Consider the following 71760-nt stretch of genomic DNA (forward strand, 5'->3'; position numbering starts at 1 on the left):
CCCTAGTGCGCCCCAGCCCCGAGGCACTGCCCCAGCCTCCTCCGGGATCTTCCGGCCCATGCGTTCTGCATCTTCTTTCCCCAGGGTGGCTCTGCCCACATCCTTCTCCTGATGACTGACACTGCCTTCCATGGTGCCAGAGTTTCCCGTTGGGACAATGGACCGGCCTCTTCCATAGATATCAAGACAGAAGCCCCACATGGAGGAATTGATTCTAGTGCTAGTGGCTTGCTCAGTGCCACTCATACTCTCTGGTCCCTGCTTTTCATATTTCTGCCAGGGCTGGAGCACAATCACTGAGCAGGTGGGCAGGAGTGCGGTGCACTGTGAAGTGCCCACAGATGGGTTTGATGCATAGGACCACTGACAAACACAGTGATGTTTGCCATGATTTTTCAGGATTCCCCCGTTTACCCCATGAAATGTCCTGGGTGGTTCTTCCATCAGAAACCTTCCCTATCAGTGGCCTGACTCCAGTGGGAAGAACCCAAGCCTCAGGTTGCAAAGCTGGAGTCTTTCCTCCTGAACCCACAGCAGGCAGAGCTGGGACTAAAACCCAGGACAGTTCCCAGATCCAGACTCTCTCCTGGCCCTCAGCAGGGGCTAGAACCCAGGTCTCCCATTTCTCAGCCTCAGTCTTTCCATCTCGACCCACAGCAAGCAGAGCTGGGATTAATAATAACAATAATAATGATAGCATTTATTAAGTGCTTACTATGTGCAAAGCACTGTTCTAAGCGCTGGGAAGGTTACAAGGTGATCAGGTTATCCCACCGGGGGCTCACAGATGAGGTAACTGAGGCCCAGAGAAGTGAAGTGACTTGCCCAAAGTCACACAGCTGGCAATTGGCAGAGCCGGAATTTGAACCCATGACCTCTGACTCCAAAGCCCGTGCACTTTCCACTGAGCCACGTTGCTTCTCTTAGGTCTCAGGACTCTCAGTTTCCAGACCTGGGGACTCTCCCCTGGCCCTAGCAAGAACTAGAACCCAGGACTGCCAGTTCCCAGATCTGCGCTCTCTCCACTGACCCTCAGCTGGGACTAGAAACCTGGTCTCCCATTTCTTAGAGCCATGACCTTTCTCCCTGGACCCACAGCAGGCAGAGTTGGAATTATAGCACAGAACCCTCAGCTCCCAGAGCTGGGGGTTCTCCCCGGGTCCTCAGCTGGAACTAGAATACATGACTTCCAGTTCCCTAATCTGGGCTCTTTTCCCTGACCCTCAGCTGGGACAAGAACACAGGTCTCCAGAGTCCTAGATCTGGGCTCTCTCCCCTGGCCCTAGCCAGGACTAGAACCCAGATCTCCCAGTTCTCAGATCTGGGCTGTCTCCTCTGGGCCTCAGCTGGGACTAGAACCCAGGTGTCCTGTTTCTCAGAGCCATGATCTTTCTCCTGGACCCACAGCAGGCAGAACTGTGAATAAAACCCAGGAATATGGGCTCCCAGAGCCAGAGCCTCTCCCCTAGCCTCCACCTTGGCTTCTCAGAAACATGCAATCAATCAATCGTATTTATTGAGCGCTTACTGTATGCAGAGCACTGTAATAAGAACTTGGTAGAGTACAATATAACAGGGTTGGTAGACATGTTCCCTGCCCACAACAAACTTACAGTCTAGAGGAGAAGACAGTTATTAATCTAAATAAGTACATTACAGCTATGTACATAAACGCTGAGGGGCTGAAAGAGGGGTGAATACAGGGAGCAAATCCAAGTGCAATCCAAGAAGGGAGTGGGAAAAGAAGAAATGAGACTTAGTCAAGGAAGGCCTCTAGGAGGAGATGTGCCTTCAATAAGAATTTAAGCTCAGGGGTTCAGCTTAGTCATTTCCTTCCCCTCTTCTCCCCTCCCCAGCCCCACAGCCCTTATGTACATATATGCAATTTTATTTATTTGTATTGACGTCTGTCTCCACACCACTCTAGACTGCGAGTTTGTTGTAGGCAGGGGATGTCACTGTTTATTGTTGTCTTGTAACAATAATAATAATATTAATGACATTTGTTAAGCGCTTACTATGTGCGAAGCACTATTCTAAGCGCTGGGGGGATACAAGGTGATCAGGTTGTCCCACGTGGGGCTCACAATCTTAATCCCCATTTTACAGATGATGGTACTGAGAAGTTAAGTGACTTGCCCAAGGTCACACAGCAGACACGTGGCTGTCAGGATTAGAACCCATGACCTCTGACTCCCAAGTCCTGGCTCGTTCCACTGAGCCATGCTGCTTCCCTTCCTCCCTTCAAGGCCCTGCTGAGAGCTCACCTACTCCAGGGGGCCTTCCCAGACTGAGCCCCTTCCTTCCTCTCCCCTTCGTCCCCCTCTCCATCCCCCCCATCTTACCTCCTTCCCTTCCCCACAGCACCTGTATGTATGTACATATGCATTTATGTTTGTACATATTTATTACTCTATTTATTTATTTATTTTACTTGTACATATCTATTCTATTTATTTTATTTTGTTAGTATGTTTGGTTTTGTTCTCTGTCTCCCCCATTTAGACTGTGAGCCCACTGTTGGGTAGGGACTGTCTCTATGTTGCCAACTTGTACTTCCCAAGCACTTAGTACAGTGCTCTGCACACAGTAAGCGCTCAATAAATACGATTGATTGATTCTCCTTTGTACATATTTATTACTCTATTTATTTATTTTACTTGTACCTATCTATTCTATTTATTTTATTTTGTTGGTATGCTTGGTTTTGCTCTCTGTCTCCCCCTTCTAGACTGTGAGCCCACTGTTGGGTAGGGACTGTCTCTATATGTTGCCAGCTTGTACTTCTCAAGCACTTAGTACAGTGCTCTGCACACAGTAAACGCTCAATAAATACGATTGATTGATTGATTCTCCTTGTACTTTCCCAAGCATTTAGAACAGTGCTCTGCACACAGTAAGCGCTTAATACACACAACTGAATAAATGAATGAATGAATCACTAACCTCAAACCCGAGGACCAGCAGCCTGAGGCCATCTGCTTCCCACCTGCACTTCCCAGGCCCTGAGGACTGGCCCCAGGAATCAGGCTCCTGCTGCCGGGTGAAGAAGATCCCAGCTCTGGAGGGCTAGGAGGGGGGTCAAGCTCCCCATCATTGGATGGCTGAGTCCAGGCAGGGGAGCAACCAGAGTTGGGGCATAGCTTGGCACCACACCCCTCTCCTCCTCCTCCCTCCTGTGCCACACAGTCACTCTGCGCCTGCTCGCAGTTCTCTTCCTGGGCTTTTGCTGAGCATTTTTGCTTTCCTTAGAAAACAGTAGAGTGGGATTAATCAGTCAAGTAATCACTGATATTAATTGAGTGCTTACTCTGTACTAAGCATGTGGAAAAGTACAACAGAGTTTAGAACAGTACTCAGCGCTTAGAACAGTGCTTTGTACATAGTAAGCGCTTAATAAATGCCATCATTATTATAAATGTGATGCCTGCTTGCCCTCGAGGAGTTCACAGTCTACAGTGTGAAGCAGCAGCATGGCCTAGTGGATAGAACATGGGCTTGGAAGACAGAATGACCTGGGTTCTAATGCTGGCTCTGCCACTTCTCTGCTGTGTGACTGTGGGCAAGTCACTTTACATCTCTGCGCCTGTTACCTCTTCTGTAAAATGGAGATTAAGACTGTGAGCTCCATGTGGGATAGGGACTGTGTCTAACTTGATTAGCTTACAGTGCCTGGCACAGAGTAAATGCTTAACAAACACCACAATTATTATCATTATTATTATTGTTATTACTATTACTACTGTGTGCAAAGGTCTATATTGAGAGTTTGGGACAGTGCAATAGCTTTGGTTAGATGAGAAGCCTAACTTTAAGGAGATTGCAGTCTACTGAGTACAGGAGCTGTACTGAGAGCTTGGGAGAGTGCAATAGATTTTGTAGATGTGATGCCTGTCCTCAAGGTGCTTATAGTTTACTGTATGTAGAGCCCCAGACCAAGCACTTGGGAGAGTACAATAGAGTCACTAGATGCAATCCCTGCTCTCAAGAAGCATATAGTTCAGTGGGGGAGAGAAACATTAAAGTAAATTACAGGTAGGGGAGTCAGCTAAGTTTAAAACAAAAACTCCTCACCCTCTTCTTCAAGGCTCTCCATCACCTCGCCCCCTCCTATCTCACCTCCCTTCTCTCCTTCTACAGCCCAGCCTGCACCCTCCACTCCTCTGCCACTAATCTCCTCACTGTGCCTCTTTCTCGCCTGTCCCGCCGTCGACTCCCGGCCCACGTCCTCCCCCTGGCCTGGAATGCCCTCCCTCTGCACATCCACCAAGCTAGCTCTCTTCCTCTCTTCCAAGCCCTACTGAGAGCTCACCTCCTCCAGGAGGCCTTCCCAGACTGAGCCCCCTCCTTTCTCTCCCCCTCCTCCCCCTCCCCATCTCCCCGCCTTACCTTCTTCCCCTCCCCACAGCACCTGTATATATGTATATATGTTTGTACGTATTTATTACTCTATTTATTTTACTTGTACATATTTATTCTATTTATTTTATTTTGTTAATATGTTTTGTTTTGTTGTCTGTCTCCCCCTTCTAGACTGTGAGCCCGCTGTTGGGTAGGGACTGATGGCAGTGGTTGTTCCGGATTGCCACCAAGTCGCCGGGCGACTAAAGAATTAGTCGGACAGCATGTGACTGCCGAAAGTTTTAATAAAGTTTTTATTGGTAAGGCCGAAGACCGAATAGGGGGTAGCGCACCCTGCGGGCTCATTCCCTTAAGGGAAATGGCCCCGAGTGCCTGATACAATGGGTTTATATACTGCTGTTGCTGATCACAGTGATTGGTAGATTTGAAAACAGTGGGGACTGGATTAGTGCAGATTTGGCGCAGAGCTGGGCGGAGTCTACCTCCTTATTTGGTTTGGTTCCTGGATCCAGCCAGTGGGCTGCAGGGTCTAAGGCCCATACCAGATATGGCAACAGAACCGCGTACATTCAAGCAATATCTGCAACCTTTCCATGGTGCATGAGGGGCCCCCATCAGGACCGTCTCTGTATGTTGCCAACTTGTACTTCCCAAGCACTTAGTACAGTGCTCTGCACACAGTAAGCGCTCAGTAAATACGATTGAATGAATGAATGAATAAAGCTATGTATATATGTGTTATCGACAAGTAGGGGGACAAATAAGTTAACTGGTGTAAATCGGCCGTAGGGTTCTAGAACCCAAGGTGGTGACGCAGATAGGAAAAACGACTCGGAGACATGAATTCTGATACAGCAGTAGAGGTAGGAAACCTGACTGCTCGCCCGTTCACCTCCTGAGAGGTACGAGTGACTAACAGCCACGATTCCAGCCGCTTCTTCCCATTGATTTGGTTCCCCATCGGAGCTACTCAAAGGATTCCCGCGTGTGGGAAACTTCGGCACCCTGTTGTGAAGAGATGTTAGCCGAAGACATTGCCCGCACAGGATGGGGTCGTTTTAGACAGGGCGTAGCCGCTTTGATCAGTGTCAGCCCTCCTCGATTACAGAATCTTCCACGAGGCCGACACCTATTCCTCACATACCCTGCCGTTGAGCTCTGCATACAATGGAGTCGGTTATGCTAAGCCTTTAGGGAAAATACAGTCAATGCTGCTTCTGCTGGAGTACTCGGCTACTACGGTGGACAACAATATGTGGTTCAGGAGGAGAGGAGTGGGCATGGTGGGGGAAGGGTCTCAGTAATTAAGAGGCCCAGATGCAAAGGCATAAATGATGCAGAAGGGAGGGAGAAAAGGGCGGGGCGGGAGATATCAATCAGGGAAGACTTCTGGGAGGAGGTATGATTTTAGTAGGGCTTTGAAGATGATCTGTGGGATATGAAGAAGGAAGTAGTCCCAGGCAGGAATAAGGGGTTGGACAAGGGGTCTACGGAGAGAGAGATGACTGAGGCATGGTAAGGTGGTTGGTATTGGAGGAGTGAAATTTGAGAAATGAAGTGGGAAATTAGGAAGGATAAGTATTAGGGAGAAAGCATAGTGAGTGTCTCACAGCTAAGGGTGCACCGTGTACGGAGCCTGCAGGCTTTGTGGGGGAGCAGGTTGTGACATTGCTGAGTGGAGGAAGTGGTGCAATGATGAGAAAGCGGGGCTGACCTGCCCTTACTCTAGGCTGTTCCTGCAAGCCTGCAAGGAATTCTCCTCTGGTGACTCAGTCACGCCCCAGTGCAAAGCTGCAGCCATTTTACCCTTCATGAGTCATTCCAAATTCTCCAATTCCCTTCTGTGTCGCCCTTGCACTTGGATTTGCACCCTTTATCTACTCCTCCCTCTCAGTATAGCATTTATGTAAACTCGTTGTGGTCAGGGAACGTGTCTTTTTATTATTATACTGTACTCTCCCAAGCACTTAGTACAGTGATCTGCACATAGTAAGCGTACAATAAATATGATTGACTATGTACATATCCATAATTTATTAATTTATATTACAGTCTGTCTCCCCCCTAGATTGTAAACTCATTTTGGGCAGAAAACCTACCAACTCTATCATATTGCACATTCCTAAGTGCTTAGTACAGTGCTATGCATACAGTAAGTGCTCAGTGAATATGATTGATTGATTCTCATCAATCAATACTTAATCAATCTACACTCACTCCCTTGGTGACCTCATTCGCTCCCACGGCTTCAACTATCATCTCTACGCTGATGACACCCAGATCTACATCTCTGCCCCTGCTCTCTCCCCCTCCCTCCAGGCTCGCATCTCCTCCTGCCTTCAGCACATCTCCATCTGGATGTCCGCCCACCACCTAAAGCTCAACATGTCGAAGACTGAGCTCCTTGTCTTCCCTCCCAAACCTTGTCCTCTCCCTGACTTTCCCATCTCTGTTGACGGCACTACCATCCTTCCCGTCTCACAAGCCCGCAACCTTGGTGTCATCCTCGACTCCGCTCTCTCATTCACCCCTCACATCCAAGCCGTCACCAAAACCTGCCGGTCGCAGCTCCGCAACATTGCCAAGATCCGCCCTTTCCTCTCCATCCAAACCGCTACCCTGCTAATTCAAGCTCTCATCCTATCCCGTCTGGACTACTGCACTAGCCTTCTCTCTGATCTCCCATCCTCGTGTCTCTCTCCACTTCAATCCATACTTCATGCTGCTGCCCGGATTATCTTTGTCCAGAAACGCTCTGGACATATTACTCCCCTCCTCAAAAACCTCCAATGGCTACCGATCAATCTGCGCATCAGGCAGAAACTCCTCACCCTGGGCTTCCAGGCTCTCCATCACCTCGCCCCCTCCTACCTCACCTCCCTTCTCTCCTTCTACTGTCCAGCCCGCACCCTCCGCTCCTCCACCGCTAATCTCCTCACTGTACCTCGCTCTTGCCTGTCCCGCCATCGACCCCCGGCCCACGTCATCCCCCGGGCCTGGAATGCCCTCCCTCTGCCCATCCGCGAAGCTATCTCTCTTCCTCCCTTCAAGGCCCTGCTGAGAGCTCACCTCCTCCAGGAGGCCTTCCCAGACTGAGCCCCTTCCTTCCTCTCCCCCTCGTCCCCCTCTCCATCCCCCCGTCTTACCTCCTTCCCTTCCCCACAGCACCTGTATATATGTATATATGGTTGTACATATTTATTACTCTATTTATTTATTTATTTATTTATTTTACTTGTACATTTCTATCCTACTTATTTTATTTTGTTGGTATGTTTGGTTCTGTTCTCTGTCTCCCCCTTTTAGACTGTGAGCCCACTGTTGGGTAGGGACTGTCTCTATGTGATGCCAATTTGTACTTCCCAAGCGCTTAGTACAGTGCTCTGCACATAGTAAGCGCTCAATAAATACGATTGATTGATTGATTGATTGATTAATCAATCACATTTATTGAGCTCCTGCTGGGTTGCATTGCACTGTGCTAGGTGCTTGGGAGAGTACAATAAAGGAATTTATTACAGACCTTCTCAAATGGTTCCTTCCTCTCTGCCTTGAGTCAGACTCTGGGCTGTAAGATGAACCTCCAATGGTTCCCTGCCCCCTCTGCCCCCTGCCCCCTCTCTCTGCTCTCATTTCTGTTCAGGCTCCTATAACATGTGGTTTTCTCCCACTGCTTCCACTTTGACTCTTCCGACTCCCTCCTTGGCCCAACTATAATTGGGTAGGGACCGGCTATATATGTTGCTGACTTGTACTTCCCAAGCACTTAGTACAGTGCTCAGCACACAGTAAACTCTCAATAAATACGAATGAATGAATTCCAAAGCATGTCATCCAACCTGTAATTTCTCATTTCCTCTACCTCCAAAGCATCTCCACTTGGATGTCCCACTGTTACCTCAAACTCAATGTCTAAAATTCACGTTCACTCCTTCTCTCAAATCAATCAATTGTACTTATTGAGCACTTGCTATGCGCAGAGCATTATACTAAGCACTTGGAGAGTACCATATAACAGGGTTGTTATGTTCCCTGCCAACAATAATAATAATAATGATAATAATAATAATAATTATGGTATTTGTTAAGTACTTACTATGTTCCAGGCTAAGCATTGGGGTGGATGCAAGAAAATCAGGCTAGACACAGTCCCCGTCCCACGGGGAGCTCACGGTCTCAATCCCTATTTTACAGATGAGGCAGTTGAAGCACAGAGAAAGTAACTTCCTAAGGTCATATAGCAGACAAGTGTGTTCCATCATGGGGAAGCTTTCCTTCATCCTTGACCTGTTCCTGACTCAGACACTCTTCCTCCTCACCATCAGTGAAACCTGGGCCTCCCCTGCTGCTCTCTCCAGAGGAGGCTTCATCTTCTCCCACTCCCCCAGATTCACTGGGAAAGGAGGAGGTGTTTGCTTCCTTCTCACTCCCCAGTGCCGCTTTCACACCATACCACTCTCCTGTACCTTTCATGAGTTCTAATCCCTGCTCCAGCTCCGTCACTTGTCATCTTGTGTGGCTTTGGGCAAGTCACTTAACTTCTCTGTGCTTCAGTTACCTCATCTGTAAAATGGGAATTAAGACTGTGAGCCCCACATGGGACAACCTGATGACCTTGTATCCCCCACAGCGCTTAGAACACTGCTTGGCACATAGTAAGCACTTAACAAATGCTTGTCCTCACTGTGCCTTGTTCTCGCCTGTCGCGCCGTCAACCCCCGGCCCACATCCTCTCCCTGGCCTGGAATGCCCTCCCTCCGCACATCCACCAAGCTAGCTCTCTTCCTCCCATCAAAGCCCTACTGAAAGCTCACCTCCTCCAGGAGGCCTTTCCAGACTAAGCCCCCTCCTTCCTTTCCCCCTCCTCCCCCTCCCCATCCCCCCCGCCCTACCTCCTTCCCCTCCCTACAGCACCTGCATATATGTTTGTACATATTTATTACTCTATTTATTTTACTTGTACATGTTTACTATTCTATTTATATTATTTTGTTAATATGTTTTGTTTTGTTGTCTGTCTCCCCCTTCTAGACTGTGAGCCCACTGTTGGGTAGGGACCGTCTCTATATGTTTCCAACTTGTGGACTTCCCAAGCACTTAGTACAGTGCTCTGCACATAGTAAGCGCTCAATAAATACGATTGAATGAATGAATGAACAAATGCCATTATTATTATTATTTTCCCTTCCTTTGAAGCCCATATCATCCACCTCTACCACCCACGTCAGATACTAGTAACTGTCATCTACCCCCCAGGTTCCAGCTCCAACTTCCTTAACCAATTTGACCCCTTTCTCATATTCCTTCTATCTTCCTCAATGCCCACATTGATCCTTGGGCACTTCAATATCCACTTAGATCGATCGTATTTATCATCAATCGTATTTATTGAGCGCTTACTGTGTGCAGAGCACTGTACTAAGTGCAGTCCTAGATGATCCTGATGTTCCTTCTGCTGACTGACTTCTATGACTCCTCAACTCCTCTATCCTGCTGCACCCCACCTCCCCCACTCACCAACTTGGACACTTGCTCAATTCATCTCATTATCTCTAACTGCTGCACAATCTCTACCCTCATCAACTCTGAAATTCATTCATTCATTCATTCAATCGTATTCATTCATTCATTCATGTTTATTGAGCGCTTACTGTGTGCAGAGCACTGTACTAAGCGCTTGGGAAGTACAAATTGGCAACATATAATCCCTCTATTAGAGGGATCTAATCTAAGAGGGATTTCTTTTAAGAAATCTCTCTATCTGACCAGAGCCCCTCCTTGCCTTTTGTTCCACACGCCTCCTCCCTGTAAATCTGTACTATTCCCCCACAGAGCCCTCTGATCTTTTGACCCCATCCAATTTTCTCAACTCATCTTGCCCCATTTAGCCTCCGTATCCAAACTACTCTCCTTTGATCATCAAATAGATACTCTCAACACCATCCTTTCTAATGAACTCAACTCACTCACTCCCCTATCACTTCATAATAATAATAATAATAATGATGGTATTTGTTAAGCGCTTCCGATGTGCAAAGCACTATTCTAAGCACTGGGGGGGATACAAGGTGATCAGGTTGTCCCACGAGGGGGCTCACAGTCTTAATCCCCATTTTACAGATGAGGTAACTGAGGCTCAGAGAAGTTAAACCCAAGGTCACGCAGCAGACATGTGGCAGAGCCAGGATTAGAACCCATGACCTCTGACTCCCAATCCCGGGCTCTTTCCACTGAGCCACACTGCTTCTCTGCTGCTGCTTCTGCTGCTTCACCCTGCTTCTATTTCATCAGTCTTGTACCACTAACCCACAGCCCTGGATCTCCTCCACAGTCCTCCTCCTTCGCTCTTGTGCTTGAGCCGCAGAGAGCAGCACAGAAATCTAATTATCAGTCTGACTTCATCCACTTCAAGTTTGTCCTTGCATGTTTTAACTCTGCCCTCTCCTCTGCCCGTCAAAACTATTTCTCTTTCCTTTACTGACACCCATGCCCATTATCTTCATCAGTTGTTCCAGACATTTAACTCCCTCCTCTCCCATCCCTTGGCCCCAGTGACCTGGACAACTACTTTATTAAGAAAATTGACACTATAAGGTTTGAGCTCCCTAAAATCTCCCCTACCTCTCCTCATTCCCTCCACCTTCTAGTCCCCTCTCAACTCTTCCACCCATCCTAGCAGGAACTCTAGAGGAGATCTCCTGCCTCCTCTCAAAAGCCACCCACTCAACCTGTGCATCCAACCCCATTCTTTCTCACAGCCATCTTCAACTGGTCACTCTCTAATGGCTTCTTCCCACTGCTTTCAAACATGCTAATAATAATAATAATAATAATAATAGCATTTATTAAGTGCTTACTATGTGCAAAGCACTGTTCTAAGGGGTGGGGAGGTTACAAGGTGATCAAGTTGGCCCACGGGGGGGCTCACAGTCTTAATCCCCATTTTACAGATGAGGTAACTGAGGCCCAGAGAAGTTAAGTGACTTGCCCAAAGTAGAAAAGCTGACACTTGGCGGAGCCGGGATTTGAACCCATGACCTCTGACTCCAAAGCCTGTGCTCTTTCCACTGAGCCACACTGCTTCTCCTAATGTCTCATGTCTCCCCTATGCTAAAAATACCCTCCCTTGACCCCATGGCTCCCTCCAGTTATCACCCTATTTCCCTACTACCATTCCTCTCTGAACTCCTTGAGCAAGTTATCTATACCCACTGTCTCAAATTCCACTCCTCTAATTCTCTCCTTGACACCCCCCCCCCCCCCCCCAATCTGGCTTTAATCACCTTCACTCCACAGAATCACCTCCTCAAAAGTCAACAATGATCTCCTTCTTGCCATATCCAATGGCCTCTACTCCATCCTAATCCTCCTCGACCTGTCAGCTGCATTCCATGCTCTGGACCACCCCCTTCTCCTGGAAAAGTTATCCAACCTTGGCTTCATTGAATCCTGTCCTGATTCTCCTCTTATCTGTCTGGCTGTTTATTCTCAGCATCCTTTGCAGGCTGCTCTTCAGCCTCCCACTCCCTAATTGTGGGGGTCCCTCAAGGTTCAGTTTTGTGTCCCTTTCTATTCTCCATCTATACCCACTCCATTGGAGAACTCATTCACTCCCATGGCTTCAACTACCACCTCTATGTGGTTGATACCCAAATCTACATCTCCAACCCTGATCTCTCTCCCTCTGTGCAGTCTCACATTTCCTCCTCCCTTCAGAACTTCTCTACTTGGATCGCCTCCCATCTCCTCAAGTTTAATATGTCCAAAACAGAGCTCCTTATCTTCCCACAAAAACCCTGTCCTCAACCTGACTTTCCCATCACTGTAGACGACACAGTGATCCTTCCTGTCTCACAGGCCCATAACCTTGACATTATCATTGACTCCTCACTCTAATTCAACTCACAAATTCAATCCATCACTATATCCTGATCAGTCCCACCTTCACAATATGGCTAAAACTGCCCTTTCCTCCCATCCAAACTGCTACCACATTAATACAACCACTCACCCTATCCCCCTTGTGGCATTGCATCAGCCTCCTTGTTGACCTCCCAGCCTCCTGTCTCTCCCCATTCCAATCCAGACTTCACTCTGCTGCCCAGATCACTTTTCTACAAAAACATTCAGGACATGTCCCCCCACCCTCTACAATCCAACTTCCACCCCAACCCCTCCACTGAAACTGCTCTTTCCAAGGCCTTCAGTGATTGCCATCTGGACAAATCCCATGGACTCTACTCCATCCTAAACCTCCTCTTCCACTCAGCTGCCTTCAACCCTGTGGACCACCCCTTTCTCCTGGAAACATCATCCAACCTTGGGTCTATTGTTACTGTCCTCTCCTGGTTCTCCTCCTACCTGTCTTACTGTTCCTTCTCAGTCTCCTTCATCTGCTCTTCCTCTCCCTCTCCCCCACTAATTAATGTTACAGTTTCCCAGAGACAAATAGTTCAGCAGGGAGAAGAGAGAGTTGCCAGAGAAGGGGGATCTGAAGGACGGATGGAACCCTCCAGGTGGACATTCAAGAGGCTGAAGGCCTTTAATTCCTGGTGGGTGCCAGCCCCTCCCAACCACCATCCTCCAACTCCTTCTCTGCTCCCTTCCCACCTAGTGACCTGGGAAAGCTTTGACCTTGTGGAGGTTTGACCTGGATGCTGGTTTCTGTCAGGCTCAGAATTTCCTTCTCTGGCCCAGGGACCACTGTCCACTGGTGGGAAAATGTCTAGTGCGTCCAGAGTTGCAGAAGTTAATCTGAGGGCAGACGAAGTTCAAGGAGGTTGAGGAACAAGTTGAACTAACACTCCACTCCCACGACACATTTATATGTGGTTTCTCTTGTGCACTTTGACCTTTCCAGGAACTGACACAAGATGTCAGGGATCCCCTTTGAAAAGGCTCATCACAGATCCATTCCGATCTGGGACATCACAGATCTCCTCTGATATCGGGTGACATGGATCCCCTCTGACATGTTTAAAAATGGTATTTATTAAGTGCTTACTATGTGCCAAGCATTATACTAAGCACTGGGGTAGATACAGGATAATCAGGTTGGACACAATCCCTGTCTCACCAGGGCTCACAGTCTAAGAGGGAATAGGAATTCATTCATTCATTCATTCATTCATTCAATCGTATTTATTGAGCGCTTACTGTGTGCAGAGCACTGTACTAAGCACTTGGGAAGTACAAGTTGGCAACATATAGAGACGGTCCCTACCCAACAGTGGGCTCACAGTCTAGAAGACAGGTGAGACAGAGGTACAGAATAGGCTGGTGTTAGAGGAGTGGAATGTGTGGGTTGGGTTTCAGTAGATCGGTGAGGTTAGGTAGGAGGGAGAGAGCAGGTTAAGTGCCTTAAAGAAGTTTCTGTCTGATGCAGAGGTGGATGGGCAACCCCTGGAAGTTATCAAGGAGCGGGGAGGTGGGCCCAGAACTACTTTCTCAGAAAAATGATCTGGGCAGCAGGGGAAAACATATACTTGGAATGGGGAAAGGTTGGAGGCAGGAAGGTCATCAAGAATTAATTCCCATTTTACAGATAAGGAAACTGAGGCACAGATAAATGAAATGACTTGCCCAAGGTTAAATGGCAGGTAAATGGCAGAGCGAGGGCTAGAACTTAGATCCTCTGATTCCCAGGCCCAGGCTCTTTCCACTAGACTGCACTACTTCTCTATGAAGCAGCATGGCCTAGTGGGCCTGGGAGTCTGAGGACATGTGTTCTAATCCTGGGGGACAGGAAAAATTATTTAAAGACCCAGTGAGGACAAACCCTAAGCGAGATTTCATAGCTATGGATAGCTGAGAGTCAGAAGTCACAGCAGCACCGACAAGCAGGGCAGCTGTCTTAGATCAGAGGTTTCAGGAAGATCATGACACTGAGAGAGGAGAGATGAAAATAGTGCCAGTGCTGTAGGTGATGAATCCACAGTGCGTCATAGGCCCTCTTCAGCCTTGCACAGGATGAGGAAGGGGTCGTCAGTCACACACTGGTCTTGTCAGCCATCGACACAGTCACATTGTTGAAATCTCTCTGCTATGGAGTGACACTGTCTGTGCCAAACCCCAGTAGGACAATGGTATGTATAATGATGATATGCTATTCACATTGCAGTTCTAACTCAGTGGGTGCTGTCACTCTGCACTCCAGCTAGGATCCTACTAGGAAATTAGGGGACATGGACCCCAGTAGGACAAGGCAGGACACACGGTGTCAAGAGTGGCCAACAAGGTGAGTGAAATAGGGTTGGATTTCTTTACTGTGGCCTCTGCAAGCTCTCAGTTCTGACTCACTCGGACACCTGGGATTTGCTCTTACTATTCTTGCTCCCACACAGGGACTGGCCCCCAACACTCTGGGCATTCTGGGAGTATTCTTGCTACTGACCACAGGTAGCATCTGGGTGTTCTTACAGTCAGTTGGGAGACAGGCAAAGGTTAAAGATGAGAGGCTAAAGCATGTTTGCTAGATCCACAGTGGGGAGAGGGGAGAGGTCGGACTGAGCAGGCCCCTCAGCCTTCGAGGGTGGATGTGAGAGGTCACTTCAAGCAATTCCACCAGCACCAGCGGCCAAAGTGCGGAGCATCAGATGCTGGCATCATATCACTCTCCATCTCACCCCACTGAATTGGATGGGGCAGACCCCTCACACTCACACACACACATACACACACTTACACATTCACACTCTCCCTTTCACAGCTATATTCACACATACACACACACACTCTCATGCAAATACACACACACATTGTCACAAATGCACAACCATCCACACATACACATACTTTCCTCCTTGCAAAGTCATACGTACTCACAAATGCACATGCACTCAGACATACACATACTGTCCCTCTCTACCACACTCACACGTGACACCCTGCTGGATGTTGAGTGGAGCCGTGGTGGCCATCTGTCTGAACTGGAGTTGTGGCACTGCATGGAGGAGCCCAGGATGCTGGCTGGGAGAGTGGCCTAGTGGACAGAGCATGGGAGTCAGAAGGACCTGGATTTTAACCCTGGCTCTGTTACTTGTCTGCTGTATGACCTTGGACAAGTCATTTAACTTCTCTGTGCCTCAGTTCCCTCATCTATAAATGAGGATTAAGACTGTGAATCCCAGCCAGGACAGGAAATGTATCCAACCCGATTATCTTGCATCTACTCCAGCACTTAGAACAGTGCCTGGCACATAATAAGCCCTTAACAAATACCGTAATTATTCATTATTATTATTATTCTTACTCATTAATTCATTCAATAGTATTTATTGAGTGCTTACTGTGTGCAAAGTACTGTACTAAGCACTTGGGAGAGTACACTATAACAATAAACAGATACATTCCCTGCCCACAATGAGCTTACAGTCTGGAGGGGGAGACAGACATAATACAAATTAAAAAGTACAATAAATTATAGATAATATGTATTATTATTATTATTACCAGGGTCAGTGGAAGAGGTTAGGGAAGTTCCAGCTTTCCCAGGATGTAGGTAGGAGGGAGAGAAGTTGGTTTCCGCGGGGTACAGGATATTCATTCATTCATTCAATCGTATTTATTGAGCACTTAAAGTGTGCAGAGCACTGTATTAAGCATTTGAGCACTGTATTAAGCATTTGATGGCTGGGGGTGGAGACCCTGGGGCTGGGAAATGGGTGAGAAAGGGTGGGGGGTGACCACTCAGAGAGTTTGGACTGCTGTGGGGCTGGTGTCCCACACCCCCTCTCCTCTGAGATTGGAGCCCTGATTCCAGCCCCTGCCACACCCTTCTCCCCTGACCAAAACCAAGCAGGTCTCAGCTCCACAACATTGCCAAGATCCGCCCTTTCCTCTCCATCCCAACCGCTACCCTGCTCATTCAAGCTCTCATCCTATCCCGTCTGGACTACTGCATCAGCCTTCTCTCTGATCTCCCATCCTCGTGTCTCTCTCCACTTCAATCCATACTTCATGCTGCTGCCCGGATTATCTTTGTCCAGAAACGCTCTGGGCATATCACTCCCCTCCTCAAAAACCTCCAATGGCTACCGATCAATCTGCGCATCAGGCAGAAACTCCTCACCCTGGGCTTCAAGGCTGTCCATCACCTCACCCCCTCCTACCTCACCTCCCTTCTCTCCTTCTACAGCCCAGTCCGCACCCTCCGCTCCTCCACCGCTGATCTCCTCACCGTACCTCGCTCTCGCCTGTCCCGCCATCGACCCCCGGCCCACGTCATCCCCCAGGAATGCCCTCCCTCTGCCCATCCGCCAAGCTAGCTCTCTTCCTCCCTTCAAGGCCCTGCTGAGAGCTCACCTCCTCCAGGAGGCCTTCCCAGACTGAGCCCCTTCCTTCCTCTCCCCCTCGTCCCCCTCTCCATCCCCCCATCTTACCTCCTTCCCTTCCCCACAGCACCTGTATATATGTATATATGTTTGTACATATTTATTACTCTATTTATTTATTTATTTATTTTATTTGTACATATCTATTCTATTTATTTTATTTTGTTAGTATGTTTGGTTTTGTTCTCTGTCTCCCCCTTTTACTGTGAGCCCACTGTTGGGTAGAGACTGTCTCTATATGTTGCCAATTTGTACTTCCCAAGCGCTTAATACAGTGCTCTGCACATAGTAAGCGCTCAATAAATACGATTGATGATGATGACCAACCTGTTCTGGAGTCAAGTGGTGGGCAGAGTTCACTCCAACCCTTCCCGGTGTCTCCTTTCCCTCCCGCTCCCCAGCTCTCAACCCTGCAGCGGGGGGACCAGGGCTCTCTATATTCTGGTGTTTGGTGGGGGACAGACCCCCCCCGCTCCCCGCAAGGTGCCTCTTTCCCTTCCCGCCCTGGGACTCAGTCACACTGGAGTTGAACTGGTAATAATAATCATGGTATTTGTTAAGAGCTAACTATGTGCCAGGAATTGTATTAAGTGCTGGGGGTGGATACAAGTAAATCAGGTTGGACACAGTCCCTGTCACATGTGGGGCTTGCAGTCTCAATCCCCATTTTACAGATGAGGTTATTGAGGCACAGAGAAGTGAAGTAGCCTGCCCAAGGTCACAAAGCAGACAAGTGGCAGAGCTGGGATTAGAGCCCATGACCTTCTGATGCCCAGGCCTGGGCTCTATTTACTAAGCCATGGTGTGACGATCTGGGGGAAGGATTGTGTAAATGGACAAAGTAATTAAAGTCCACATTTGCTGGCTACACGTGCCTGGCTCTTGGACCCATGGACATGTGCCAGGGCCTCCGGGTGGGGAGTGGGAATAAAAACGCTTGGACCGGAGTGAGCTATTGTTCAAGCATTTCTATACTACGCTCCTCTGGTGAATGCAAGCATCATATACCTTCACATGTGCATGGGCCTGCCCACATATATGCACGAACACAGAAGCACACACAGGTGCGTGTGCTCTGGTGGTGAGTGTTAGACAGGCCCCACAAAACTCCTCCTCCCATTCTCTGTCCTCCAGGGACACCAAAAGCAAGTGACACCCATTGTGGGAGCACGGGTGGGCTTTTTTACGGTATTTGTTAAGTGTTTACTCTGTGCCAAAAACTGCTTCAGGTGCTGATGCAGTTTTTGCAGCTTAGTGGAAAGAGCATAGACTTGGGAGTCAGAGATCATGGGTTCTAGTCTCAACTCTGCCACTTGTTAGCTGTGTGACTTTGGGCAAGTCATGTAACTTCTCTAAGCCTCAGTTACCTCATCTGTAAAATGGGGATTAAGACTGTGAGCCCCACGTGGGACAACCTGATTAATTTGTATGTATCCCAGTGCTTAGAACAGTGCTTGGCACATAGTGAGAGCTTAACAAATATCTTTGTTAGGTGAATTAGGTCAGGCACAGTCCCTGTCCTGCATGGGACTCAGTCTAAGTGGGAGAGAGAAGAGGTACTGCATCCACATTTTGCAGTTGAGCTTATTGCCCGCGTCCCCACAGACCCCTGCCACGTGGGAAAGCATCTGTTTATGCCCAAGGATCCAAAGAGTCTCAGGACCCTGGAACCGAAACCCCAGCATTAAGAACCAGGCACAGAGACCCTAGCACACAGACTCTGTCATACAGATCCTGGGACACAGACCCTGGCACACAGATCCCAGCACTGAGACCCCTGCACACAAAACTTAGCACACACACCCTGGGACACAGACCTTGGCACAAAGAGCCCAGGATACAGACTCCTCTTCTCTTTCTCCCTTCTGCATCACCCTGGCTTGCTCCCTTCTTTCAATCCCCTTTCCCAGCCCCACGGCACTTATATTCATATCTGCAACTTACTTGTTTATACTAATATCTGTCTTCCCCTCTAGACTGTAAGTTCGTTGTGGGCAGGGAATGTGTATGTTTATTGTTGCATTGGTCTCTCTGAAATGTTTAGTATAGTGCTTGGCACACAGTAAGTGCACAGTAAATATGATTGATTAAATGAATGAATGACCCCAGCACCAAGACCCTGGGACACAGACTCCAGAACCCAGAAACTACTCCCTCAGGGCTAGACATTTGCCCTGTCCACTGTCCTCTGGGTCCCCCTACTCCCTCAGGCCCATCCGCCTGCCCCAGCCGCTGTCTCCCAGAACCTCTGTTCCCCAGGTGCCAACAACTAGCTCCACTGCTGTCCCCCAGAATGATCTGCTCCCCCAGGTCTAGTCTGCTGTCTCCCAGAGCCTCCTACTTCTGCAGGATCAGTCACTAGCACTTGACAATGTCCCCAGAACTTCCTGCTCCCCCAGGCCCAGTTACCTGCCCAACTGCAGTCCCTCAAAACCCCCTACTCCCTCAAGCCCAGCCACCTGTCCCAGCCACTCTTCCCCAGAATCCCTTGCTCCCTCAGACTCAACTATCTACCTAGACACTGTTCCCCAGAACTTCCTACTTCCTCAGTCCCAGCTACCTGCCCCAGCCACTGTCTCTCAGAACCCCCTACCTCTGTAGGCTCAGCCACCAGCATTAGACACTGTCCCATAGAACCCCCTCCTCCCCAAGTCCCAGTCACCTGCCCAGCCAATATACCCTTGTCCCAGCCACTGTCCTGCATAACCCCCTACTCATTCATTCATTCAATCATATTTATGGAGCCCTTACTGTGTGCAGAGCACTATACTACTCCCTCAGTGTTGGACATCTGCCCTAGTCACTGTCCCCAAGGGTGCCCTATTCCCTCAGGTCCAGCCACCTGCCCCAGCCACTGTCCTCCAGAACCCCCTTCTACCCAGGCCCAGCCACTTGCCCCACCTTCTGTCCCTCATATTTTTCCCAGAGGGACCCCACAAATATATTCCCCCTGGAGGTGAGGGTGTGGCAACTTCCCAGGTGATGGTGGAGTGGCAAGAGGAATGTTTCCCTCTCCCTCTGGTCTGCACGCCCCCTCCCTATCCCCAAATGCTTTCCACCACAGAGGGAGATCCCAATTTGGTTTCAGCAGTGCAGCCCCTTGCTCACTCTCCTTTACCCTCTCCTCATTATGTTCGCCCCCTCATCCTCCCTGCCTCATCCCTCATCCCCTCATCCTGGTGGCACATCCCAGTCCAGTTGGGGAATGGCTTTCAGACTAGGCCCTTCCTCTTTCACTATCAGAAGATCACATGACAAACAAGAAAGCATGTAGGATTTCCTTCTTGCTAAGCCCCCGGACAGGGGAGGGGACTGGGAGCTTAAAAGAGGAAGCCTCCCTCCAGCCTCCCTCACTCCATCCGGCAGGTGGAGAGTGTGGTGGTGGGTGCAGCAGTGGTGTCCCTGTAGGGGCAGCATCATGGACCAGAATGTCACCTATGCAGAACTCAACTTGGTGCAGAAAGTTCAACCACACCAGGCCAACAGCGGCAAGGAAGCAGGTAGGTGCTGTCTGCCCATTTCCCTGGGGAGATGGTGTTCTCACGCTGCTATTATTATTATTATTATCTCCTGGTCTTGCCTGTCCGCCCGCCATCTGTCTGTCCACTCTGTCTGCTTGCCTCCAGGTTCTCGCTCCAATCCATACTTCACTCTCCTGCCCAAATCATTTTTCTAAATAAACATTTAGTCTGAGTCTCCCCACACCTCAAGAATCTCCAGTAGTTGCTTATTCACCCCTGCATCAAACAGAACCTCCTTACCATGAACTTTAAAGGAATCAATCATCTCGTCCCCTGCTACCTCACCTCCTTGATTTCCTACTACAATCCAGCCCACACACTTCGCTCTTCTTATGCCAATCTACTCACGGAGGCTCCACATCGTCTATCGCACTGTCAATCACTTTCTCATGCCCTCCCACCTGCCTGGAACTCCCTTTCCCTTTATTTCTAACAGGCCATCACTCTTCTCATTTTTAAAGCTCCACTAAAATCATATTTCCTTCAAGCAGTCTTTCCCAACTAATTCCTCATCCCAAGGCAGCACCCTCTGAATACTTTGACACTCACTCCACCTCCACCTAGAGCATTCTTGTCTTCATCCTTATACTCTGTTGCTTCTATTTGTAATTTATTTTAATGTCAGTCTATCCTGCTAGATCGTAACATCCTGAGGATAGGGTTTGTGTCTACTAATTCTTCTACTTTCCCAACCACTTAGTACAGTGCTCTGCACAGAGTAAATGCTTGATAATTGCCACTGATTGATTGATGGATTCATCGATTGAGGAGCTATCCATCCCCTTGTCTGCCTGCTTGTCTGCCTGTCCTCATCTCCATCTCTTTGATTGCCCACCTCAGGAAGTCAGTCGATCACATTTATTGAGCTCTTACTGAGTACAGAGCACTATACTAAGCACTTGGGAGAGTACAATATAAAAATATGACAGACACAGTCTCTGCCCACAATGAGCTTGCAGTCTAGAGGTTGGGAAAAGGGCCAGAAAGTCCTGCAGAAGGGTGGTGGGGACTTCTCAACCTTTAGAACACCGGAACAACCATTGCCAAGGCTGCGGCCGTGACCATAGCCACAGCCATGGCCGGGACTGTCGGACTGAGCCATGAGGAACATGAAATTGCTCCTCTGCTCTCAGGACCCAATGGTCTTCTCACATTTTTCACCGTCCTTGTGTCGTGTATATATTGTTTTTATGTTTCATTATTTCTTATTTCCCCGGTATCCTGCCAATCCCCACTTTCCCCTTTGTCATTCATTCATTCATTCATTCAATCGTATTTACTGAGTGCTTACTGTGTGCAGAGCACTATACTAAGCACTTGGGAAGTACAAGTCGGCAACATATAGAGACGGTCCCTACCCAACAATGGGCTCACAGTCTAGAAGGGGGAGACAGGCAACAAAACAAAACATGTAGACAGGTGTCAAAATTGTCAGAACAAATAGAATTAAAGCTATATGCACATCATTAACAAAATAAATAGAATAGTAAATATGTACAAGTAAAATAGAGTGATAAATCTGTACAAATATATATGCAAGTGCTGTGGGAAGGGGAAGGAAGTAGGGCAGTGGGGATGGGGAGAGGAGAGGAAAAAGGGGGCTCAGTCTGGGAAGGCCTTCTGGAGGAGATGAGCTCTCAGTAGGGCTTTGAAGGGAGGAAGAGAGCTAGCTTGGCGGATGTCAGGAGGGAGGGCATTCCAGACCAGGGGAAGGACGTGGGCTGGGGGTTGACAGCAGGACAGGCGAGAACGAAGTACAGTGAGGAGGTTAGTGGCAGAGGAGTGGAGGGTGCGGGCTGGGCTGAAGTTTCCATCACTGTAAACAGCAACACCATTCTTCCTGTCTCACAAGCATGTAAGCTTGGCATTATCCTTTACTCTTCTCTCTCATTCAGAAGCAGCGTGGCTCAGTGGAAAGAACACGGGCTTTGGAGTCCGAGGTCATGGGTTCAAATCCCAGCTCTGCCAATTGCCAGCTGTGTGACTTTGGGCAAGTCACTTCAGTTCTCTGGGCCTCAGTTCCCTCATCTGTAAAATGGGGATGAAGACTGTGAGCCCCCCATGAGACAACCTGATCACCTTGTAACCTCCCCAGCGCTTAGAACTGTGCTTTGCACACAGTAAGCGCTTAATAAATGCTGATGGGATTATTATTCAACCCACATATTCAAGCCATCACTAAATCATGTTGATCCCACCTTCACAACATTTCTAAAGTCTGCCCTTTCCTCTCCATCCAAACTGCTACCACATTAATACAACCACTTAGCCTACCCACCTGGATAACTGCATCAGCCTCCTTGCTGACCTCCCAGCCTCCTGTCTCTCCCCACTCCGGTCCTTACTTCACTCTGCTACCCAGATCATTTTTCTACAAAAGCGCTCAGGACATGTTTCTCCACTCCTCAAAAAACTCCAGTCATTGCCCATCCACCTTCACATCAAACAAAAACTCCTCACCATTGGCTTTAAAGCACTCAATCACCTTGCCCCATTCTACCTCACCTTGCCACTCTCCTGCTATGACCCAGCCCACGCACTCTGCTCCTCTAGTCCCTGTCCCACTTGGGACTCTCAACTGAGTTCCAGAGAAGTTAAGTGACTTGCCCAAGGTCAAACAGCAAACAAGTGGTGCAGACAAGATTAGAACCCAAGTCCTCTTGACTCCCAGGCCTATGTTCTATCCACTAGGCCATGTTGCTTCTCTAGTTGTAGTGGGAGATCATGAGGTGAGGTAGAATGGGGTGAGCTGATTGAGAGCTTTAAAGCCCTTGGTAAGGAGTTTCTGTTTTATGCAGAGGTGGATGGGCAACCACTGGAGGGTCTTGAGGAGTGGCAAAACATGGACTGAATATTCTTGTAGAAAAATGATCTGGGCAGCAAAATGAAGAATGGACTGCAGTGGGGTGAGGCTGGATGCAGGGAGGTCAGCAAGGACACTGATGCACAAGTCTTGATGGGTTAAGGTAAGTGCTGGATCTGCATGGTAGAGGTTTGAATGGAGAGGAAAGGGTAACATTTAGCAAAGGTTGAACCAACAGGATTTGATGACAGATAAATATATGAATTGAATGAGAGAGATGAGTCAAGGACGCCAATGTTATGAGCTTGTGAGATAGAGAGGAGAGTGGTATTGTCTATAGTGATGGGAAAGATATGGGAAGGGCGGGGTTTGTGTGGGAAGATGAGGAATTCTGTTTTGGACATGTATAGTTTGATGTGTCAGTGGGACGTCCACGTAGAGAGGCTCTGAAGGTAGGAGGAAATGTGAGCCTGCAGAGACGGAGAGAGATCAGGGCTGGCGATGTAGACAAAGGAATCATCCTCACAGAGATGGTAGTTGAAGCCATGAGAAGCAGCATGGCTTAGTGGAAATGACACAGGATTGGGAGTTGGAGGTCATGGGTTCTAATGCCACCACTGCCTCTTGTCAGCTGTGTGACTTTGGGCAAGTCACTTAACTTCTCTGTTACTCAGTTGCCTCATCTGTAAACTGGCGATGAAGACTGTGAGTCCCACGTGGGACAACCTAATTACCTTGCATATACCCGAGGGCTTAGAACAGTGCTTGGCTCACAGTAAGCACTTAACAAATGCCATTATTATTATTATTATTATTATTATTATTAAATGATGATGATGACATTTGGTAAGCACTTACTAAGTGCTGAGCACTGTTCTAAGTGCTGGGGAACATACAAGGACATCAGGTTGTCTCACGTGAGGCTCACAGTCTTAATCCCCATTTTACAGATGAGTTAACAGAGAAGTCAAGTAACTTGCCCAAAGTCACATAACTGATCAGTGGTGGGGGCAGTATTAGAACCCAAGACCTCTGACTCCCAAACCCGGGCTCTTTCCATTGAGCCCCACTGCTTCTCTGCATAGGGAATGGATGTAGATGGGGAATAGAATTGGACCCAGAACTAAGCCTTGAGGGACCTCCACTCTCAGAAAGTGGGAGGCAGAGGGGGCAAATTGAGTCACATAGAGATATCCAGGGCCAGTCTGACTCTCCTGTCTGAACTCTTCCCAAAATAGATTGAGAAGGAGCGGTCAGAAAGATTGGAGGAGAACCAGGAGAGGACCGTGTCAGTGAAGCCAAGCAGCCCGGTGACAGGTCTAAAATCTCTCATAGAGAATGAGGTGAGGGGAGGGATGTAAATATCACAAAACTGAACTGAAAAAAAGTGAACCAGCAGGACTGCTGTATTCCCAAGTGTCTGATCAACTGTTTCTAACGTTTCTGCTTGCCTATCTTTCTGTTTGCCAGCATGTCTGTCTGCCATCCGTAGGTCTGTGTGTCTCTCGGCTTCCCCCATTTCAGCACTCTCCTTACCCTATCCCTAGGCCCCATTTATGCAGAACTGAAGAACCAAGCCCCACCCTCACAGTCTCCACAGATCTCCTCTGACCATGGTAAGTTCCAGTTTCTCAGTGAGCCTGGGGGAAGGGGACAGGGACTAGTAGGTCGGGGGAGAGGGTAGGTGGTGGAGGGAGGAAACGCTGCCCGAGGTAGTAACACCCCCCTCCCATCTCTACTCAGCTCTCCGTAAACCCCCACATCCCACCCCATCCTCCTCTGCTCTCCCAGTCACCTCCTGAGCAGAGGACTTGGCAGAGTTCAGACAAGAGAGTCAGACCGGCCCTGGATATCTCTATGTGACTCAGTTTGCCCAGGCTGAAAATGACCCTGCTTAGGAAGGGGAGGAGAGCCATGACATTGGACCATCTCAAGAGTTCTAGGGGAGAATCCCAGCTCTCAGTATCCTGAGGACAGTTCCCCAACTCTTTTCCAGACTGTCCTGATTCCCCTTGGTTAGTCAGGACTGTATCAGGGCCAGTCATTGGGGTGGGGGTGTGCAGAGGCGGGAGGCATGGGTACAGCAGTGTAGCTCATTGGAAAGAGCATGGGCTTTGGAGTCAGAGCTCATGGTTTCAAATCCCGGCTCTGCCAATTGTCAGCTGTGTGACTTTGGGCAAGTCACTTAACTTCTCTGGGCCTCAGTGACCTCATCTGTAAATGGGGATTAAGACTTTGAGCCCCCTGTGGGACAATCTGATTGCCTTGCAACCTCCCCAGCTCTTAGAACAGTGCTTTGCACACAGTAAGTGCTTAATAAATGCCATTATTATTATTATTATTATTATTATTATTATTACATGTACCCTTAAATCCCAGAAGACCTTGGCTCCTTGGTAGACCCAGCAAAGGGCTCAGACACCTCAGAGATCATGGGAAAGGAACAGGTGAGGGTTATGGGATTGCAACGTGACAGCATCATCAACCTGTCAATTAGTCAATGAACCAACAGTCAATCAATCAAGACTATTTATTGAGCACTAATTCTATCCAGAGTGTTATACTAAGCACTTGGAATGGTAGAGTTAGTAGACACATCAAACCCTTTTCATTCAATCGTATTTACTGAGCACTTACTATATGCAGAGCACTGTACTAAGTGCTTGGAAAGTACAATTCAGCAATAAACCCTGCCCTCAAGGAGCTTACAGTCTGTCAGAGGAAACACACACAAAGTAAATTACAGGAGGGAAGCAAGTGAGTTAGTGCTAGAGGGCCAGCTGAGGTATGAGAACCCAATTCTTCAGAGCCAGGAGGGTAGAGGAAATATTTTAAGGACAAAGTAAAACAAAGTCCCAGACAGTGCTGCATCCCAGCTGAACATGGAGTCAATGGCTGAGGACAGACCAGCATGGCGCATTGCCCTCAAGAAGAGAGTGGCTCCCTTGGAGCAAAAGCTTTTTTTGGAAAGAGTGACAAGAAGCCAAAGAGTAAATAATTAATAAATAAGAGTAATAAGTTAATAAGATTAAATAATAAATAATAAGAGTAAATAAGTTATCCGAAGGCAAGCAACATCCATTGAGTGAACAGAGTTGAGTTTCTTGCGGTGTCTCCTGTGGACACTGGCTGAAGAACGCTCGTTAGCCAAACAGACCAAAAAGATCTCAAAGTTGGACATATGGATGGAGTCCCCACGGAAACCCCACTGAGGCCTCATCCCACTCTCGGCTCACATTTTATCCTTCACAGTTTGTGTGGGCACCATCTAGAGGACGGAGTGGTGTTGATCCCTTCCCTTCTTGTCCATAGTCCGCTGTACAGGCTTTACCTCTGTTCCTATGTTCCATACACTTGGTAAGGAGACAAGCTTTAGCCCTCACAGTCGGGTCCTCATCCCTCATCCCGACTCAGCCCCCACCCCCTGGGCCTCACGCTGAATGAGCATCCTCAGCTCCCATACCCAGGTGCTCCCTCTGACTGGGCATCCCCAACTCTCACCCCCAGGCCCTCACCTCAAATGGGCACCTTCAGCCCCTGGTCTTCCCCGTAAATGGGCACCCTCAGGCCCACCTGCTGGTGCTTACCCCAAATGGGCACGCTCAGCCTCTGACTCCTGACTGGGAACTCTCCAGCTCCCACCTCCTGGTCCTCACCAGCCTGGGCAAGCTTGGCCCCAACCCCCTGGTCCTTACCCTGAATGGGCACCCTCAGCCCCCACCCCCAGTCCTCACCCTGAACATCTAGACTCACCTCCCCACTCCCAAATCTTCACCCTGAATGCCTACCCCCTCAGCCTCCATTCCCTGATCCTCACCCTGAATGAGAGCCCTCAGCCCCCACCCCCTCATCCTCACACTGAATGGACTCCCTCAGCCCCCAACCCCTACTCCTCACTCTGAACAGGCACCCTCAGCTCCCACACCTGGGTGCTCATCTCAGCCAGGCATCCCAAACCTCCACCCATGGGCCCCCCACACTGAATGGACCACAACAGGGGTCTGTGACCAAAGTTCCATGCCGTCTGTCAATGTTACTGCGTTCTGCCCATGGTCCTTCTCCATCTATATGTGTTTCATCACCTACTGTTGAACCCCACCCGGTGGTGGGACTTTCCTCAATATGTTGGGGAGCAGTAGGGTCCAGACAGTGGACCAGTCCCCTGGGATGGACCTGGAATGGTGACTGCAGGGAGGGAGAGAGAACAGGGGATGAGATGTAGATTTGAGTATCATCTGCATAATAATAATAATAATAATAATCATTATGGTACTTGTTAAGTGCTTACTATTGCCAAGGACTGTTCTAAGAGCTAGGGTAGATCCAAGATAATCAGTTTGTCCTACGAGGGGCTCACAGTCTTAATCCCCATTTTACAGATAAGGGAACTGAGGCACAGGTAAGTTTAGTGGCTTGCCCAAGTCACACAGCAGACAAGCGGCGGAGTCAGGATTAGAATCCATGTCATCTGACTCCCATGACCATACTCTTTCCACTAAGCCACACTGCTTCTCTCCCCAGAGATGGTAGTTGAAGCTTCTGGAGTGAGTGAGTTTTCCAATGGAGTGAGTGTAGATGGAGAATAGAAGGGGACCGAGAACTGAACCCTGAGGAACTCCCACAGTTAGAGGGGGTGGGAGGGAGAAGAGGAGCTGGTGAAGGAGACTGAGAATGAACGACCAGAGAGATGAGGAGAACCAGGAGAGGACAGAGTCAGTGAAGCCCAAAGTTGGATAATGCATCCAGGAGACGGGGGTGGTCCACAGTGTCAAAAGCAACTGAGAGGTCGAGGAGGATTAGGATGGAGTAGGAGCCATTAGATTTGGCAAGAAGGAGGTCATTGGTGCCATTTGAGAGGGAGGTTTCAGTGGAGTAAAAGCGTTGGAAGCTAGATTGGAGGGGGTTCAGGGGAGACTTGGAAGAGAGGAATTTGAGACAGCAGGTGTAGGCAACTCACCCAAGGAGTTTGGAGAAGAAAGGTAGGAGTTTGATGGGATGATAACTGAAGGGAGCTGTGAGGTCAAGGAAGGGTTTTTTTTAGAATGGGAGATGGCATGTTTGAAGGCAGTGGAGAAGTCACTGGAGAGTGAATAGTTGAAGATGGCTGTTAGGGAGGAAAGGAGGGAAAGGACGAGTTTTTTATAAGTTGCAAAGGAATGGGGTCTGATGTACATGTGGAGGGGGTGGCATTTGTGAGGACGCAGGAGGTCTCCTCTGGAAAAACCGTAAATTCTATTGACTAACTAACTGACTGAATGATGGAGGAGCAAGAAACCAAAGCCAGATGGAAATGTGCTCAGGCTCTCCCACTTCTCTGCATGTGGCTCTACCTCCAGCCCCAGCCCACCCGCAGAGGTCAAGAGAAACAAGGGGAATGAGGGCATAAAAGGGTTAACAGAGGGGAGCGGGCTGAGGCCCCCACAGCAATCTGAATTGGGCTCCCAGCCTTGCTCACTCCAGGCCCCAGGCACTCCCTGAGCATTTCCAATTTAGGTGGAAAGATCCCCCCAGCCCTTTCCATAATAAAAAATTGGGGCATTTGTTAAGCACATATGTGCTGAGATAGACAGATTTGACACAATCCTTGTCTCATATGAGAATCAACATCTAAGTATCCTTTCTGATCTCCTGTCCACCTGTCTTTCCCCGCTTCAATCTATACTTCACTCTGCTGCCCAGATTATCTTTGTACAGAAACACTCTAGGCATGTCAGTCCCTTCCTCAAAAATCTCCAGTGGTTGCCTATCAATGTCAGTCCCCTCCTCAAAAATCTCCAGTGGTTACCTATCAACCTTTGAGTCAAGCTAAAAGTCCTCACCCTTGGCTTCACGTCTGTCCATCACCTCTCTCCTTCCTACCTCACCTCCCTTCTCTCGTTCTACAGCCCAGCCCACACACTCCACTCCGCTGCCACTAACCTCCTCACTGTGCCTCATTCTCGCTTGTCCCCCTCTTGACCCCTGGCCCACATCCTATATCTGGCCTGGAATGCCCTCCATCCACACTTCCACCAAACTAGATCTCTTCCTCCTTTCAAAGCCCTACTGAGAGCTCACCTCCTCCAGGAAGTCTTCGCAGACTGAGCCCCCCCTTTTCCTCTCCTCCTCCTCCTCCTCCCCTCCCCATCACCCCCTCCCTCCCTCCACCCTACCCACTTCCCCTCCCCACAGCACTTGTGTATATTTGTACTCTATTTATTTTATTAATGATGTGTATATAGCTATAATTTTATTTATTCTGATGGTATTGACACCTGTCTACTTGTTTTGTTTTGTTGTCTGTCTCCCCCTTCTGGACTGTAAGCCCGTTGTTGGGTAGGGACCATCTCTATATGTTGCCAACTTGTACTTCCCAAACTCTTAGTACAGTGCTTTGCACACAGTAAGTGCTCAATAAATATGATTGAATGAATGAATGAATGTGAGAACAAGAATTGAATCCCCATTTTATAAATAAAGAAACTGAGGTATAGAAGTTAGGAGACTTACCCAAGATCACACAGCAGGAAACCCAAATCCTCAGACCCCCAGATCCATGTTCATTTGCCTAGGCTTTACTGCCTCCTTAACTGGTTTGCTTGCCTGCTTTATGGCCAGTTTTTTGTTTGGAGCCTGCCAATTCCCAGGGCTCAGGACTCCTGCTTGCTTCCAGTTCACAGGTGCCAACTATTCTTGACCACTCCCAGTCCCTACATGCCCACGACTCCTGCCTGCCCTCCCCAAGCACTCACTGAGTGTCAGTCCCTGAGGCTGACTGCTGTCCAGCTGTCTGCCAACCCAAAGTCCCAGCCAAGCCTCCCCAGTGGACCACCTCCCTGCCAGTCTCATCATCTGTGCTCAGTATATGGGTATAGACCGGGCATATGCTCTCTATACTTACCTTCGTCTGGGATCCTTCTTTCTGTCCCCGGGGCAGAGACTCCAATTAAACTCACCATCTGGCACCTCCCAGCTCATCAATGAGGAGGCTATTTATGCCTGCTGAAGGCAGAGCACTGGACTGAACCCTTGGAAGTCTGTGTGCTCCCTACTCTCTTGTTCTGATGACTTAACACCTGTCTACATGTTTTGTTTTGTTGTCTGTCTCCCCCTTCTAGACTGTGAGGCCGTTGTTGGGTAGGGACCATCTCTACATGTTGCCAACTTGTACTTCCCAAGTGCTTAGTACAGTGCTCTGCACACAGTAAGCACTCAATAAATACGATTGAATGAATGAATGAATGAACTGACCCACGCTCAAGGAGGGGAACAATCCCTTGTAATTGATTCACAAAAGGTTTACATCGGAGAAGTTAACATGCAGTGGTTCAAGTTAAATAAAATCAAAGACGAAAAAGGGGAAGAGTGGGGTTGACAGGTCCTATGTGTTCATACAATAGGGGGTCTGCGTCACATTCTGGCACTAGAACAGTACTCTGCACTTAGTAAGCACTCAATAAATACCACTGATTGATTGAGGGAGGACTCGGGGGTTGAGGATGAACTAAGAGACCACACTGATGACTCTGAACAAGGAGTGAGGGGGGTGATTGGCCTCTCTGACACAAACTAGGATCTGGACACAAACCCTTGCCCTGGACTCTGTCTTTCCAGCTCCATATCCACCCCGCCCTGTCCTCCATGACTGGTGGACACTCATGGTTGAACTTTCTGGTCTGGGATCTCTCCATCTGTCTCACAGGGAGGGATGGGCAGAGCCCGGGGCACTCTAAGGATGAGAACCCAGTGAGTAGGATGAGCAAGCCCTAGCCCCAGCAGGGATTGTTCGTGCCTGGGATAAGGACTGGGGACACAGGTCAGCCTTTTGACTCCTATAAAGAGCTGGTCTGGCCCCAGGCCTGTCCAACGTCTCTGATCCCTGCTCTTTTTCCAGGAAACCTTTATCAGGAACTGAATATCGATGATGGAGGCAAGTCCCACACCAAGCCAGGTGCGTGTTTCCTCTGGATGGGATTTAGGAGATCAGACTCAGGGAGTGGGCGCTGAGGAGGACTCCTCTCTCCTGCACTGAGATTTGGGCATGATTGGGTCCATATCATGAGGATCCTAAAATTCACAAACTGTTGGGCTGAAAAAGAGGTAGCGTCCCTAATCTTGCTAAGCAAAGCTGTGCCCAGTGACCCAGGCAGAGCTGTGCCTGAGCTCCAGGTAGAACTTTATTCAGTGTTCCAGGCAGAGCTATATCCACTGCACCATGCAGAGTTGGGCTCAGTGCAGTGATGTCAGGCTTTGGAGAATCCAAGAAGGCAGCAATAGATGAGTGAACGCTGACATCCAGGAAGCTGTCCCTGGGGAATTGGGCAGGGACCCAGAAATCATTATGGCAGTTTGAAAGAGGCCATCCAAATGAAGGTGGAGCTTGAGAGTCACCTTGGCCAAGCCAATGACCTAGGTGGCTAGGCACAAACCACCAGGAATGCCAATAGCCTAGGAAGTTCAGACAGAACTCCCTAATCCACATCAGTCATGCATGGCTGGACACAAGGATTCTACTTCCACATATCAGCTACAGGAGAGAGCCTGGGGACCCTAATTGATGCGCACTGACCACTGGGATTTATGCTCAGGGTCATCAGGGTCAATCCCCAGCAACCCAGACAACCCATAATGTCCACTGGTGAGATTGGCAAATATATGTTATTTATTTATATTAATGTCTTTCTCCCCCGCTAGACAGTAAGCTCATTGTGTGCAGGGATACTCTCTCAAGCACTCAGTACAGTGCTCTGCATAAAGTAAGCACTCAGCAAATACCAGTGATTATTAGTAATCTGTCCACATATCTCCATGGCCTCTGGAGCTTCTCCTCTGGTCCTTACCAAAGGCAGACAGCAAGATCTTGATAATAATTAATGGTTTTTTAATTCGAAATCAGTGAAAACAAATCTGATTCAGAGTAACCTTCCCTAGATCTGATACTTCCCCACCACTGAGGGCTCTCTCTACTTCATTCATTTATTCATTCAATCATATTTATTGAGTGCTTACTGTGTGCAGAGCACTGTACTAAGCTCTTGGGAGAACACAATACAACAATGAACGGACTTATCCCTTGCAGGCATTTCAGAGCTCTCATTCCTCTGTTTTTTTCCCCTGTTTTATCAGAGTGCCCCAGATTCCAGTTTCACACTCTCTGAGGCTGGCAGAAGCAGGGTCTTTTAACATCCTTTTTTCTCCTTAGGGGTAGGAGTGTCTCTCCTCCGGAGTCCTAACTCTGGACCCTGACTCTCCAAGGCAACCAAACCCTAATCCTCTCCATTATTTCCTGCAATTCCATGTCTGACCCGGGCCCACAACACGAGCTCTCCGTATGTTCTGCTCTCCCAGGCAAACAGCTCTCTTCCCCTCACCTCAAGATGCCCAAAGGCTTTCCTTTGCCCTTTCTCTGGCCCATCTGTCTCATGCCCAATCTGTTTGACTCTGTTAAGTATTTACACTTGCCTCAGGAAAGGACATCAAGGAGTGACTGTCCTGGCTTCTTTCTCCCTCTCCTACTTGTGAAGGCCGGTGGAACTGGTCAACACACGCCTGGCCCTGCCTCCAGCCCTACCCCTCACACAGGAATAAGTCACAGGCTGAGTTTTCTCTTTCTTCTTAGACTGGAGTTTCAGACCCCTGACCTTGCCTGCCCTTCACACAGGGAGAACTCACAGGCTGGGTGTTCTCTTTCTCCTTAGGCTGGAATATCAGTCCCTGACCTTGCCCCTGGACCTGCCCCTCACACACGAAGAACTCACAGGTCCCTCAGACTGGCAGTTCAGACCCCTAGCTCTACCCCTTCCTTGTCCCTGCTGGCCCTACTCCTTGCTTGGGAAGAATCATGGGCCAGGGGCTCTCCCTCTTCAGGCTTGTGGACTCCCAGCCCTGTCCATGGTTCTGAAACCTGGCCCTGTCTATATTTCAGATCCCCAGCCATGTCCAAAATTTGAACCCCCAGCCCGGACCCTCACAAAGGAAGAACTCATGGGTTGGGGGCTCTCTCTCCCCTCAGGTTCACGGTTCAGACCCCCAGCCCTTTCCATGGTTCAGACCCCTGTCTCTGTCCTCAGTTCAGATCCCCAGCCTTGTCCAAAGTTCGGACCCCAGTCCTGACTCTCACACAGGAAGAACTCACGAGCTGGGGGGCCCTCTCTCCCTTCAGGCTGGCGGTTCAGTGCCTGGGCCTGGATCCTGGCTGGGATCGTCGGGGTCCTGTTAGTGTCAGTGACCGTGACCTTGCTTGTGAAATGTAAGTCCTGTTGCCTCACTCAAGGGTCTGGGACCACGGTGGTGGAAGAAGGAGGGCCTGACGGACCAGGGAGAAGGTGGAGGATGAGGGCTTCTGGGCATGTGGGCAGGGGTACACAGGGGCATAGGACTCAGGAGAGTCAGAGTCAGAAGAAAGTGAGAAAGACATCTCCAAGGGGAAACTGAGGGATAAAGATGCTAGACCAACAGGCCTAGAGCACTGGGCCTGCCCTGGGTAGGTGCTGGCTCTTGGGTGGATGGTCACTGAGAAGGGGGCACCACCACAGTGATAGTTTCTAAGCCTCAGACCATCAGTACTCTGGAGTCCGAGACAGGACCCCACAAATCTGAGAGTAAACCCCATACCTTCCCCCTTCCCAGTCCCAGAAAATAAGAAGGAGAGCCAGGGAGTGGTAGGACTGTGGGGGGAGGGGTTGGGAGGGAGTATTAGGTGGGGCTGGGGGTGGGAAGAGGCGAGGAGAGACAAATGGCTCACAGGTTCCTTTCCCCATTTTCACTTCAGATTACCTACTTCTGACAAATTGTTCTGGAACGTCAAGCGCAGGTGTGTGGTGTGTGTGTGTGTGTGTGTGTGTGTGTGTGTGTGTGTGTGTGTGTGTGTGTGTGTGTGTGTGTGTGTGTATGGAGGATGGGGATCTGAACAGGGTCGTCCCCAGAACATCCGTGGTTCTAGTACTGACTCCCTGGGCAGAGGGGAAGCCTTAGTGCATGGGTCCTTCCAGCAATGGACACCACAGTAACAACCCATTGGCCAGATCCCAGACTTGGGGTGGGATTCACACCGGGTCATTAGTTCCATTCTGGAAAACCTGTGGGCAGCTGGCTATGGTGAGATGGTCACTGTGGCAATAACACCTTGACCAGCAAAAGAGAAGAAGCCACAACCCCTGGGGCTGTTTACTGAGCCCCAGGGAGAGATCCTCCCCACGTGTGTGTAGGGGGAAAGAGGGGGCTCAGTCTCCTTCCCCTTATGCCCACCACAGGGAGGCTTAGCCCACAGAATTGTGTCCAAGGGATTGGGGGAGCTGTGGGATCCTGGACATTCAGAATAAACGAGACAGCCTCAGCTGTGACCAGGATTCACAAACTCCAGAATTGGGGGATGACTGATAATAATAATAATAATGGCATTTATTAAGTGCTTACTATGCGCAAAGCACTGTTCTAAGCACTGGAGAGGTTAAAGGTGATCAGGTTGTCCAACGGGGGGCTCACAGTCTTAATCCCCATTTTACAGATGAGGTAACTGAGGCACAGATAATTTAAGTGACTTGCCCAAAGTCACACAGCTGACAAATGGAGGAGCCAGGATTTGAACCCATGACCTCTGACTCCAAAGCCCATGCTCTTTCCACTGAGCCACGTTCTCTGGTCTGCCCTGTCTGTTCCAGACTGACCACTCTCCACAGAGCTGCCTGTGCTGTATCTGTTCAGTCATTCCCTGACCGGCCCCTCCATGTCCCCAGTTTGGTGGGGCAGCCATCAGACCCAAGACATCAGAGCCTCAAGCCCAAGCAATGCCCAGTCTGGGGGCTACATATATCTGTGGGATCACAGGAATAACTGGAGTCACTTCTGGATTTGCCTTTGAGAGGAAACTCCAGTCCTGGGTCCCTGGGGATGGTCCAGTCTGGCCAGGGATTGAGTCCTCCCCTCTGTCTTGGAGTGGGGCCAGCTGCCACCTCAGTCCCGGGAAACCGATCCCAAGGGTCCTGCTCCTTTGGGGTCTGGGGAACCGTGTGATGCTTCTGCTGGGGTAGGTAGATGAGCAGCAAAGCAGGCTTTCAATGGGCTGCTGGTTCTCCAGGTCATGGGCTCTGGCGGCAGGGGTCAGGGATCCCAAGGGAACAAGGGCAGTCCCAGGAGTCTTAACAATTCTCAGGACTCTCTCCTGCCAGCCTGAGGGTTACTGCCAAGAGACATTTTGGAGCCCAGGGTAGACCCGCCCCAAAACTCTGGGGAAGCTCAGACTGAACAGCAAGAACTTTCTGTTTACAGAGCACTATACCAGGCACCCTCTGTGTGCAGAGCACTGTACTGGACACCGACTGGGAGCAGACCATTGTACTGAGCACCACTGTGCATAGAGCATGGTACTGAACATCCACTGTGTGCAGAAGGCTGTACTGGATACTAACCGTGTACAGAGTGCTGTACTGAGCATCCACTGTGTGCAGAGCACTGTATTGGGACCTACTTCCCCAAGGGAGGCAGCATGGCTCAGTGGAAAGAGCCCGGGCTTTGGAGTCAGAGGTCAGGGGTTCAAATCCCTGCTCCGCCACTTGTCAGCTGTGTGACTTTGGGCAAGTCACTTAACTTCTCTGGGCCTCAGTTCCCCCATCTGTAAAATGGGGATTAAGACTGTGAGCCCCCCCGTGGGACAACCTGATCACCTTGTAACCTCCTCAGCGCTTAGAATAGTGCTTTGCACATAGTAAGCACTTAATAAATGCCATTATTATTATTATTACTGTGAGAAGCAACATGGCTTAATGGAAAGAGCCCAGGCTTTGGAGTCAGAGATCGTGGGTTCAAATCCTGGCTCCGCCAATTGTCAGCTGTGTGACTTTGGGCAAGTCACTTCACTTCTCTGGTCCTCAGTTACCTCATCTGCAAAATGGGGATTAAGACTGTGAGCCACCCGTGGGACAACCTGATCACCTTGTAAGCTCCCCAGCACTTAGAACTTAAATACTATCATTATCATTATTATTACTGTGAATAGTGTATTGAACCAGGCATCTAGTATAGACAGAGCACAGTACTGAGTGTCTTCATGCTGCAAAGTGTTGTACTGGGCACCTACAGTGGATAGAATACAGTACCATTTACCCACTGGATGCCAAGTGCTGTATTAGTGTGTGCCCAGCACTTTAATCATAATGCTACTGTATGTACTGAACTAAGCCTAGAGAAAGAAGAGTAGAAGCCTAAGGCAAATTCCCTGTCCCCAAGAAACTTTCACTCTAATGGGATGGGCAGAAGTAAAAATTTAAATAAGTAGCGTAAATAACTGAATATTTGGCAGTTGACTTTAGATATAGACACAAGTGTTGTAGCTGTTGGGTTGCTATGCTACATGTAGTTGTGAGTTAGTTGGGGAAATCTTGATGAAGAGGTGAGATTCAAGAAATTGTACTTCCCAGGCGCTTAGTACAGTGCTCTGCACACAGTTAGCGCTCAATAAATACAATTGAATGAATGAATGAATGAAAGAAGCATTATAGAGTAATGGGAGAGCTGAGGTCTGCTGCATTTATTGAGGGAAGCAAGTCCAGGGCCGGGGAGCAGTGAGAGAGATGGATTTGAGACTGGGGAAGTGAGAGTGAGGTACAGCTGGAAGGGGAGCATAGGAGGAGGGAAGCCTTGGGCTGCAATGGAGCAGGAGAAGAGAGGGCATAGTGAGAGGGGGTAGGAAGAGGGGGACTTAGGGGAAGACCTTGAAGCTGATGGGAGAGCAGTTCTTTTTGAATGGGAACAGTAATGGGTAGCTGTTGGAGGCTCCTGAGCAGGGGAATGATCGTTCTAAGCAGCATGATGTAGTGTATAGAGCACAAGCCTGGGAGTCAGAAGGGCATGAGTTCTGCCACTTGTCTGCTGGGTGGCCTGGGCAAGTCACTTCACTTCTCTGTGCCTCAGTTACATCATCTGTAAAATGGTGATCAAGACTGTTAGCCCCATGTGGGACAGGGACTGTGTCCGACCCAATTTGCTTGTATCTACCCCAGAGCTTAGTACAGTGCTTGGTACATAGTAAGCAGTTACCAAATACCATAATTATCATTATTAGTATTAAGCAGAGTTTTAAGAAGGTGATCAGGGCAGCTGTATGTGTGTCAGAGCCTGAAGAGGCCAAGGCTGGAAGCCAGATGGGCGGGGATGAGAGCTTCATTCATGTTCCCACACCCCACTGCTCCTTCCTGGGCCTGATGGAGTTTCCAGAAGGGCCTCAGTTAATTCATTCATTCAATCATATTTATTAGGCCCTTATTGTCTGCAGGGCACTGAACTAAATGCTTGGGAAAGTATAATACAAGAATAATGAGTGACAATCCCTGCCTGCTATGAGCTCACAGTTTAGGGTGGGGAGACAGACATCAATATAAATAAACAGGCATCAATTCAAATAAATAAACTTATAGATACAAACATAAGTGCTGTGGGGCTGGGATCGGGGAAGAGCAAATGGAGCAAGTCAAGGTGATGCAGAAAGGGGTGGGAGATGAGGAAAAGTGGAGCTTAAGTCTTGGAGGAGATGTGACCAGTAAGGCTTTGAAGGGGAGGAGAGTGACTGTCTGGAGGATTTGAGGTGGGAGGGTGTTCCAGGCCAGAGGTAGGACATGGACTAGGGGTCTGTGGCGAGACAGGTGAGATGGAGGCACAGTGAGAAGGTTAGCACCAGAGGAGCAAACTGTGTGGGCTGGGTTGTAGAATGAGAGATGCGAGGTGAGGTAGGAGGGGGCAAGGTGATGGAGAGCTTTAAAGCCAATGATGAGGCGTTTTATTGTCCCTGAAATGGAAGCAGGAGGGGCCCTTGGCTAACTCCAGGCTGGGGCAGAGCAGATCCCAGCCAGGAGCCCTGCTCTGTCAGAAGATGAAGACTTGCCGTCCTTGAGTGTCCCCTTGGGTGGAGGAAAGGGAAAATTTTCTGGATATCCCATTCCAATGATATCTCCTTCTCTCCCATTCCTCTCTGAAGCTCTCCCGAACTCCCAGAACCAGACATCTGCCACCAGCCCCAACTCCACCAATATGACCAACATGACCTCCTGGACCCCGCAAACTATCCAGACCACCTGGACCTCCCAGCGCCCCCCGACCACCCAGACTTCAGACTCCACCCCAGGAGGTAACTGTGGGATTCTCACTCAGAACTGGTTTCAGCTAGAAGCCTAGAAATTTCTGACCAATCTGGAAATGCGATACCAGGGCCTGGACATCAGGAGCCTGAGGTCCCTCTGTAGGGGGATCCCTCTGTGGCGGGGAGGTATCCCCTAGGGCCAGAGGGGATGCTCTGAATCCCAGTCCTGCCGTGTCTCTCTCCTTCCTGCTCCTTTCTGCAGCATCAGGCCCCTCCCAGCCCCCTGAAGATGACGAGACCCCCACACCCTCTGTGGCCATCTCAGGGAGTTTTCCTCAGAACCCAATTCAGTAGAGCAAGCAGGAGGCTCAGACCTCAATTGCTGCAGATGAGGGTTTGGGTGACTGACTCAGGCTGATGGGGGATAGCAATAATAATGATGATAATATTTAAGCATTTAATATGTGCCAGACACTGTACTAAGCTCTGTACATATTTATTATTCTATTTATTTTGTTAATGATGTGCATTTAGCTTTAATTCTATTTGTTCTGATGACTTGACACCTGTCCACATATTTTGTTTTGTCGTCTATCTCCCCCTTCTAGACTGTGAGCCTGTTGTTGGGTAGGGACCATCTCTATATGTTGCCAACTTGTACTTCCCAAGCACTTAGTACAGTGCTCTGCACACAGTAAGCACTCAATTAATACGATTGAATGAATGAATGAATGAATGCGTTGGATAATTGGGTTGGACGCAGTCTCTGTCAGTCAGTTAATTGTATTTATTGACTGCTTACTGTGTGCAGAGCATTGTACTAAGCACTGGGAGGTTTACAATACAATAATAAACTGACACATTTCCTTCTTACAACGAGCTTACAGTCTATAAGGGGAGACAGACGTCAATATAAATAAACACAGATATGGACGTAAGTGTTGAGGGGCTGGGAGTGGGAATGAATAAATGGCACGCGTTAAGCTCTTAATATGTGCCAAACATGGCTCTAAACATGGAGGTAGATATAAGTTAATCAGTTTGGACAAAGTCCCTGTCCCACATTGAGCTCACATTCTTAATCTCCATTTTTCATAGATGAGGTAACTGAGGCACAGAGGAAGTGATGTGACTTACCCAAGGACACACAGCAGACAAATGGGAGAGATGAGATTAGAACCCATGACCTTCTGACTCCCGGGCCCATGTTGTATCCTCTACACCATACTGCTTCCCTAATGAAGGGAGCCAGTTAAGGTGACCCAGAAGGGAATGGGAAAAGAGGAAAGGAGAGCTTAGTCAGGGAAGGTCTCTTGGAGGAGATGTGCCTTCAATGAAGCTATTAAGGGAGAGAGTAATTGTCTGTCAGATTTGAGGAGGGAGGGTGTTCCCAGCCTGAAGCAGGAGCTGGGCGAGATAGATGAGATGAGGGAACAGTGAGATGAAGGAACAGTGAGAAGGTTAGCATTAAGACTGTGAGCCCTAAGTAGGACAGGGACTGTGTCCAGACTGATTTGCTCTATCCACCCTAGCGCTTAGTACAGTGCTTGGCACACAGGAAGAGCTTAGCAAATACTATAATTATTATTATTATTAGAGCAGCATAGTGGGCAGGCTGGGTTGTAGTAGGAGACTAGCTAACTGAGGTAGGAGGGGGCAAGGTGATTGAGTGCTTTAAAGCCAATGGTGGGGAAATTCTGTTTGAGGCAGAGATTGATAGGCAACCACTGAAGGTTCTTGAATAGTGGGGAAACATGGCCTAAACGTTTTTGTAGAAAAATGATTGGGACAGCGGAGTGAAGTATGGAATGGAGTAGGGGGAGACAGGAAGCAGGGAGGTCAGCAAGGAGGCTGATACAGTAATCAAGATGGGGTAGGATAAGTGATTGGATTAACGTGGTAGCAGTTTAGATGGAAGGAAAGGGCAGATTTTGGCAATGTTCTGAAGGTAAAACCGACAGGATTCAGTGGTGGATTGAATATGTGGGTTGAATGAGAATGAGGAGTCAAGGACAGTATCAAGGTTATGGGCTTGTGAGACAAAAAGGATGGTGGTGCCATCTACAGTGATGGGAAAGTCAGGGGGAGAGCAATGTTTGGGTGGTAAAATAAGAAGTTCTGTTTTAGACATATTAAGTTTGAGGTGATGGGTCGACATACAAGTCCCACATAGGGCTGACAGTCTTAATCCCTATTTTACAGATGAGGTAACTAAGCCACAGATAAGTGAAGTGACTTGCCCAACATCACACAGCAGACAAGAGGTAGAAATGGGATTAGAACTCAGGTCCTCTGACTACCGGGCCTGGTTCTTTCCACTAGGCTATGCCGCTTCCCAGAATGGTGTGGGATTGAGGGGGGGCACCGATGCCACAGGCATTCTCAGGCTCTGACAGAGTGGAGAGCAGATGCTCAAAATCCTTGGATCCAGTTCAGTGGTCAAACATCAATTATCAGTATTTATTGAGTGTTTACTGTGTGCAAAGCACTGTATTCAGTGCTTGATAAAGTCCAGTGCAACAGAGTAGGTAGATATGATCCCTGCTCATAATGAGCTTACAGTCTAGAGGGGAGAAGGGCATTAAAATAAATTACAGGTGGATATGTAAATAAGTGCTATAATAATAATAATAATGGCATTTGTTAAGCACTTACTATGTGCAAAGCACTGTTCTAAGTGCTGGGGAGGATACAAGGTGATCAGGTTGTCCCATATGGGACTCACAGTGTTCATCCCCATTTTACAGATGAGGTAACTAAGGCATAGAGAAGTTAGGTGACTTGCCCAAGGTCACACAGCTGACAAGTGGCAGAGCTGGGATTTGAACCCATGACCTCTGACTCCCAAGCCCATGCTCTTTCCACTGAGCCACACTGCTTCTCTATGTATGGGGATGGTAAAAATCTAAGTGCTTAAGGATTACAAAACCAAACCAAGTGACTAGGCAACATAGAAGGGAGGGCAGATAGGGAAAATGGTACAGAAGGGAGGGCAAATGGGGCAATGAGGACTTAATTAGGATAGGCCTCACTTAGGAGGTGTGATTTTAGTAGGGCTTTTAAGGTGGGGAGAGTGGTGAACTGCCAAATATGAAGCAGGAGGATGTTTCAAACCTGAGGGAGGATGTGGGCAAGGGGTCAACAGCAAAACAGATGAGGAGTTACAGTGAGCATGTTGGCATTAGAGGAGTGAAGTGGGTATGTTGGGTTGTAGCAGAAAATCAGCGAGGTAAGGTAGAGGGGGGAGAGCAGATTAAATGTCTCAAAGGTGATGTTACAAGTTTCTGTTTGTTGCACTGATTGTAAAAAGATGTGGAGAAGGATGGGCAGCCATTGGAGGCAGTCCATGGACCACCCCCTTTTCCTCAACACGCCATCCAACCTTGGCTTCACAGACTCCGTCCTCTCCTGGTTCTCCTCTTACCTCTCTGGTTGTTCATTCTCAGTCTCTTTTGCAGGCTTCTCCTCCCCCTCCCATCCCCTTACTGTGGGGGCTCCTCAAGGTTCAGTTCTTGGTCCCCTTCTGTTCTCGATCTACAATCACTCCCTTGGTGACCTCATTCACTCCCACGGCTTCAACTATCATCTCTACGCTGATGACACCCAAATCTACATCTCTGCCCCTGCTCTCTCCCCCTCCCTCCAGGCTCGCATCTCCTCCTACCTTCAGGACATCTCCATCTGGATGTCTGCCCGCCACCTAAAACTCAACATGGCCAAGACTGAACTCCTTGTCTTCCCGCCCAAACCCTGCCCTCTCCCTGACTTTCCCATCACTGTTGACGGCACTACCATCCTTCCTGTCTCACAAGCCCGCAACCTTGGTGTCATCCTCGACTCCGCTCTCTCGTTCACCCCTCACATCCAAGCCGTCACCAAAACCTGCCAGTCTCAGCTCTGCAACATTGCCAAGATCTGCCCTTTCCTCTCCATCCAAACCAATACCCTGCTCGTTCAAGCTCTCATCCTATCCTGTCTGGACTACTGTATCAGCCTCCTCTCTGATCTCCCATCCTCGTGTCTCTCCCCACTTCAATCCATACTTCACGCTGCTGCCCGGATTGTCTTTGTCCAGAAATGCTCTGGGCATGTTACTCTCCTCCTCAAAAATCTCCAGTGGCTACCAATCAACCTACGCATCAGGCAGAAACTCCTCACCCTCGGCTTCAAGGCTCTCCTTCACCTCGCCCCCTCCTCCCTCACCTCCCTTCTCTCCTTCTACAGCCCAGCCCGCACCCTCCACTCCTCTGCCGCTGATCTCCTCACCGTGCCTCGTTCTCACCTGTCCCGCTGTCGACCCCAGGCCCACATCATCCCCCTGGCCTGGAATGTCCTCCCTCCCCACATCCGCCAAGCTAGCTCTCTTCCTCCCTTCAAGGCCCTACTGAGAGCTCACCTCCTCCAGGAGGCCTTCCCAGACTGAGCCCCCTCCTTCCTCTCCCCCTCGTCCCCCTCTCCATCCCCCCTGCCTTACCTCCTTCCCTTCCCCACAGCACCTGTATATATGTATATATGTTTGTACGTATTTATTACTCTATTTATTTATTTTACTTGTACATATTTATTCTACTTATTTTATTTTGTTAATATGTTTTGTTTTGTTCTCTGTCTCCCCCTTCTAGACTGTGAGCCCACTGTTGGGTAGGGACTATCTCTATATGTTTCCAACTTGTACTTCCCAAGTGCTTAGTACAGTGTTCTGCATACAGTAAGCACTCAATAAATATTAAATATGATTGATTGAATGAATGAATGAATGAATGAATGAATGAGGTGGGGTGTGATGCTCTGAGAAAGATGGATGGGGTCAAGAGAGCAGAGGTCTCTGTGAGGTAGTAATATAGATTTACAGGGGAGAGGAGTGTGAGTGAGGAGGCAGGTGAGAAGGTTATGATCACAGAGAGGAATTTCTGAGTTGGTGAAACTACTTCTGTTTCTTCTACTAACTTTATTATGATTGTTATCGACTATATTGTACTCTCCTTAAATCTTGGTGCAGCTCTCTGCACAGAATGGACTCTCCATCAACACTATAGATTGATGAACTCCCTGAGGGCAGAAACATGTGTTGTGCTTCTGATGTATTTTCCTGAGTGCTTAGAACAGTGTATTGCACATAATGCGTGCTCAATAAATACCATCCCTACTGCTACCATTACTACTGTTGTGAATAAATATGTACTAATGTGCTGAGAACAGGTATGAATTGGGGAACACCGATTCCCCAGGACACAGCACACTCTGAGTGGACAGGGTCCACCTTCACCTCAGACCCAGCCCGCCCCCACTCCCACCCTCTCCCACGAACCCTGATTCCCCGGGACACAGAGTTCCTGGAGTGATCCGAGTCTGCCCCAACCCCTGACCACACCTTAACCCCATCCTTCTCCCTAGCACCCCAGCCTTCCACAATGAACCCTGATTCCTCAGGACACAGGGGCCCATGAAGTGGACAGAGTCCAACCCCTCTCCTTCTCCCATCCCCATCCCTACCCTCCTTCGAGACCCCTGATTACCCAGGACACAATGACCTTTGCCACTGGGGTCAGAGTTCCCTTCTCCCCTGTCCTCCCCCTTTGCTCCCCACCCCAGAGCTGAGGGCCCCAAGTCTGAAGTCTACCCATCAGTCACTGAGGGCAGTCGAGTCTCACCATGTGGGGCTGTGAAGGGGGATTCTGTGACCCCATCCAGGGACTGGGCCCTTCAGCTGGGACAGCAGGATATGGGCTGGGCCTGGGGTCCTGGAACCCTCAGCCTGTATGGGAGGTTGGGAGGCGGGGCCAGAGGTCCCACATCCGAAAACAGTGCAGATATTGTGGGGATGGGACCTGGTGGCCTTTTTGGGCCTCATTCCCATCCATTGGTCTCTTCCCCAGCCACGGCCTTGACCTGCAGTGCAGAAGGCTGGGAGGCCTTTGGGGAAAGCTGCTATCTCATCCCCAAGGCCTCACAAGATTGTAGGGCCGAACAACACAGATGTGAAGAACACTTGGACTGTGACCAGGAGAAAAGTTGGACCTGGAACGGCAGCCAACAGGAATGTTCCCACTTCGGGGCTGACCTTGTGACCATCAGTGGCAGACTGGAACTGGTGAGGCTGTGATGGAGGGTCCCCAGGCACCCCACCCCTATCTACGGAGTGAGAGAGGGACTAGGATTCTCCCCGCCTGCAGTACTTGCTATGACCCCATCTCCATTCCTGTGGTCGGTGTCCAGGGCAACGGGAACTGGTACCCCCCCCGACTCTGTCCTTGCACCTGCGAGGGACCCTGGACCCCCATCAAGGTTCCCATGATTCCTCAGTAACTTGGCAGCCCCTGTGCCTGCAGGAAGGGTCGAGGAGTGCAGCCACCTTGCTCCATAACTCCAAAATCCACAAAGGTCTCCAGCTCCTTCTCTGACTCCCAACTCTGGCCCCCCCAACTTCACCCCCCACCCTTACCTCCCACTCCAGTATCTCAGCTCCTTCTCCATGGAATTTCTCAGGGAGATGCAACATTCCCTTTCCCCACTTGCCAGTACTGGGTCATGTCTGTGGACAGAGAGATGGGAGGGAGTGTCCCCCATTAACTAGCTCTCATCCCTGCCCTACCATCTGGCAGGAGTTTCTCCGCAACAGAACAAGATTATCGGGATGTTATTACTTCATCGGTCTCAAAAGAATCCATGACCAGTGGCGATGGATCAATGACAAGCCTCTGATAGAGAGCAGGTAGGTTCCTTTCCCTTTGTCTAGCAGTGGGAGCCCTGAGCAGAGCTGACCTGAGGGCCCCTATGGCTTCAGTCCCGTCAGGGTGGTGGACCATGGGCTGAGTCTCTGAATGTGGCCTCTGGTGGGCCTGGGTTGGGGTGGGGAAAAGGGGCTTAGGAAAATAAGGAGTGCTCCAACTCTCATCCCCAGTCTCCTGATCCAGGTTCATGTTCTCCTGCCTGAATCTCCAGGCTGGGAGGGGTCAAGGGTAAGGGGGCAGGGGAAGTCTACTTTCCCGTCGAGGGAAGAGGCTTTCAGATAGCCATAACCCCTCCCTACCAAAATCCACATTCCCAGTGGGGCACCCAGTAAAGCTCCCCCAGTCCTCAGATAATCCGGCCATCCTAGCTCCCATTGGCTCAGTATGGGCCCCATCAGGCAGGGGAATGACCGTATTGGTCATTGGTCTTGAGAAACAGCATGGCGTAGTGATAGAGCACAAGCCTGAGAATCATAAGGTCATGGGTTCTAAGCCTGATTCCACCACTTATCTGCTGTGTGGCCTTGGGAAAGCCACTTCACTTCTCTGTGCCTCAGTTACCTCATACGTAAAATGAGGCTTGAGACTGTGAGGCCCTCCCGGGGCAGAGACTGCATCCAACCCGATTTGATGGTATCTACCCCAGCCCTTAGTACAGTTCCAGGCATATAGAAAGTGCTTAATGAATGCCACTGTTATTATGTAGGCTGACATTTCATTCCAGGCTGAAGCTGTGGGATGGGGGCGAACCAATGTACCACCATCCCCAGCCTGGATCTCTGATCTCTGCCCCTGGTCCACATTTCAGGACTCTGCCCTTGGTCTGCATTTCTGGTCTCTGCCCTTGGCCTGCACCTCTGGGCTCTAGCCCTGGCCTAGATCTCTAGTCTCTGCCCCCAGTCTGCATCTCTGGTCTCTGCCCCCGTTCTGCATCTCTGGTACTTGCCTCTGGCCTGGATTCGAGCAGGGTTTGACATAATGGTGCCTGGATTTCTGTCTCCACAGAGTGCCGCTGGTCAATAGAGATAGTTACAAAACGAGTGACTATCATTGTGCTGTGATTGGCCATAGGAACGTGTCAACAGCACCATGTCATGACAAAAATCTCTGGATCTGCGAGAAGGGAGCCGGTGGTCGGAGCCGCCCAAAGTCACAGACTCAAGCCGGGGGAGCTTGAGCTTGAACAGTGGGGAAGGAGCCAGGCCAGAGGGGCGATATTCATTCATTCATTCATTCAATCGTATTTATCGAGCACTTTATTCATTAATTCATTCAATCACATTTATTGAGCACTTACTGTGTGCGGAGCACTGTATTAAGCACTTGGACAACCAATAGAGACAATCCCTACCCAACAGCGGCTCACAGTCTAGAAGGGGGGAGACAGACAACATAACAAAACAAGTAGACAGGCATCAATAGCATCAATATAAATAAATAGAATTATAGATATGTACACATCATTAATAAAATTAATAGAATAATAATACATATGTACTTATATACACAAGTGCTGTGGAGTGGGAAGGGGGGAAGAGCAGAAGGAGGGAGTAGGGGTGATAGGGAGGGGAGGAGAAGCAGAGGAAAAGGGAGGCTCAGCCCGGGAAGGCTTCCTGGAGAAGGTGAGCTTTCAGTAGGACTTTGAAGTGGGGAAGTGAGCTAGTTTGGTGGATGTGAGGAGGGAGGACATTCTAGGCCAGAGGTAGGACGTGAGCCTGGGGTCGACTGCGGGAGAGGCAAGAACGAGACACAGAGACAAGGTTAGCTGCAGAGGAGTGGAGTGTGTGGGCTGGGCTGGAGGAGAGAAGGGAGGTGAGGTAGGAGGGGACAAGGTGATGGAGAGCTTTGAATCCAATAGTGAGGTGTTTTTGCTTGATACAAAGATTGATAGGCAACCACTGGAGATTTTTGAGAAGAGGGTGACATGCCCAGAGCATTTCTGTGGAAAGATAATCTGGGCAGCAAAGTGAAGTATAGACTGAAGTGGGGAGAGACAGGAGATTGGGAGGTTAGAAAGGAGGCTGATGTAGTAATGCACTTGGGATACGATGAGTGATTGTACTAACAAGGTAGTGGTTTGGATGGAGAGGAAAGGGCAGATTTTGGCAAGGTTTCAAAGGTGAGACCAGCAGGTTTCGGTGACTGATTGGATATTTGGGGTGAATGAGAGAGCAGAATCAAGGATGACACCACGTTTGCGGGCTTGTGAGATGGGAAGGATTATAGTGCTGCCCACAGTAACAGGAAAGTCAGGAAGAGGACAGGGTTTGGGAGGGAAGATAAGGAGCTCAGTCTTGGACATGTTGAGTTTTAGGTGGCGGGAGGACATCCAGGTGGAGATGTCCTGAAGGCAGGAGATGTGAGCCTGGAGGGAGGAGGAGAGAGAACGGGGGTGCAGAGCACTGTACTAAGCACTTGGAAAATACAATTCAGCAACAAATAGAGACAATCCCTGCCCACAATGGGCTCACAGTCTAGAAAGAGGGAGACAGACATCAAAACAAAGAGGCATCAATAAAAATAAATAGAATTATAGATATATACACATCAATAATAAAAATGAATAGAATTATAAAAATGTACATATATACACAAGTGTTGTGGGGAGGGGAAGGGGGTAGAGCAGAGGGAGGGAGTCAGGGTGATGGGGAAGGGAAGGGGAGCAGAGGACAAGGGGAGCTTAGTCTGGGAAGGTCTCCTGGAGGAAAGCTTTCAGTAGGGCATTGAAGGGGGAAAGTGTGCTAGTTCTGCAGATTTGAGGAGGGAGGGTATTCCAGGCCAGGGGTTGGATGTGGGCCAGGGGTCGATGGTGGGACAGGTGATATAGAGGGTGTGTGTGTGTGTGTGTGTGTGTGTGTGTGTGTGTGTGTGTGTGTCTGTGTCTGTGTCTGTGTGTCTGTGTCTGTGTCTGTGTCTGTATGTGATGTTAGGGTAATTTTTGGGATAGGGTTGTACAGGGTCTTTTTCTTGCGGGAGTACACAACTGTGGCAGAAATGACTTAAAGGGCAGGGCCTGGGGCAGGAGCAGGGGATGGGGCAGGAGTGGAGACAAGGATGTGGACAGGGCAGATGGCTGCTTCCTGGAGACAGACTGAAGCCTCTCCCCCCTCCCTGGGCCAGCTCACAGCTGGTAACCTCTACTGGCCCTCCCCCTGGTCAGCCCACATCCACCATCCTTGAGGACAGTGGGCCTCAGCTCCCCAGGACACGTACTGAGCAGTCACTTTTGAGGACAGAAAGATGCTCCTGGGGCTCCTCATTCTTGCCTCGAGGCTGCCCAGACTGCTGCCACCAACCTCTCAATCTTGGTTCTTGCATTCACTCAAGTTGTAAGTGTTCCAGGAGCGCCGGCCAGTCCTGCCTCTGTGGCCGGTTCTCAGACTGGATGAGGTTATCTGGGCCTGGGTCTGTGTCTCCCTGGTTCTCTGTGTGCATGTGTGTGTGCGTGTGTGTGTGTGTGTGTGTGTGTGAGAATCTGTTTGTACCTGTGTCTCTATAATAATAATAATAATAATGGCATTTGTTAAGCACTTACTGTGTGCAAAGCACTGTTCTAAGCACTCGGGGGGAATACAAGGTGATCAGGTTCTCTCACTTGGGGCTCACAGTCTTAATCCCCATTTTACGGATGAGGTAACTGAGGCTCGGAGAAGTTAAGTGACTTGCCCAAAGTCACACAGCTGACAAGTGGTGGAGCTGGGATTAGAACCCATGACCTGTGACTCCCTAGCCCAGGCTCTTTCCACTGAGCCACACTTCTGTATGTGTCTGCATTTGTGTGTGTCCTTTTGTCTGTGGTGCCTATGTCTGTCTGTCCATGTGTGTCTGCGTGTGTCTGTTTCTGTATGTGTTTCTGTAAGTGTGTGTGTTTGTGCCTGTGTCTGTGTATGTCTGTGTCTGCATCCATGTATACGTGTGTGTGTCTGAGTCTGTGTCCTTGTGCTTGTGTGTGTCTCTGTCCGTGTGCATCTGCTTGGGTCTGTGCCTGTGTGTGTCCGTGTCTGTGTCTGTGTTTGCTCCCCAGAACCAGGGAGACTCCAGCTCAGCAGTCTCCAGTCAGAGTCAGCTTTCACACTCCCAATTCTTGTGAACAACTGCATTTGTACATCAGAGGCACAGTCCAGATCAGGAAATAAACACGTCCCTCTGACCCAAAGGAAGGGGTCCAAACTCAGGGGATGCCCCCGGACAACCTCCCTGCTCACACTGAGCACAGTCCTGTGAGCCCCGCCTGGGCTCTGGGTTCTGGACTCTGACCCCCTGGGCCAACTTCCCATCTCACAAACCCGCAACCTTAGTGTCATCCTCAATTTCACTCTCTCGTTCACCCCTCACATCCAATCCATCACCAAAACCTGCCGGTCTCACCTCCACAACATCGCCAAGATCTGCCCTTTCCTCTCCATCCAAACCGCTACCTTGCTGGTTCAATCTCTCATCCTATCCCGACTGGATCACTGCATCAGCCTCCTCTCTGATCTCCCATCCTCCTGTCTCTCCCCACTTCGGTCTATACTTCACTCTGCTGCCTGGATCATCTATGTGCAGAAACGCTCTGGGCATGTTACTCCCCTCCTCAAAAATCTCCAGTGGCTGCCTGTCAACCTATGAATCAAGCAAGAAACTCCTCACTCTCGACTTCAGGGCTCTCCATCACCTCGCCCCCTCCTATCTCACCTCCCTTCTCTTCTTCTACAGCCCAGCCTGCAACCTCCACTCCTCTGCTGCTAACCTCCTCACTGTACCTCATTCTCGCCTGTCCCGCCATTGACCCCCGGCCCACGTCCTCCCCCTGGCCTGGAATGCCCTCCCTCCAAACATTCACCAAGCTAGCTCTCTTCCTCCTTTCATAGCCCTATTGAGAGCTCACCTCCTCCAAGAGGCCTTCCCAGACCGAGCCCCCTTTTTCCTCTCCTCCTCCCCATCCCCCCCTCCTTCCCCTCCCCACAGCACCTGTATATATGTTTGTACAGATTTATTACTCTATTTATTTTACTTGTACATATTTACTATTCCATTTATTTTTGTCCACATGTTTTGTTTTGTTGTCTGTTTCCCCCTTCTAAACTGTGAGCCCGTTGTTGGGTAGGGACCGTCTCTATATGTTGCCAACTTGTACTTCCCAAGCGCTTAGTACAGTGCTCTGCACACAGTAAGTGCTCAATAAGTATGATTGAATGAATGAATGAATAAATATGATTGAATCATTCATTCAATCGTATTTATTGAGCAGTTACTGTGTGGAGAGCACTGTACTAAGTGTTTATGAAGGAATGAACTCCACCTCCCACCTGTAGCTCCATCTCCCTGTCCTGTAGCTCCGCCTCCCTGCCATGCAGCTCCACCTCGCTGACCCATAGCTCTGCAGTGATTGGCCTGGCTCTGGCTGGTGTCACCCTTTGGTGATTGACATCCCGTGGAACCAGCTCCCTGGGAGGCTGCTGAGCTTGGGGGTGAGCCGCCACCTCACCCTAGAACTGGCCCAAGGGAGCCCAGCCCCAACAGCCACCAAGACAGGGACACAGGGCCATTGGGTTGTGGCCCCCAGAAGGGGCAGGGAGAGCAGAAGACTGGGGCAAGGAGGGGGTGACCAGCCCATAGGCCAGCAACACCAGCCCCAGGGGAAGGCACTCCCCTCAGTGACTCCTCATCTTCTGCCCACAGTTTGGAGGGGATCAGGGCTGCCACGATCAAGGATCTAGATACAGCCCGGTCCCTGCCCTGACACTGGCTGCTGGACACTGCCCTGACTTTCTGGGCTGGTTTTAAGCAGACTCATGTCTAGGGTGACCACAGCCTTTCCTGAGTCCAGTAGCCCCATGTGGGATAGGGACTGTCTCCAATTTGATTTGCTTGTATCCACCCCAGTGCTTAGTACAGTGACTGGCACATAGCAATTAACTAACACCATTATTTTTTTTTTTTTACATATGGAGGGAGGGGTCAAGGGTGGTTGGGAGCTGGAGAGGCTCAAAAGGACAGTCCAAATCCTTTTGCTTTTTGTTATTTTTATGGTACCACGTTAATGCAAGCCCTTATCCTATCTCACCTTGATTACCATATCATCCTCCTTGTTGACCTCTCTGCCTCATGTCTCTCCCTACTCCAGTCCTTACTTCACTCTGCTGCTAGGATCATTTTCCTATGAAAACATTCAGACTGTGTTTCCCCACTCCTCAGGAAACTCTGATGGTTGTCCATTCACCTCCACATCCAACAAAAACTCCTCGTCATTGGCTTTAAAGCACTCAATCACCTTACCCCCTCCTACCTCACCTCGCTACTCTCTTGTAACCCAGCCTGCACACCTCACTCCTCTAATGCTAACCTTCTCACTGTATCTTAATCTCCTCTATCTTGCCACCGACCTCTCGCCCACATCCTGCCTCTGGTCTGGAAAGCACTCTCTCCTCATATCTGACAGACAATATCTCTCCCTGCCTTCAAAGGCTTACTGAAGGCACATCTCTTCCAAGAGGCCTTCCTGACTGAGGCCTTCTTTCATCTTCTCCCATTCCCTCTAAGTCACCCTGACTTGCTCCTTTAATTCCTCCATCCTCCCAGAACCATAGCAACATATCAGAGCACGTAGGTTCTCTTGTCCCCTGCCCGGTGGTGGGAGCCCTGAATGGAGTTGACCCTGCGGTCCCCAGGGCTCTGGCCTGGTCCAGGGTGGAGAAAGTCTGATTCTCTGAATGCGGCCTCTGGTGGGCCCAGGTTGGGGGGAGGGGAAGAGGGGGATGGGGACAAAAAAATGCAGAGAGATCCAACTCCCATCTCCAGTGACCTGGGTTCTCCTGCCTGAGTCTCCAGGCTGGGAGGGGTCAGGGGTCAGGGGGTGTCTTCTTCCCCTCAGTCTAGGGGAAGGGCCTTCAGACATCCCCGGCCCCTACCCACTGAGTTCTATGTTCCCAGTAGGGCCCCCAGCCCTCAGCCAGACCAGCCATCCCAGCTCCCACCACTTCAGTAGGGCCCTGCAAGGAAGGGGAATGACCATAATGGCGCTGGTATTTCACTCCAGTCTGAAGGAGATGGGTGGGAGCAAACCAATGTACCAACTTCCCCAGCCTGGATCTCTAATCACTTTCCCCAGTCTGCATTTCTGGTCTCTTGCCCTTGGTCTACATCTCTGGTCTCTGCCCTTGGTCTACTTGCCTGGTCTCTGGCCCTGGACTCTAGTCTTCAGACTAGTCTTAAGATCTAGTCTTTAGTCTCTGCCCTGGTCTGAATCTCTGGTCTCTGGCCCTAGCCTGTATCTCTATTCTCTGTTCCAGTCTGGATTTTTGGTCTCTGCCCCAGTCTGTATCTCTGGTCTCTGGCCCTGGCCTTGATCCCTGCTCCAGTCCAAATCAATTGCCCAGCAGGGTCAGGATGGGGCCATGACATAATGACTCCGGGACTTGTCTCCACAATGTGCCCCAGTTCAATATTGATAACCCCCAGACTAGTGACTATCACTGTACTGTAATCATCCATGGTAAAGTGTCAACAGCACCATGTGTGACACAAACCCCTTGATCTGCGAGAAAGGAGTCGATGGTCTGAACCACCCGATGATACAGACTGGACTAGGAAGAGCTTGAGTTTGAGGACCCAGGAAGGATCTGGACACCAGCAGGATGGTAGGAGAGAGAGAAAGAGAGAGAGAGAGAGAGAGAGAGAGAGAGAGAGAGAGTGTTTATGTGATGGTGGGGTAGTTTGAGGGTCATAATTGTCAAGGGTTTTTTTTTTCCCCCAGGAGACACAACTCTGGTGGAAATAAGTTAAAGGTCAGGGCCAGGGGCAGAAGCAGGGGCAGGAGCAGGAGCAGGAGTCAGGGTAAGGTTAGAGATGGGGGCAGAGGGAGGGAAGGGCAGGAGTGGGGACGGGGCCAGGGACAGAGCAGACAGATGCTTCTTGGAGACAGAAAGAAGCCTCTCTGCCTGCCCCAGGCTAACTCACATTCATTCATACACTTGTTCAATCATGTTTACTGAGCACTTACTGTGTCCACAGCACTATAAAAAGCACTTGGGAGAGTACAATACAACAATAAAGATATACATTCCCTGCCCACAACGAGCCTACAGTCTAAAAGGGGAGACAGACATTAATATAATAAAATTCATTCATTCATTCAATCAAATTTATTAAGTGCTTACTGTGTGCAGAGCACTATACCAAGCGCTTGGGAAGTACAAGTTGGCAACATATAGAGACGGTCCCTACCCAACAACGGGCTCACAGTTTAAAAGGGGGAGGCAGACAATGAAACAAAACACGTAGACAGGTGTCAAAACCATCAGAATAAATAAAATTATAGCTATAGGCACATCATTAATAAAATAAATACAGTAGTAAATATGTATAAGTACAATAAATAGAGTAATAAATACGTACACATATATTCAGCAGCATGGAGAAGCAGCGTGGCTCAGTGGAAGGAGCCCAGGCTTTGGAGTCAGAGTCATTGGCTCAAATCCCAGCTCCACCAATTGTCAGCTGTGCGATTTGGGGCAAGTCACTTCACTTTTCTGTGCCTCAGTTATCTCATCTATAAAATGGGGATGAAGACTGTGAGCCCCCCTTGGGACAACCTGATCACCTTGTAACCTCCCCAGTGCTTAGAACAGTGCTTTGCACATAGTAAGCGCTTAATAAACGCCATTATTAGTATTATATACAAGTGCTATGGGGAGGGGAAGAAGGTAGGGTAGAGGGGGAGAGCAATGGGGAGGAGGAGAGGAAACAGGGGGCTCAGTTTGGGAAGGCCTCCTGGAGGAGGTGAACTCTCAGTAGGGCTTTGAAGGGAAGAAGAGAGCTAGTTTAGCGAATGTGTGGAGGGAGGGCATTCCAGGCCAAGGGAAGGACATTCCAGGCCAGGGAAAGGAAGTGGGCCAGGGGTCGATGGCGGGATAGGCAAGAACGAGGCACATTGAGGAGGTTAGCATCAGAGGAGCAAAGGGTGTGGGCTGGGCTGTAGAAGGAGAGAAGGGAGATGAGGTAGGAAGGGGTGAGGTGATGGAAAGCCTTGAAGCTGAGAGTGAGGACTTTTTGCTTGATTTGTAGGTTGACAGGCAACCACTGAAGATTTTTGAGGAGGGGCGTGACAAGCCCAGAGCGTTTCTGTACAAAGATAATCTGGGCAGCAGAGTGAAGTATAGACTGAAGTGGAGAGAGACAGGAGGATGGGAGATCAGAGAGGAGGCTGATGCAGTAATTCAGTCGGGAGAGGATGAGAGATTGAACCAGCAGGGTAGCAGTTTGGATGGAGAGGAAAGGGTGGATCTTGTCGATGTTGTGGAGGTGAGACCAGCATGTTTTGATGGCAGATTGGATGTGTGGGGTCAATGAGAGAGCAGAGTCAATTGTGACACCAAGATTGCGGGTTTGTGAGAAAGGAAGGGGTAGTGCCATCTGCAGTGACGGGAAAATCAGGGAGAGGACAGGGTTTGGGAGGGAAGATGAGCTCAGTCTTGGACATATTGAGTTTTAGATGGTGGGCAGACATCCAGATGGAGATGTCCTGAAGGCAGGAGGAGATGCGAGCCTGGAGGGAGGGAGAGAGAGCAGGGGCAGAGATGTAGATTTGGGGGTCATCAGCATAGAGATGATAGTTGAAGCCGTGGGAGCAAATGACTTCACCAAGGGAGTGAGTATAGATAGAGAACAGAAGGGGACTAAGAACTGACCCTTGAGGAACTCCTAGAGTAAGGGGATGGGAGGGGGAGGAGGAGCCCGCAAAGGAGCCTGAGAATGAGTGGCCAGAGAGATAAGAGGAGAACCAGGAGAGGATGGAGTCTGTGAAGCCAAGGTTGGATAGTGTGTCAAGGAGAAGGGGGTGGTCCACAGTGTCTAAGGCAGGTGAGAGGTAAAGGAGGATTAGGATAGATTAGGATTAGGATTAGGAGGATTAGGATTGGTGACCTTTGAGAGGGCAGTTTTGGTGGAGCGTAGGGGACGGAAGCCAGATTGGAGGGAGTCTAGGAGAGAGTTTGAGTTGAGGAATTTGAGGCAGCGGGTGTAGATGACTCGTTCTAGGAATTTGGAAAGGAAGAGTAGGAGGGAGGTAGGGCAATAACTAGAAGGGGCAGTAGGGTCAAGAGAGAGGTTTTTTTGGATGGGGGAGACATGGGCATGTTTGAAGGCAGAGGGGAAGGAACCAATGGAGAGTAAGCGGTTGAAGATGGAAGTTAAGGAGGGGAGGAGGGAAGGGGTGAGAGTTTTCATAAAATGAGAGGGAATGGGGTCTGAAGCACAGGTGGATGGAGTAGCACTTGAGAGGAGGGAGGAGATCTCATCTGAAGATCCTGTTGGGAAGGATGGGAGAGTAGAAGAAAGGGTTGAGAGTGGGAGGGATGGAGAAGGGGGAGGGGTGACTTTGGGGAGCTCAGATCTGATGGAGTTAATTTTACTAATAAAGTAGGAGGCCAGATCGTTGTGGGTGAGGGGTGGAGGAGGGGGAGGAACAGGGGGCCTGAGGAGGGAGTTAAATGTACAGAACAGCTGACGGGGATGATGGGCATGGGTGTCAATAAAGGAGGAAAAATAATTTTGCCTGGCAGAGGAGAGGGCAATCAATCAATCAATCAATCAATCGTATTTATTGAGTGGTTACTGTGTGCAGAGCACTGTACTAAGCGCTTGGGAAGTACAAGTAGGCAACATATAGAGACAGTCCCTACCCAACAGTGGGCTCACAGTCTAGAAGGGGGAGACAGAGAACAAAACCAAACATATTAACAAAATGAAATAAATAGAATAGATATGTACAGGTAAAATAAATAAATAGAGTAATAAATATGTACAAACATATATACATATATACAGGTGCTGTGGGAAAGGGAAGGAGGTAAGACGGGGGGGAAGGAGAGGAGGAGGAGGGGGAGAGGAAGGAGGGGGCTCAGTCTGGGAAGGCCTCCTGGAGGAGGTGAGCTCTCAATAGGGCCTTGAAGGGAGGAAGAGAGCTAGCTTGGCGGATGGGCAGAGGGAGGACATTCCAGGCCCGGGGGATGACGTGGGCCGGGGGACGACAGTGGGACAGGCGAGAATGAGGCACGGTGAGGAGATTAGCGGCAGAGGAGTGGAGGGTGCGGGCTGGGCTGCAGAAGGAGAGAAGGGAGGTGAGGTAGGAGGGGGCGAGGTGATGGAGAGCCTTGAAGCCCAGGGTGAGGAGTTTCTGCCTGATGCACAGATTGATTGGTAGTCACTGGAGATTTTTGAGGACGGGAGAACATGCCCAGAGCGTTTCTGGACAAAGACGATCTGGGCAGCAGCATGTAGTATGGATTGAAGTGGGGAGAGACACGAGGATGGGAGATCAGAGAGAAGGCTGATGCAGTAGTCCAGACGGGATAGGATGAGAGCTTGAACGAGCAGGGTAGCGGTATGGATGGAGAGGAAAGGGTGGATCTTGGCAATGTTGCGGAGCTGAGACTGGCAGGTTTTGGTGACGGCTTGGATGTGAGGGGTGAATGAGAGAGCGGAGTCCAGGATGACACCAAAGTTGCGGGCTTGTGAGACGGGAAGGATGGTAGTGCCATCAACAGTGATGGGAAAGTCAGGAAGAGGGCAGGGTTTGGGAGGGAAGACAAGGAGTTCAGTCTTGGCCATATTGAGTTTTAGGTGGCAGGCAGACATCCAGATGGAAATGTCCTGAAGGCAGGAGGAGATGCGAGCCTGGAGGGAGGGGGAGAGAGGAGGGGCAGAGATGTAGATTTGGGTGTCATCAGCGTAGAGATGATAGTTGAAGCCGTGGGAGCGAATGAGGTCACCAAGGGAGTGAGTGTAGATCGAGAACAGAAGGGGACCAAGAACTGAACCTTGGGGAACCCCCACAGTAAGGCGATGGGAGGGGGAGGAGGAGCCTGCAAAAGGGACTGAGAATGAACGACCGGAGAGATGAGGAGAACCAGGAGAGGATGGAGTCTGTGAAGGCAAGGTTGGGTAGCGAGTTGAGGAGAAGGGGGTGGTCCACAGTGTTGAAGGCAGCTGAGAGGTCGAGGAGGATTAGGATAGAGTATGAGCCGTTGGATTTGGCAAGGAGGAGGTCATTGGTGACCTTTGAGAGGGCAGTTTCCGTGGAATGTAGGGGACAGAAGCCAGACTGGAGGGGGTCGAGGAGAGAGTTGGTGTTGAGGAATTCGAGGCAGCGTGTGTAGACAACTCGTTCAAGGAGTTCGGAAAGGAATGGTAGGAGGGATATGGGGCGATAACTAGAAGGTGAGGTGGGGTCAAGAGAGGGTTTTTTTAGGATGGGAGAGACATGGGCATGCTTGAAGGCAGAGAGGAAGGAACCAGTGGAGAGTGAGCAGTTGAAGATGGAAGTTAAGGAGGGGAGAAGGGATGGAGCGAGAGATTTCATGAGATGAGAGGGAATGGGGTCAGAAGCACAGGTGGCCGGAGTAGCACCTGAGAGGAGGGAGGAGAGCTCCTCTGAGGATACTACTGGGAAGGATGGGAGAGTAGCAGAGAGTGTTGAGAGCTGGGGGGTTGGAGAAGGGTGGGGAATGACTTTGGGGAGGTCTGACCTGATGGATTTAATTTTATTAATGAAGTAGGAGGCCAGATCGTTGGGGGTGAAGGAAGGAGGAGGGGGAGGAGCTGGGGGCCTGAGAAGGGAGTTGAATATACGGAAGAGCTGACGGGGATGATGGGCATGGGTGTCAATAAGGGAGTAGAAATAGTTTTGTCTGGCAGAAGAGAGGGCTGAGTTAAGGCAGGAAAGGATAAACTTGAAGTGAACGAGGTTGGCATGGTGTTTAGACTTTTGCCAGCAGCGTTCGGCAGCTCGAGCATAAGAGCGAAGGAGGCGGACAGTGGCAGTGATCCAGGGCTGTGGGTTAGTGGTACGAGAGCGGCGAAGGGAAAGGGGAGCGAGTGAGTCTAGCTGAGTAGAAAGGGTAGAGTTGAGAGCAGTAATCTGATCATCAAGACTGGGTAGAGAGGAGAGGGAGGCGAGGTGGGGTGTGAGGCGCTCCGAAAGATGGATGGGGTCAAGAGAGCAGAGATCTCTGTGAGGGAGTAATATGGATTTACAGGGGAAAGGAATGTGCGTGAGGAGGCAGGTGAGATTAGTTAAGGCAGGAAAGAATAAATTACAGATATGGACATAAAGTGCTGCGGGGTTTAAAACGTCAGTCAGCGTCACGGAACAGCGGTGGGTGGGGAGTAGGGATAAGGGTCAGGGGAAGTGTGGTGAGCCCACAGCAAGCTGCCTTATAAGTGACTGTTCGGGATCCCGCGAACAACAAAGAAGAGATTAGCGAAGGTATTGATGTGAACCCGTTGTCGGCAGGGTTGTCTCTATTGCTGAATTGTACTTTCCAAGCGCTTAATATAGCGCTCTGCGCTCAGTAAGCGCTCAATAAATACGATTGAATGAATGAATGAATGAATGGGCTCCACCTGAGACAGGTGATTGTTGGCCTGTGGGGGAGGAGTATGGAGGGAGGCGTGGCCTTCTCTCCCTGTTCTACCCAGTAACGGGCCTGGACCAATCAGTGACTGCGACATTAAGCCACTGCTGCGACGCCTGAGGCAAGTAAAAGGCGATCAAGGGGAAACAAGCAAGAGCAAGAAGCATGTGGAGCACGGCAAGGAAGCGTACACAGAAAGGCAAGAGCAGCAGGGGAATAAACCCGTGGGGGAGGGTAAGTCTTCCTCTCTGGCCTACCCGATACAGGCTAATCAACAGTCCACGTACCCCACGGGGATCACACTCATTCGTAATAATAGTACTTATTATGGGCATACTCTGTGCTAAGCACCGAGGTAGATACAAGTTAATTAGGTTGGAAGAAGTTCCTGTCCCACTTGGGGCCCACACCTAGCGCTTAGCACAGTGCCTGGCACATACTAAGTGCTTAACAAATATCATTATTAATACCCATTTTATAGATTAGGTAACAGAGGCACAGAGAAGTGAATTGTTGTGCCCAAGGTCCCACAGCAGACAAGTGGTGGAGTCAGGATTAGAACCCAGGTCCTTCTTGTCATGAGTCACTTCCCCACATTAGCAGGTGAGACCTCCCCCCGAGGTTATTCCCCCATGGGCAGAGTCCCAACCGGCAGTCCTTTTCCTGCCCAACAGAGCAATTTGGCCCTTCCTTAAGCCCTCTGCAAAACAATTCAGTTCCTTTCCAATAATTCTGGTCTTCAAAATTCCTCGGAATGATAATACAGTTTCTCCTTTAAATTGTCCTTTGCCCTTGTTACTTCCAGGATTAGATAATACAAGATGGAGTTGTTCTTTGGCCTTGTTGCTCCCGGGGTCAAATAATACAAGATGGAGTTACTCTCACTCACCACACTTCTGTCTCCCAGGCCCTTGCCCTATCCACTGGACTACACTGCTTCTCCTGTGGCTCTGTTTGTCTGGCCGGCCTCCAGGCTCCTTTCTCTCAGGCTGCAGTTCTCTTTCCTAGTTTTGGCCTGATGGACTGACAGTGTGTCCCACTCTCCACCATCATTGCTCTTTCACTCTCTCTAGCTTTTTTGTGCTCCCTTCCTCTCTCCCATGTTCTCTCCAACTCTCTTCTGTGATCTCCCACTCTCTCTTGTTTACTCATTCTCCTGTGATTTTCCCCCACTCTTTTTTCCATTATCTCCCATACTCTCATCTTCTCCCACTCTTTCCCAACTCTCCTGTATTTTCCTGCTCTCTTCCATTCTCTTCTTTGCTACTCTCTCCTACTCTCTTCTGCTCTCTCCCACCCTCTTGTCTTATTACTTTCTCCTGTTCTCACCCATTCTCTCCCACTCTACAATGACCTCATGTTGGAGTTTAGGAGTGTGAACTGAGGATCAATCAGAGGGAGGAAGACTCCAGATGAAGGTGCAGACTGATAATAATGATGGCATTTATTAAACACTTACTATGTGCAAAGCACTGTTCTAAGCACTGAGGAGGTTACAAGGTGATCAGGTTGTCCCACGGGGGGCTCACAGTCTTAATCCCCATTTTACAGATGAGGTAACTGAGGCACAGAGAAGTTAAGTGACTTGCCCAAAGTCATACAGCTGACAATTGGCGGAGCAGGGGTTTGAATCCATGACCTCTGACTCCAAAGCCCATGCTCTTTCCACTGAGCCATGCTGCTTCTCTTAACCTTCCTCATTCCCCCCATCCTGATTACTGGGTGTTCACAGAGTAGCTACATCCAGACTGGCACTTAGCATTTAAAGTGATGGGAAAGTTAGGGGGAGGCAAATAAGAAGAGCTGTTTTAGGCATGTTAAATTGGAGATGAAGGGAGGACATCCAAGAAGAGATATCTTGAAGGCATGAGGAAATGTGAGATGGCAGAGAAGTCTTTCTTACTCTCAGGCCTGTGTTGTATCTACTAGGCCATGCTTCTGCTGCTTCTTGTATCCTTAGGGCTTTTCTCAGATCTGCCAGTCCTAGAAAGGAAAACATGCAGGTTTGAGGACCCTGGGGGACACCTTCAGTTGTTGATAGGCTGAGGTATTTATTGACTGCCCACTGATCACAGTATACTGTGAGAAATGAAGTGCACTTGGGCAATTACAAGAAGAAGTGACAAGATCCAGACTTCAAGGATGTGAAGCACTAAGGTAGCAGGCATGAAAATATTTACAACTGGAGTAATCAAATGTACAGTTGGCTAAACCAGTACCCCAGTTCTGAGGCTGACTTTAAATCAATGTATCAGTTTTGGAATGGCTGATGTACTTCTGAAATACTTCATATTCACCCCACCCTGAACCCAACAGCACTAATGTCCATATCCTAATTCTCTCCCATTTCCCCTATCCAATTTATTTTACTCCTGTCTCCTCTGGACTGTAAGTTTCTTTTGGGCAGGGATCATGTCTGCCAACTCTACAGTACAATTCAGTGTTTATTGTGCAGTGCTTCAGTACATTTCAGTTATAGCCCCAGGTCTTCCCTAGTCACTGGCCTTTTCACCCTCGATAGCCCACGGACAATTCGACCATCTCCTCTGGGTATCATGGGATTACATTGTAATTGCTGTTATTGAGGAATATTAAGTTATGTTTGCCGTCGTTTACCTCACCGACCTCACCATGACCCTTCAATCTCCTCACTCCTGTCTGCCCATCCCAGTTCTCTCCTCCCACCACACCTCCACACCCAACTCCTCCCTTCATGCCACCCCCGCCCCTCCTCCCTGCCCCATCCCTATAATCCCTCTGTCCCTTTGCCAACCCTCTTCCCCCTCCCCTATACGGGCCCCCATCCTTAATCCCACCCACCCACCCCCATTTTACCTCCTTCCCCTCCCCACAGCACCTGTATATATGTTTGTACGTATTTATTACTCTATTTATTTTACTTGTACATATTTACTGTTCTATTTATTTTATTTTGTTAATATGTTTTGTTTTGCTGTCTGTCTTCCCCCTTCTAGACTGTGAGCCCACTGTTGGGTAGGGACCGTCTCTATATGTTGCCAACTTGTACTTCCCAAGTGCTTAGTACAGTGCTCTGCACACAGTAAGTGCTCAATAAATACGATTGAATGAATCCCCCTCCCCCTGTATTTATTTATTCAATCGTATTTATTGAGCTCTTACTGTGTGCAGAGTACTGCACTAAGTGCTTGGGAAGTACAAGTTGGCAACATATAGAGACGGTCCCTACCCAACAGTGGGCTCACAGTCTAGAAGGGGGAGACAGAGAACAAAACAAAACATATTAACAAAATAAAATAAATAGAATAAATATGTACAAATAAAATCAATAATAGAGTAATAAATATGTACAAACATATATACATATATACAGGTGCTATGGGGAGGGGAAGGAGGTAAGGTGGGGGGGATGGGGAGGGGGAGGAGGGGGCTCAGTCAGGGAAGGCCTCCTGGAGGAGGTGAGCTCTCAGTAGGGCTTTGAAGGGAGGAAGAGAGCTAGCTTGGCAGATGTGGGGATGGAGGGCATTCCAGGCCAGGGGGTTGACGTGCGCTGGGAGTCGACGCCGGGACAGGTGAGAACGAGGCACGGTGAGGAGATTAGTGGCAGAGGAGCGGAGGGTGCGGGCTGGGCTGTAGAAGGAGAGAAGGGAGGTGAGGTAGGAGGGGGCGAGGTGATGGACAGCCTTGAAGCCGAGGGTGAGGAGTTTTTGCCTGATGTGTAGGTTGATTGGTAGCCACTGGAGATTATTGAGGAGGGGAGTAACATGCCCAGAGCATTTCTGCCACAAAGACGATCCAGGCAGTGGCGTGAAGTATGGATTGAAGTGGGGAGAGACAGGAGGATGGGAGATCAGAGAGGAGGCTGATACAGTAATCCAGATGGGGTAGGATGAGAGCTTGAACAAGTAGGGTAGTGGTTTGGATGGGAAGGAAAGGGCGGATCTTGGCAATGTTGCGGAGGTGAGGCCGTCAGGTTTTGGTGACGGATTGGATGTGAGGGGTGAACGAGAGAGCAGAGTCGAGGATGACACCAAGTTTGCGGGCTTGTGAGACAGGAAGGATGGTAGTGCTGTCAACAGTGATGGGAAAGTCAGGGAGAGGGCAGGGTTTGAGAGGGAAGACAAGGAGTTCAGTCTTGGACATGTTGAGTTCTAGGTGGTGGGCAGACATCCAGATGGAGATGTCCTGAAGGCAGAAGGAGATGCAAGCCTGGAGGGAGGGAGAGAGAACAGGGAAGGAGATGTAGATTTGGGTGTCATCAGCGTAGAGATGATAGTTGAAGCCGTGGGAGTAAATGAGGTCACCAAGGGAGTGAGTGTAGATTGAGAACAGAAGGGGACCAAGAACTGACCCTTGAGGAACCCCTACAGTAAGGGGATGGGAGGGGGAGGAGGAGCGTGCAAAAGAGACTGAGAATGAATGGCCGAAGAGATAAGAGGAGAACCAGGAGAGAACGGAGTCTGTGAAGCCAAGGTTGGATAGCGTGTTGAGGAGAAGGGGGTGGTTCACAGTGTCAAAGGCAGCTGAGAGGTCGAGGAGGATTAGGATAGAGTATGAGCCATTGGATTTGGCAAGCAGGAGGTCATTGGTGACCTTTGAGAGGGCAGTTTCCGTGGAATGTAGGGGGCGGAAGCCAGATTGGAGGGGGTCGAGGAGAGAGTTGGCGTTGAGGAGAGAGTTGGCGTTGATATATTGATATATTGTACGCTCCCAAGCACTTAGTACAGAGCTCTGCACATAGTAAGCACTCTATAAATATGATTGAGTGAATGAGTGAATGAATGAACTTTTGAAATGTGGTAACAGATATTATCTATTCATGCTTTCCGGGTGAGGAAATGTCTCCTTTTGTTTTCTTCACTTTGATCAGCTTCTTTTCTAAAAACTGTTGGGGATGCCTACCCCAGTCTCAACACCCATTCTGGGTTCAGCCCTGTCAATATAGCCTTTTTGCCTTGAGCTAGAATCTCTCTTCCCTGGATTTCAGCTTGGTGCCTGAGATCCAGTGTTTGGTTAATAAATTGGAATGTGTGTATTTGTGCATGTGCACGCACACGTGCATTGGTATAGTGTGTGAGTGAATTTGTGCATGTGTTTTTAGGAGTGTGTTTTTGCACACTTGTGGATGTATGGGTATATGTGTTTAGGTTTGTGTATGTGTGTATATACAAATAGGCGTTGGTAGTGGTTGGGTTTGTTCTAGTTGACCAACTTGTGGATTCTCCCCTATCTTATGACAACAGGTCGTCCATTCCAGGAGGACACTGGAATCAGCTCACTCAGGTCACCTAAGGAGCATAAGGATCTGCTGGAGTGAGGGGGGATGAAGCTGCATGGCCTAGTGGAATGAGTCCAGTACTGGGAGTCACGGGACCTGGGTTCTAACCCCAGCTCCACAACTTGCCTGCTGTGTATCTTTGGGTTAATCACTCAACTTCTCTGTGTTTGTTTCCTCATTTCTAAAGTGGGGATTGAGAACCTGCCCCCTCTCCCACTCATATTGTGAGTCCCATGTGGGTCAGGGACTGTGTCTGACCTGATTTCCTTGTATCTGCCTCAGTTCTTAATAAAGTAAGCACTTAAATATCTGAGTGGGAGGGGGCTGGGCAGGGGGTGGAAGCTCACAGGGGGGTGGAAGCTTCCTCTGCTGCCTCAGTGACCTAAACCTCTGGGTGGATGGGTTCTGGCTCCTGGATCAGCACAGTGAGAAAAGTGAACAGCTAAAAGAAAGAGAGACACAGTTTCTGCAGTCAAGCAGTTATCCGGGACACCACTGGGACAGTCAATCGGGACACAGCTGAAACAGTCAGCCAGGACACAGCTGCATCAGCTGGACACCTCTGGAACAGTTAACCAGGACACAGCTGGGAAAGTCAGCTGAGACCCTCATCTCTCCCCCTCCACCGGGACGGTCAACCAGGTTACAACTGGGACAGTCACCAGGAGCACAGCTGGGCTGGGAGAGTCAGCTGGGACAGTCAACTGGGATCACTGCTGGGGCAGACAGCTAGGACATAGGTGGGAAAGTCATCCAGGGCACTGCTAGGACAGTCAGCTGGGACACAGCTGGGACAGTTAGCTGGGCCACCTCTGGGCCACTCAGAAAGGACACCACTGGATCAGTCCATTGAGCAGTCCATGATTATGTGGGTATTTTCTAAGCTCAGTGTCCAGCAGGGAGAACAGCAGACATGAAATCTTCCTCAAGGGAGAAATTGCAAAAGTCTTCTAGCTGGAGGATTTCTTTCAATCAATTAATAGAATTTCTGGAGCGCTTACTATGTCAAAGCTCTGAACAAAGCACTTTCATTCAGTCGTATTTATTGAGCACTAAATGTGTGCAGAGCACTGTATTAAGTGGATGGAAAGTACAGTTAGGGAACAAATAGAGAAAATCCCTACCCAACAACGGGCTCACAGTCTAGAAGGGAGCGTACAGTTCAACAGAGTTCGTGGAAATTATTTCTGCCCACAGTTGAGAGTGGGAGACAAACATTAATATAAATGAATACATTATGGCTATGTACAGAAGTGCTGTGGGGCTGAGGATAGGGTGAATATCAAGTACTTAAACGGTACAGATCCAAGTGTATAGGCAACACAGAGGGGAGATGGAGGGGAAATGAGGGCTTAATCAGGGCAGGCCTCAGAGACATGCTTTTAATAAGGTTTTGAATCAATCAATCAATCGTATTTATTGAGCGCTTACTGTGTGCAGAGCACTGTACTAAGCGCTTGGGAAGTACAAGCTGGCAACATATAGAGACAGTCCCTACCCAACAGTGGGCTCACAGTCTAGAAGGGGGAGACAGAGAACAAAAGCAAACATACTAATAAAATGAAATAGAATAGATAGGTGAAGGTGGGGAGAGGAATCAACTGTCAGATATGAAGGTGGAGGGATTTCCAGGCCAGAAGTAGGGTGTAGGCAAGGGGTCGGTGGTGAGATAGATGAGAACGAGGGCACAGTTGAGTAGTTGGCATTAGGGGAGCAAAGTGTGTAGGCTGCATTATAGTAGGAAATCAGAGACATAAGGAAGGAGGGGGCAAGGTGACCGAGTGCTTTAAAGCCTGTGCTAAGATGTTTCTGTTTGATAGGAGGTGGATGGGCAACCACCGGAGGTTCTTGAGTGGGGAGAAGTAGACTGACCAGTTTTGTAGAAAAATGATCTGGGCAGCAGAGTGAAGTATGAACTGGAGTCAGAAGAGACAGGAGGCAACGAGGTCAGGGAGGAGGCTGATAATAATAATAATAGTGGTATTTGTTAAGCACTTACTTTGTGCTGGGCACCATAGTAAGCACTGGAGTAGATACAAGGTAATTGGGTCGGACACAATCCCTGTCCCACACTGGACTCACAGTCTTAATCCCCATTTTACAGATGAGGTAACTGAGGCCCAGAGAAGTTAAGTGACTTGCCTAAGGTCACAGAGCAGACAGTTGTCGGCACTAAGCCATGCCGCTTCCCATGGCTGATGTAGTAATCAAGGTGGAATATGCTAATCAATCAATCAATCAATCAGTGGTATTCATTGAGCACTTACCCCTTGACTGCTGCCCCTAGTGAGGGAAGGGCAGGAGAAGGGGTCAGAGAGCAGGGAAAGGAAGGCAAAGGAAGGGGAAAGAGGGCAGGGTGAACAGGATAGGAGAGGGAGGAGAAGGTGATGGTTGATGGGGTCATTTGTGCGGTTTAAGACTGTCACTCCTCATCTTTTGATGATCCTCTCTCACTCCAGAGAAGGCACACTACTACCGGGTTTTAAAAAGTATTTTTATTGGTATTTGTTAACTGCTTACTATTTGTCAAACACTGTTTTAAGTGTTGGGGTTGAGACAAGTTAATTAGGTCAGACACAGTCCCTGTCCCAGATTGAGCTCCCGGTCTAAGTAGGAGGGAGAAAAGGTATTTAAGCCCCATTTGACAATGGAGGAAACTGAGGCCCAGAGAAGAGAAGTAACTTTCCCAAGGTCACACAGAAAGCAATTGGCAGGACTGGGATCAGAACCCAAGTCCTCTGACTCCCAGGCCCGAGCTCTTTCCACTAGGCCATGCTGCATCTTGTGTGGGGTTTCTGTGGTCACCTTGGTAGCATCCACTGCCCACCTTTTGGTCAAGTTAAGGTAACAGCTCACGCTGAACCAATAGAAAACTAGATGGAATGTTGGACAGCTGGATGCAGGCCACTCATCCTATCTGGACCCGAGTCTGGACAGGTAACCAGACTTCTTCAATCCAGGACCTATATGGAACATTGTCTGGAATCCTCATACCCAGTACCATATCTGGAATAATCAATCAATCATATTTATTGAGCGCTTACTGTGTGCAGAGCACTGTACTAAGCGCTTGGGAAGTACAAGTTGGCCTCTGGACCCCTCCCACCCAGACCCGCATCTGGACTCCTCATCTCTGACCTGGTGTGAGGAATAGATGGGATTGGGGGGTGGGGGGAGGGGTGGAAACAGCAGGCAGTAGTCCCTCTGGAAGGGATTTTCAGAGCAGCAGCAGCAGCCACAGCAACATGAGGAGCGGGAGTGTCTGGAGCCTGCAGCTCTCACTCCCTCCCCAGAGACCCCTTCCTCCGTCACACATCTGCTTTCTGGTTTCTGCAGTGTGGTTTTCTGGCTGGCGGCTCTGCGCCAGAGGCCAGGGGCCCCAGGCCCCAGACCTGGGCAGGTGTCCCCTCTGTCAATCTGCCCAGGGACTTGCCCTTCCTCGGGATCCCTCTGCCAATGACATGTGGTGGGGGGAGGTCAAAGGGCAACTTTAAAGGGGCCACCAACTTGGCTAAAAGTAATAAAAACCTCTCACTTTCTCTGTTTCTTTTCACTCTCATGTGGGATTCAATGAGTGAACAGTATCAGAGAAAAAATAGAGAAAGGGGCAGGCCTGACCTTGGGCCTACCCACGTGGCGGGGGCACGTGAGGTGGATTGGTGAAAGATGTTGCTAGAGATGGAGGCAGAGGTGAGGAATGAATTCAGCTTAGTTCATTCTAGGGAGCACACGTCCTCATGCTTCCCCATAAACCCTCCACGGTGACGGACCCACCTCAGCCTCCAACCCCACCACTCTCCTCGCCCATCCCAGAATGTAGGGAGCTCCGCACAATCTTGGGCTCTTCACCTGGCTTCAGCTCTCACAACCAGTCCACTTCCAGACCCCACACAACACCTCTGGGACCCCTCCATCAGCACCCGCCCCCAGCGCAAACTCTGGTCTGGCCATGGCTAGACGGTCGCATTGGCCTCCTTTCTGGGCGCCACGCCTCCAGCCTTTCCGGCCTCTCCGATCTCTTCCCCCGCCAAGGTGCTGAGGAATTATGGTGCCACTGTGGGCCCATATGTTATGAGCTCTGAGCCAGTAATGGCAAAGTGTCATGGACAGGGAAAGGGCTGGCATGGAGACCCATCTGTGCGACTGCAGCGAGAGGCTGGCCCTGGACCGAGCTGCTCCCCGGGACCAGAGGGTAGGGGGTATGATCAACTAGAGGGAGGACGTGTAATTAACCTCTCTTTGGAGTTGGGGGGGGGGGGACAACCCCTCATGCTTCCTCTGGGGGGAAGGAAGCCCTGGGGAGGCTCATTCATTCATTCAATCGTATTTATTGAGTGCTTACTGTGTGCAGAGCACTGTACTAAGCGCTTGGGAAGTACAATTTGGCAACATATAGAGACGATCCCTACCCAACAGTGGGCTCACAGTCTAGAAGATGGCAGTATTTTTTTTAGTGGTTTTGGTTAAATGTTTACTGTGTGTCAAGCACATAGAAGCAGCATGGCCTAGTGGATGGAGCAAGGGCTTGGGATTCAGAAGATCCTGCGTTCTAATCCCAGCTCTGGCATTAAATAATAATAGTGATAGCTATGGTATTGCTAAGTGCTTACTATGTGCTAGGCACAGTTCTAAGCAATGGGGTAGATACAAGATAATTGGGTTGGATACAGTTCCTGTCCCACATGGGGCTCACAGTCTTAATTCCCATTTTACAGATAACAGAACTGAGGCACAGAGAAGTTAAGTGACTTGCCCAAAGTCACACAGCAGACAAGTGGTAGAGCTGGGATTAGAACCCATGACTTTCTGACTCCCAGGCCTGTGCTCTATCCACTGGGCCATGCCACTTCTCTAGTCTGCTGTGTGCCCTTGGGCAAGTCACTTCACTTCTCTGTGCCTCAGTTACCTCATCTGTGAAATGGGGGTTAAGACCATGAGTCCCATGTGGGACATGGACTTTGTCCAACTTGATTAACTTGTGCCTGGCACATAGTAAAAAAAAAACACCCAAAAAACACTTTTCTAAACTTTGGGGTTGTTACAAGATTATCAGGTTGGACACACTCCCTGTCTCACATGGCACTCAAAGTCTAAGTAGGAGGGAGAACAAGTATTTGATCCTTATTTTACAAATGAGGAAAGTGAGTTACAGAGAAGTGAGTTGACTTGCCCTAGGTCACCCAACAGGCACGTGGCAGAGGCAGGATTGGAACCCATATCCTCTGGCTTCCAGGCCTATGCTCTTTCCACTACACCATGCTGTTCCTCTAGAGGCACTGCCCAAGGCATCAGCGAAGTCCAAAGAGAATGGGGCAGCCAGACACAGTAGACCCAAGGATATCCTTGGGGCAGCAGAAGCTCCAAGGACGAGTCCCGAAAATGGGCATATAGACCCGGCCAGGGAACAAACTACAAGAGGCCAGAGGTGCGAGTTACTACTCTGCCTCCTCGGCTTCTCAGTACTCTCTTTACAGGTCTCAGTATTCACCCACTGGGAGTCCAGTGCTTAGCACAAGGGGCCCAGCTCCCCGCTTTCTGCAGGAGGCTCAGTGCTCACCACAGGGATTCACTCCGCTCAGCTCTGCTCACTTTAGAGAAGCAACGTGGCTCAGTGGAAAGAGCCCAGGCTTTGGAGTCAGAGGTCATGGGTTCAAATTCTGACTCCGCCAGTTGTCAGCTGTGTGACTTTGGGCAAGTCACTTAACTTTTCTGTGCCTCTGTGACCTCATCTGTAAAATGGGGATAAAGACTGTGAGCCCCCCGTGGGACAGCCTGATCACCTTGTAACCACCCCAGTGCTTAGTACAGTGCTTTGCACATAGTAAGCACTTAATAAATGCCATTATTACTATTATTATTTAGAGGGCTCAGTTCTCTGTTCCTTGCAGGAGGTTCAGTGCTCACCACAGGGACCCAGCTCTCTGCTCCCTGCAGGAGGCTCAGTGCTCACCACAGGTTCCAGCTCTCTGCTGCCTCCAGGAAGCTCAGTGGTCAGCACAGGGACCCTAGCTCTTTGCTCCCTGCAGGAGGCTCAGTACTCGCTGCAGGGGGTATGGGTCCAGCTGCTCTGTGGAAAGGCAGTAGGGGCTAGAGCTGGGGGTCCCTTTTGGGAGGAGGAGTTTCTGAGGTTCCCTGAGCTCCATATCCTGCAGGCCAAAACTGTTGGGCCTGAGCCTGCCCAGTGCTCAGTTGCCCAGTGGAAAAGGTCCAGCAGTTCACTGGGCTGGGGCTCAGGCAATCGGATTGTTGTTGTTCACTGCACATTGGAACGGTGCTGGAGTGGGTGGTGCTGCTCAGGCAGTCAGTCCATCCATTGTATTTATTGAGTGCTTACTCTGTGAAGAGCACTGTACTAAGCACTTTGGGAGTACAATATAAGAGAAGACATATTCCCTGCCCACCATGAATTTACAATCTAGTGGGGGAGGTAGACTTTAATGTAAATAAATCAATTACAGATAGGTACATAAGTCTAGGTACTTAAGTCCTGTGGGGCTGCAGGGGAGGATGAATAAAGGGAACAAGTCAGGGTGTAGCAGAAGGGATTTCCTTTGAAGTCCATATCATCCTCCTCTACCACCCACTCCAGATTCTAGTAACTGTCATCTACTGCCTCCCAGATCCCACCTCCAATTTTAAACATTTTGATCCCTTTCTCACATTCCCTCTCTTTCTCCATGCCCACATTGATCCTTGGAGACTTCAATATCCACATAGACGTTTCTGATGACCATTCTGCTGACTGCCTTCTATCACTTTTCAACCCCGCTGACCTCCTGCTCCTCTCTGCCTCTCCCACTTACCAACTTGGACACACAATCAATCTCATCATCTCTAACCACTGCACAATCTCTACCCTCATCAACTCTGAAATCTCTCTCATCTGACCACAGCTTCCTCACTCGCCTCCTCTCTCACGCCACCTCCTCGTCTGATCTTTTGACCCCATCCAATTTTCTCAACTCATCAGGCCCTACTTAGCCTCCTTTCCCAACCTACCCTCCCCTGATGAGCAAATAGATGCTCTCAACTCCACCATCTCTGGTGAACTCAACTCAGTCGCTCCACTACCCCTTCGTTGATCTCCTACTACTAACCCACAGCCCTGGATGACTTGTGCAGTCTGCCTCCTTAGCTCTTGTGGTCTAGCCACAGAGCACTGCTGGTGGAAATTTATATATCAGGCTGACTTCGTCCACTTCAAGTTTGTTCTTGCATGTTTTTACTCTGCCCTCTCCTCTGCCTGGCAAAACTATTTCTTCACACTTATTGACACCCATTCCCATTGCCAGTTGTTGCAGACGTTTAAAACCCTTCTCAGGCCCCCTGTCCCCCCATCCCCTCCTCATCCCTTGCCCCCAGTGACCTGGTTACCTACATTATTAAGAAAATTGATACTATCAGGCTTGAGCTCCCTAAAATCTCCCTTGCCCTTCCTAAATCCCTCTCCCTTCCAGCCCATCTTCAACTCTCCCATCCTTCCCAGCAGTATCTCCAGAGGAGATCCCCTGCCTCCTCTCAAAAGCCACCCTTCAACCAGTACAACTGACCCCATTCCTTCGCACATTTTCAAAACTCTCGTCCCCTCCCTAGCAGCCATTTCAACTGTTTGCTCTCAGTGGCTTCTTCTCCACTATTTTCAAACATGCCTATGTATCCCCTATCCTAAAAAACTCTCGCTTGACCCCATTGCTTCCTCCTGTTATCACCCCATTTCCCTCCTGCCATTCCTTTCCAAACTGCTTCAGCAAGTTGTCTACACCCACTGTCTCAAACTCCTCTCCTCCAATTCTCTCCTTGACTTACTCCGATCTGGTTTCCATCCCCTTCACTCCACAGAAACTGCTCTTTTGAAGGTCAACAATTGTCTGTTTCTTCCCAAATCCAGTGACCTCTACTCCATCCTAATCCTCCTTGGCCTCTGAGCTGCCTTCGATGCAGTGGACCACCCCCTTCTCCTGGAAACACTATCCAACCTTGGCTTCACTGACTCTGTCCTCTCCTGGTTTTCCTTGTATCTCTCTGGCTGTTCATTCTCAGTCTCCTTTGCAACATCCTCCTCTGCCTCCCACCCACTAACTATGGGGGTTCCTCAAGGTTCAGTTCTGGGTCCCCTTCTATTCTCCATCTCCACCCACTCCCTTGGAGAACTCATTCACTCCCAGGGCTTCAACTACCCACCTCTATGTGGACATTACCCCACTCTCTCATTCACCCCACACATCCAATCCATCATCAAACCCTGCCGGTCTCACCTCCACAACATCACCAAGATCTGCCCTTTCCTCTCCATCCAAACCGCCACCTT

General features: G+C 49.5%; 1 protein-coding gene across 1 annotated transcript; it reads left to right on the forward strand.

The window, feature by feature from the left end:
- Window positions 1-20112: 20112 nt before the first annotated feature.
- LOC119923267 (C-type lectin domain family 5 member A-like) lies at window positions 20113-45975 on the forward strand. Its single transcript, XM_038742729.1, has 8 exons — window positions 20113-20194; window positions 24566-24634; window positions 30892-30948; window positions 33160-33246; window positions 37966-38115; window positions 43944-44158; window positions 44670-44779; window positions 45804-45975. Exons 1-8 carry the CDS (start codon window positions 20113-20115, stop codon window positions 45973-45975), a joined length of 942 nt encoding a protein of 313 aa, XP_038598657.1.
- The last annotated feature ends 25785 nt before the right edge of the window (window positions 45976-71760 follow it).

This window comes from Tachyglossus aculeatus, chromosome 2 (assembly GCF_015852505.1).
Source record: "Tachyglossus aculeatus isolate mTacAcu1 chromosome 2, mTacAcu1.pri, whole genome shotgun sequence".
Lineage (NCBI taxonomy): Eukaryota > Metazoa > Chordata > Mammalia > Monotremata > Tachyglossidae > Tachyglossus > Tachyglossus aculeatus.

Bases quoted from the DNA above. Each gene is read 5' to 3' on its own strand.
- LOC119923267 (XM_038742729.1), top strand. From the start codon at position 20,113: ATGGACCAGAATGTCACCTATGCAGAACTCAACTTGGTGCAGAAAGTT. The intron at 24,635-30,891 runs GTAAGTTCCAGT...CTCTTTTTCCAG, and splicing joins ACAGATCTCCTCTGACCATG to GAAACCTTTATCAGGAACTG. The intron at 30,949-33,159 runs GTGCGTGTTTCC...CTCTCCCTTCAG, and splicing joins CAAGTCCCACACCAAGCCAG to GCTGGCGGTTCAGTGCCTGG.